We start from the raw sequence: 72,089 nt of genomic DNA, 5'->3' as shown, positions 1-72,089 counted from the left end.
TCACTTGCTGGTCTTTCTTCGGCTTCCGCACGAAACTTGGTCAAAATGCAAAACAAACTTGGCCCGCAAAAAAAAAACGCGAAACAGGCAGTGGCGCCGAAACAAGGGGCTTAAAGGCACATAATTTAAAAAGGGAAAATTCTTAAAAATGGTATGCTAAACTTTAAATATAATTCGACTTTTTAAATTGTAAACTTCTGTACTGAAACATATTAAATAATATATGCTTCTTACCAATCGCTATAGTAAATAATAATGAGAAATCTATAAGTTCAGGAATATTCTGCCATAATTTACCCTTTAAAAAACTAGTTTTTCATGAGGTAATAATTTGACTACCCCCCCTGGGAAATTCCCCAGCGCCTCTGGAGCCAAAAATCCACACTGGGGAGTGTAAGCTTTACACAACAAGTGATTTCTGGGGGCCTACACTTGAGGTTCGGCCAGCGCTGCTCTTTGTTTACGTTTACGTTTACTTTGGAGTTAACGTTTGTTGTTAACGTTGTTTTTTGTGCGGCGCTTTGGCGGCTTTAAGCGGCCGCAGGTCGCTTCAGTCAGTCCAAGACTTTAAGCGCACCAAGTCGCCTTCGCCTGCCGCTCCACTCAAAATAAAGCCGAGACTTTCGGAGACCTGCCCATATAGTGGAGTTACTATTACGATATATTACCCAATAGTCGGCGGCCATGAATCTGCGGTATATCTGCACTGTGACTCTCGTGCCGACGCTCTGCGTGCTGCTGGTGCTTCTGCTGGAGTTCGTGGAGGAGGGCCTGGCCCAGAATGCGGATCCCCTCTTCGAGCTTCCCGTCCAGCTGGTTGGGTTTCCCGTAATCGTGCTTTCCGTCCGCCTGTCCCAGTTCGCCAAGAAATTGGCCTACTCCCTCAGTCCCAGTAAGTTTGGAGCCCATCGCAATAAGCTCTTAATTCCATCGCCCATCGAGTGAAAGTTAAAATATTTTGTGCATAAATTAAGTGTTTTGCATTGTGTAAATCGGTGCAGGAATTTTATGGAGAAATTTCAAAAATTTCCAAAATTAAGCAGTCGAATTTTTGGGCATTGTTACATTGCACTGAATGAAGTGGAGTGGCTTGAAATAGTAATTATGGGTAAAACACTAAAGTGTGGCAAAATACCTCTATAATTAATCCACATTTGTTGTGGCCACTTATCTTTTGAACGCTTTTTAATATCCCAAAATTAAAACTATAACTTGAGTGGAAAAACGAATTAAATGCAATGCACAATGTGGCTAAAAAAGTAACCTTTTGGTTTGCATTTGATTTATAGAATATTACGATTAGATAATGCCATTCAAAGTGTTTTTTATTAATTCACATTTGATAAAGATTAACCATCCCTACATAAATAATTTATGTACCCTTCAGTACTTATGTATAATGCAAAATGCAAATAGGTTTCATAGTACACTCTGCCCATTGAGGCATATCAACCCATTTGGTAAATACATGTCCACTGCTGATTGTTGTGACTTGTTGCTCATTGCTTTGGACGGTAAAAACCTGATCTGCAAGTGCGATGACAAAAGCGGCTGCCAACTATCGTGCTCGTCCACTTAGCCGACAAAATGTGAAATGGGGTCAAGGCTGTCTGCAAGCCAGTGGCTTCAGCCATACAAATTGCCACTCCGCCGAGCCGGAAACCAAATATCACAGATAGATGTGGACAGCTGAGCCGATAAGCTTTTGGCATGAGTAACCAGGGAAATACCCCGAAACTCCAATAATTATCCGAACTTTTCGGACAACTTTGAAGCTCAGCTGAAGAAAGTTGGTGGAGGGGGAAAAATCAATTTGCAAAGGGAGACAAGTAAAAAGATGTTATTAGTTCAATAGCCTATGAAAATTATGCATTAAAAGCTTAATTAATAGTTTTTAAGCAAAATAGTTGCCATGTAGGAAGCATAATTTATAACAGTTTGTTAATTTCATTTATCAATTGAGTAAAGTTGGCATATCTACCCCCCAACTGCTCATAATCCTTTTTAAAAGAGAATTTATTTATTAAGCGAATCAAGGAAATAAATGTGAATAAAAGTGACTACTTTTCGAATAGGTACATATAGATCTCGCAGCAGAAGGGACCTCGCCCACCCGCTGGCTCTTGATGCTGAGCTGGCTCAGAAACAGATCCTGGGTGAGTTCGGACCCCAAGCCTGCATCCTGGAGGAGCCGTGCCGTGTCCACGCCTCTCGGTATTCCGGCAGCTCTGATGGCCGATTCCCCGATGGAAAAGCAAAGCCACATGCTGCCTGGTCGGAGGTGTTGAGGTAGGTTACAGATTCCAAAAAAAAGGAATTTGCTACTACTAACCCAAGAATTATTTAGTTATTAATCAAACGCATGCCTCTAAGGTGGTTGCTTTAAATATATTAATATACTATACAACCTCTTGGCTTTGGGAATGAATACATACTTTCTTACTAATTTAATTAGTTCAGATATTCAATATACTAAGTGATTAAACAGAATCCCTTTCTGCATAGATTGAGTTTCTTAAAGTATGAGTTTTTCGTATATGATGCCCTGAATTTATGAATACAATTTGGTAACCTTGAATTTCTTAAGGATGTGCTTTTCATCCCATTTATCATACATACCCTTGTCTTAAGGAAAAACAAGAGGGTCCTCGGTGTAATCAGCGCTTTCGAGTACTTTTTCCCTATTCCTGCTCAAGTGAAGCGGCGCTGACTTTATGGCAACTCACTCAACTCAAACTGGCAGTAACAACTTGAACTTCAGTTGGATTTGGTTCCATTGCTGTTCTGCGATTGCATCTCTTATGGCCACGTTTGTAGTTTGGCGCTGCTGCAGTTGTCATTTGGCAAATGAATGGCTTGTTTTTAGCTAAAGCAAAATGTTTTCCAATCAATTTTTATATCTCCTTGTTGTCGCTGTCTCATCCTGGAGTTCGCAGTTCGCAGTTCGCCGTTTGCTCATTGTCATTGGCATTGCTAACTCATCTGTGCATAATTTAATGTAACCCAGGACTCCCCAAGTTTAAAAGTGCATGTCACGAGTTGGACTCCGACTTTGGATTTCAATTTGTAAGTTTACATAAATTTAGTTTGGCTTGCCAGTTCCTGATGAGTTGGTTGTCCTCGCAGCTTGCCATTGTCATGGTAATGCTGGAAGACATCAAGTTATTCTTCTCACCCGTCAAAAGTATCCAGATAACCCCTGCTAACTGCTGTGATTCATAATTAATGCGCTTGTCAGCAGTGCAGTGTCTTCCTTGATTTTTTCATCGGCGCTTTTCCGCAATAAAAGAAAGGAAGCTTGGCTGGTCAGTGGTAGTAAAACATTTTTACTGTTGCCACCAGTTTTCCATTTTGAAATACTCGCATTTTTAAGGCTTACAAGACGAACAAAGGGCAGCTTAAAGAAAAGCTCCTTAGAAGGGCCCTTTGGCAGACGTGTCGTATGCGTAACATTTTCTCGTTTGGCCACTCTCCATTTATTCTACTTAATATTTTGTGATATCGCAAAAAGGTTTCCACATGCATCTGACACTTTCACACTTAATGTGCAAAAATCTTCACCCTTCATCCCAACACCCAAAATGGACAAAAGTTGTTTGGCCAACGTGTCAAGAGCAAATATTCAAAATTATTTTTGAAATGTTCGTCTGTCTGAGCCCTCAGCCCTCACCTTCATTCCTGACCCCTGACCTGTCCTGACCTGAGTCTCGAACTGAGACTGGTTTTGGTTTTTGTTTAGTTTTCGTTGCGCTGCAAATGTAATTGGCATTAGAAGAAGTTCTCTGCAACTCGACGTGTTTTGTAATAATAAATATGATTAAAGTTTTTGATTAAATTTATGAAAGTGCCCAGTGGGGAATGGCATGCCAATGCCGTTTCTCCTTCAGGTTTTGGTCAGTTTTCCACGTCTCATTGTTGTTTCTACCCGCTTGATTTTCCGGAGGGCAGCTGCAGATGTGTTTGTAACTGAGTTGATTAAATTATGCCACTGCAGACGTGTGAAATTCGAGCTGTCCATGGGTCCATAGGTGTGAAGCAAAGGGTTCTGCGGCGGAATGGGATGTTATCACATAGTAATCAGAAGGGTCCTGTCCGAAAAGGCCACATATGCAATTTTGTACAGAATGGAAAAGGCAATATAGTACACATATTTGTGCACATTATAAATAACTGAGTTCGTTTCTAGAGATAAGTTTAATGGAGAGGTGTGTTAATATATACATTTACTTTACTTTGTAGTTTGCTGATTAGAGAAGATTATTATTCACCTGAATAACTTTTTATCTATCCAAAGCTTTAATAATTTTCTTTCTTTTTATAATTCGGTATATTTCGAATTAAAAATATGTTATAATTATTTATACTTACAAAAAATATTGATCACTGAAAGTAAAGCCCGGAAGAATAGTGACTTTAATCAACCGCAACTTTCTACCCTGCTTGATACACAACTGCTTCAACACATTACCCCCTTATAAGCATCATTCAGTCCCGACCATTATGCAAATAACCCAAGTGAAACCCACTCCCCACCAACACACACTTTGCATTGTGAAGGAAAACTCTTCCTTTGGGGCTGCTGTTGAAAATTGCTTTTGTTTTTAGTTCAGGGATGGAGCCTCTGTTGTTATGTGTGCATATTACCCACTTACTTATGAGTAATTATTTCTGTAATCCGCTTTCCGATTCCCCTGATTCTGCCTGGCTTGACATGCAACACGGATATCCATATCCAACGGCCAACAGGAACTACAAAGTGCAATCGGGCGTCAGTGGGATGAAGCAGTGGTACCTGCTCTCCCTCTTCATCGGCGATGCTGTGCGGGATGTGCCGCTCTGCAAGCATCTGGCCAAAAGGATGCCCTGTCCAGGAGTCGGACCTCTGCCGGCGCCCCAGCCACGATGAAGATCTGCTCGGTCGGTTCCGCCTCCTCGGGGGGCATTTCGCAACTAGGAGGAAGGAGGAAGGCATTTCGCAACTAGGAGGAAGGAGGAAGGAGGAAGGGAGCAGGAGCAACCGGATGGAGTCCCCTTAGTCAGTCGCATCGGACATCTTTGTTAATCATCCATCTCTCGGCACTCACATCCAGCATCCATGTGCTGTCCTCGTACACCCCATCATATTGTTGTACTTTTAGTTGATTTTAAGGGTTTTAATTTAAACGAACGCCCGCCAACAGACGTAGGCGCTTAGATTTATGAGTAAGCAAATAAATAAACAAGCCAGTTGCAAAAAATCAACCCAAATTTGTGTGTTCCTATGCCGGGACATGTCTGGAGTCCCTCAATTTTCCACTCGGACAATGCATTTCCCATTCCCCCGCATTTTCCCGCCGCCGAGTAAAGAAGCGCAAAATTGATACGCCAAAAAGCATGCAGCAAAAAATTCGGGCCGTCTGCAACGCCACTCGCAATTTGTTGACGCAGGGCATTAAGATGCAGGGGAATGGGCTTCCAAAATACCCTGTAAATGGTATGGCTGCATCTGCATATACATTAAACACATTTACTAAAGATTTATTGTTTATAAATATGTAAAAAAGTGGACAGTTTGTATGTAATTCTTTAAAAATTAAAATTTTTAAACTGCAATATCTGAGTTTCTTTTTGAAGTCCGTCAAATAGTTAGAATCTAATAAGCAATCAATTGCTTTAAGCTACACTTTTGTTTTTGGCCAAGTATCATATAGTCGTCGTTTTCTCTACGCTATTTGATTCAAAGTTTTCTTTTCGTACTCCCCCATTTCCCACATTTCCTTTTAGAATAGCAAACCAAAAAACAAAGCGGGTCCGATTCCCCAAACACAAACACAAACACTTTGAATCCCCAATCCCGTGTTTCCCATTTATTAACTCGTTGCATATGGTTTGCATACAAACGGCGGCTGCTGTCGGCGTCCCGAGTGCTGTAAATAAAATAAGACGACAGCAACTGCAGCAACAAATGTCGCCGGGAGCTTTCCCTTTTCCATGGCAACGCCGACAACGCTGACAACCCTGGTCGCCTGTGCCGCCGCACAGAAGTATGCTGCACTTTTTGTGCACTTGTGAATTTTCTGGGTGATTTTCCTGCTGACAAACGCTCGACCATTTGGGAAAACGCTGTCGGGTAAAAAGAATAAATTTATTTCAGGCTGCTCCTGGGGCTTCAACTAGAATTGCCTTGCCACTGAATTCTTTTTCGTACCCTGTATATTAATTGGAGGCAATATACAAATAAATAAATAAATACAAATATAAGATAGACACACAGAGACTCTAAAAATCTATTAATAATAAGAAGAAATTTATTCATACTCATATGTCTTTTTATGTGTTTGACATTCTTACGAGGGTATTTTCTATTTCACCTAAATAATCTGAATAAATTTTTTGGCATTTTTCCATTTTCATTATTGTCCCGGTTTATAACATTTAATTTTTCAAACGTATTTCTGCTTGCCGCTAGATTTATGCGGCAATTCCGCTGCCAGCGGAATTCACTTGTTGAAACAATGGTCGCCGTTGGAGAAAGTAGTTCTTTTTGCATACTCTCGGTTGATTGAATTGTGTTTTATTAATAAATAAGTGTTTAAAGAGTTAAATATTTACAGACTTATGTAACTAAGTGGTGGCCTGCCTCTGTGTGGGTCTTCAAAGTTAACCCATAATAACATTAACTTTTGTAAACGCAAAGATAGGAAACTTAGACAATACAAATACAAATCAACGCGGATCTAGTTAAACTACAAAGAAATGTAACATTGAGCGTAAAACTAGTCGATTTTGGAAAATTATGTACAATTATATATTTTCTAGACCCATTTCAGAGTCACTTAGGCTAACCAGTTTTAAGATACACCTTACTGCCATCTGGGCGTATGTAGTACTCGTTTACTCCCTGCGAGTTGGTAACATAAATATTTTTGTCATCTTCGTACTGGGGCTTCTTATTTTGACTGCTGCCGTAACGATTATCGCTGATGTAGTTTGCATTGGGATAGTTGTATTGGGGTCTCTCGTTTGTGGGATTCTCGAAGCGAACCGTGTTTCCCGGCATATATTCTCCGTAGTTCAGGGTGTTGAAGCCACCCTCCAATCGGTAGTGGTTGTGGGGCCTATGCTCATCGCTCACCATGAAGCGATCCTCCTTGGGCTCCCCAACCTCATTGTATTCATAGGTGGGTGCATAGGTGGGCCGATTCAGGATCTTGCCCTTGCGAATGTGCTGTTCATAGTGATCGGGGAAGATAACACGAGCTCCTCGCTGCGGAGGAGCTGCATCATCGTAAACCGCATTTGGAACGGGACTCTCATCCTTAAAGGACTGTTGGTTATATTGCGCCTCGCGAATGCGCAGAATCTGAGCCTGTTCCCTGCGGATTTTATCTTCCCGAAGTTTCTCCCTGCGAACTTCCTCTTCCCGGAGTTGTTCATCTAGGTACTGTTGTTCCTTGATTTGATCTTCCCGGATCAGTTCTTCCTTGATTTGTTGTTCCCTGATTTGCTCCTCCAGGATTCTTGCCTCCCTCAGTTCAGCTTCTCTGAACAATTCCTCCTCTCTGATCCTTTCCTCTTCCAGCCTCTGCTCGTCCAGATGTTCGTTGGTGTCCCTAAACACAATCCTCTTCCCTCTGCGCTTGTCCACGCCCAAGTCCGATTGTGAGAGGCCATTGGGAAGCACAACTTTCCATCCATCCATGAATGATAATTCCTTGCCACGTCGAACATTTTCAGATGGTTCATCGCGGTCTACCGGAAATTTCAGTTTTCGTTGCGCAGCATCCCGGTTAAACTCCCGGATTACATCCGCTGGTGTGGCATCCGGAAACCGGATAGATCCTTCTTCGAGTTGTTCCTCGCTTTGAATGTCCTTGAAGTTAACCACCCGACTTTCTCCTCCATCCTCGGGAAACTGAAGGACTCCTATGAGTTCTGTGTGCGCTTTGGCAGCTTCCTCCTCTTCATCGTCCTGAAACTTCACCAGCTGACTCGTTTGGGTGTCCAGGTTGTCCTCTTCGTCATGGAAGTCGTCATCCAAATCGATGCTCCTCCTTCTCCTCCGCTGGTACTCCACTCCGTTTAGGTATTCGGATAGCACCTGGGTGAAAAAGCTTCCAATTCCACTGGTTATATCCGTGGAAGGACGTTTGGTGGGACGCGGTGCTGGTCGTGGGGTGGTGTAACTTTGACCTCCACCACCTCCTGTCAACGCAGAAAGAATGCTAAATAGGGATCCCGACTCGCCTTCTGCTTGCTGGGAGGCCACTGGTTTTTCCTCTGGCTCACTGAAGAACTTGAAAAATCCGCCGCGATGGTTGTTTAAATAATGAATGATTTCCATCTGTTAATAAAGACGTTTTTCATGAATAAGAATGAATTCAAAGTAAAAGAGGTGTAAGCAAAGTAAAAGTTTCAAGTAATAATTGTTTATCTCATTTCTTTGGCTTGCAAATTTTCTATAACTTAGGAATACTTACATCATTTTTGGGACATTTTACGTAGGTCTGAATGCAGCTTTTCTCTCCACCACTCAATCCAAGAAGGGCAGCTCTTCCGTAAATGAGAGCAGGTGATGCCACTGGAAAGCCAGCGAGAAAACTGCAATAAAAAGTTAAGGAAATTAGTTATTATATCATAAGACCTTAAAATCATTTTTAATATATCACTCTTTAAATTAGGAAGCTTAAGAAATGCTATTTATTAATAATAAGGTTACTCCTTTGATAGATTCGTCTTATATGAAGTGTTTATAGCTCAGTGTGGGGAATTGTTCTCCCTAACTAAATACAAGCTGCCAGAAAAAGTATGTTTCCATTATGTTTATTTTCCTAAAGCCTGGCTAGATGTTCAGTAGCTGCTACCATTGAACAATGATGGCTACCCTAGCATCGCTCGACTTGCAGGAATATTTCACCCCTTAAGCTTCTTCTATAGTTACACAAGTAATGCAACTCCACCTGCCCTTTGGACTGTCTGTAGGCCGCTTATAAAACTTAATTGACTCGAAGCCAAGAATTTGCCAAAGCCAAAACAATTTCAATTTACAATGGGCACTATCGCAACGCCCTTCCCATTTCCCATTCTCCGTGGAAAATCCCCACCAGACGTAGCTCATTTAATGGAACAATCAATATGGTCTGCAAGGCAGTAATGAAGTCTAATCCCATTTAACGCTGCACCACAGAACCAAGGTGCCCCCATCTGCCTCAAAATGCAAATTTAATAATATTTACTCACAACTAAAGTCCCCTGCAAAATGGGGACCTGTCCCATTAACACTGAGAACAAATTCTACTATTAATGCGGAAGAGGTGTATCATAAAATGTTTTAAAATAATATTATTAAGTGATCTGTCTTTAAATTGTATAAGCAAATGTCTGATTTAAAGGACAACAATCTATTTAAGTAAATGATATATTAAGTGAGTAAATTATACATATACTTGTATAATTGGTAAAAGTACATATTTATTTATAATTAAAAGTTCTATAGATAATTGTCAGATATACCTTTTGTTTCTTATGAAAATAAATGTTAGGAATGTTATTTCATATTATTGGTTATTTCTCGCAGTGCAACCAGTTTGTGCTCCCCCCACCCTGCAATACTCACTTGGTTATGGCCGGGGAGGTAACGAATCCGGGCAATTGGCCACGTAACGTTTGACCGGCAATCATCTGGCAGAGCACCTTGGGCACGCACTGCAAATCGTCGTTGCGAGCGATGTTCTCCAGTGCCCTAATGAGCTGTGTGTTGGGCGGTCGACTTGCTCCCCCCAACAGTCCACCGGATTGCTGTCCTGCTCCGCCTTGCGTGCCGGCGAAAGCGCCGAGGAGACTGCCTAATGGGCTGGACGACTGCGAGGACGCGGAGGGTGAGGAGGAGGAGGAGCCACCGCCGCCGCCCAGGAGGAGATTCGTAAATTGTGGTGCGTACAGCGAGGCCAGGGTGGCCAATCCGCCGCCCACTCCGCCGCCGGAGCCACCAGCCGGTGACTGAGTGGCAGGACGATAGTTGAACTGCTGCTGCTGCTGCTGCGGCTGCTGGAAGTGCTGGGACTGCGGTGGTGGTATCTCGCCAATTTGGTACTCGTAGTAATTGTGTCCTGGTCTGGGCCGCTGGGGTGGTCCTGTCGCAGGACCTCCTGCTCCTCCGTTCTGGGGGTAGTACTGATAGTTTCCAAACTGCGGCTGAATCTGCACGTAGGAAAATAATTTACTGATTAATATAATATTAAATAGAATATTTTTAAATATTTAATATATTCTTGAAACTATACCAAAATCTATTCAATTTTATTTTGAAAATTACTTACTTATTTGGCTAATTATTTCTTAGAACTTCTTCGATTATACTTAAAATCATTTGTTTTGAAATAGAAACTTTTTCTTGGTGTACCTGGTTTGGATGCTGTATTTGTGCCTGCTGTGGGTTTGGCCGCTGCGAATAATTATCGAAGTTGTTTGCATAATTAGACGAGCCTGGAGGTGGCACTCCACCTGCTCCACCTGCTCCACTTGCTGCTCCTAATCCTGCTGCTCCCCCTCGATTTGGCTTGATGTCTTGGCGTTGGTACAGCGGTCGCTGCTTTGGCTGCTGGGGCACAAAATTGGAAGTTTGCTCGGCCGCATAGCTGGGCGGTGGGTAATCATGGCTATCATAGGAGATTTTGTGAGCGGCGGTGGTGGGTGGTGGTGGCAGCGAGGGCGGCGGCCTTGTGGGGCGTCGATACGAGGGGGCGGGGCTTTCGTCGAAGACGTAGCCAGGTCGCTTTAGATATACATCCTCCACGTGGCCAGGATGCTGCTGCTGTTGCTGCTGCTGGTGGTTCGGTTGGTGACTCCCCACCAGCAGGGAAGATTGCACGGTATAGACCTGATCATCTTGGACTGGCTGCTCACGTTGATATTGAATTATAGGAGGCGGCGTGGGTGTGTAGCCGTAGTTCTGCTGGGTGTACGGATCCAGGTAGCTAACTACCGGCGTTGTGGGCAGCGGTGTGCTCTGAAACAGCGAGTGCGACTCCTGGGGAAAGGAGAACTGCTTGTCCAATGCCACCTGCTGTCCCGGAGAACTTGGAAGTTCGTGCTTGTAGTTCGGTTCCAAATAGCTCGGCGGATATCGGGTGTATCCAGACTGGGGCATCACGTCCGAGGGCGTGAAGTCCAGCATTTGGGAGGGTCTAAATCCTCCGCCCGTTGTCACTCTGGCTGAGGTTTCGGGAAAACTCTGAGCAACTGAAGCTTCTTCTGAGGGAAAGAAGTTTTTCAGCTTCACGGATATCTGTTCTTCCTCACTGCAAAAAATTATGAGTATTAAAGTAGTGTCTCTAACAGTGTCTCTTTCAAGCACAAATAAATGCTGCAAAATAAATCAAAACACATTTCCTAATAAATGTTTAGTTTAATGATCTAAAACTTTATGGAAATGAGGAGTTTTTTGTAGTTATCGGAATAAGCATTCCTCTTCGAAGTGAATTATTCAAAATAAGGACATGAAAAATATTTGCAACAGAGGCTTAGGGACATTTGCATAATCAGGAGAGCTCAATCAACTTACCCGTTGCCATTTCTTATGCACGACACGTCGAGGACTAATGCGATAATTATAATTGCAATTTTCCATTGCACACTTCGCGGCTGCCATAGCAATTGCATTTTGCGGATGGAGTTTGAGGAAAATGTGGAAAATCCCGCTGCTCACGTCAGCGATTCATAAGCTCAAGTCAAACTGTCTTCGCACGTCGCCTAAAGTGGGAAACTGGAATGGCGGAGAGCATCATAAAAACTTGCTGTCAAACTCAAACTCAAACTACAAAAGAATTCGCGCAATTTCCGACGACTTGTGCTCGACATTTTCTTGCTACATTTGCACATAAATTTATAGATTTACCACCCACTGTTTTTCCCCCAGGACTGCACATTTGCATTCATATTAATGCAATTCTCACGTGCTATCCGCCGAAAGGAGTTTTCCCAGCCGTCGACATTTGTTTAATTCGGTTTTTTATGATTGCGCCGTGTTTATGCAACCGCACGACTGCCAGAAATAATCGGATCCCATCATCTTCAGTCCCGACGAACCATGCAAAATTATTCGGATTATTGTCAAGTTTTATTTGGCGGGACGCTGACAGGCCCTAAAAGTTTAATGCCCATAGCGATTTGGTTTCTTTTTATACTCGGTTTCTATTAGGACAAGTGTCTGGAGTGCATATAGCCAAGTTCTAAATGGGCTGGTTGTGAATATACTCTTTGCCATGATTGTTCTTTGTTTTTTGTAAATAAGTTAAAAGTTAGAAGTTATAAGTCATAAGCGTACGCGAGTTATAAATACAATTGCTTAAAGACTTGCTGATAGGAAAGTTCGTATTGAGGTAGTTCACCTGTATCTATGTTAATAAATTAGCCATATAAATGATTTAATTAAAGCTAGGCTTAAATGTATTTCAATGACATTGATTCAGGGGCTTATTAGACTTTAAAAAGACTTTCATTCTCATTCTTAATACCGATTTTACACATCACGATTTATCAATCAGTGAAAGTGTGCCTTGTGTTCTTGAGGCAAACTTTTCTTCGCTACATCTTCTTTCACTTATGGATTTCTTTGGTTTTTGGGAACACTCAGTTATTGATTTGGGTATTAACTCTTTTTGTCTTCTGCCAACCGTAAATTTCACCATAAAATATGCACAGTTTGTCGCCTTGTTTAGTGCGTCATTTAGCGCTCTTCGATTTCCATTTGCATTTAAAGGGAGTCAAGGTTGTTTTACCAGACCCAGACATTGAGTGTGTGGTCGGTCGGCAATATAAAGCACTTTTTAAAGATGACGCACAGAAAATTTCAAAAATTTTTGGTTAAAGTCTCGCTGGTTTTGCAGCATCTGTGCCGAGTTAAAAATATATTATTTATGTTTGTGCTTGTGCGATATAAAAACAACTCCTATGCCAAATGTCTTGTTGAATATAAAATTTAAATTCCTTGCAATTGCAAACGGAGACGGGCAACAGACTTTCCCAGCGGTAATTGCAGCCAAAAATTTTATGATCCCATTCGAGGGGGGGAAAGATATTGCGGGGATATTCGGGAAAGTACCAGAGAACTGCATTTGCCGCTGGCTGGCGCCAGAGGGCGCTGCACTAAACCGAAAGACAGCAGACGGCAATGGAAGTTTACAACAAGAAATGGCAGCTAATGTTAGAAGGGGCGGTCGACTGCAGCAGGTGCAAGGATCACAAAATGCACATCGAGGGGGTGGCCTAAAAGGAGGAGGGTGGGGGTGGGGAAGGACACCGACAACGACACTCAAACGAGAAGGCGGCGACACGAAAGGACACTTTACGCTCGAGATGCGTTCCAAATTGTGCGGGCAAAGACGAACACGGATACGAATGCGGATGCGGATGCGGATATGGCGTACGTGTTGTGAATTCTTTGGGGAAGTATCCCCACATCTTGTCAAATTACATAATCCACTCAACACGCCTCCCTGCTCCAACGCCCAGCAATTAGCTTTAATGTCCAAGGCGTGCTGAGGTTCGATTTGAGTCTTATTGAAGGACTCGCACAGACAAAAAATTAAATCAGAATCTGGATAAGGAGGTGCATATTTTCTGAAGTTCCAGAGAGGTTGTGGGTTTTTAGAGCGTCACACAGTTGAAGCTTTAAAGTAACTTTTTATATATTAGTTAATTTATTTGCTGTTTGTTTGGTACACTTGATTTCACTATATTTTTGTATTTTTCTCAACTTTGAAATATTTTTAGTTTCATGTATTGATTGTTATCAATGCTAATTTTATTGTGCACCCAACGAGTCACTGCTTTTTGTGATGCCATTTTTGCGCAATTCTTTGCTGCTTCCAGTTCAATCCACAATTCCACAACTTTCTTTTCGGTCTTCCTGGCTGGCTGAACTCGAAAATTGCCCAGCTGCGTTTCTAGACACAATTGCTATGCTTTGTTTGCGTTTTGAATTGCTACATTTGAGGAGCTATATGAGGGGCCCGGCTTTTGATTTCGATTTGCACACTTTCGGTTTCGATTTTCGCCGTGGGTTTTTTCCCCAACTTACTCACTGCACTTTTGTGTTAGTCGCTGCTTCTTTTTCACCGCGTGTCTCAAACGAAACTGAAAGCGAAATTCGACTCGAAACTGGTTAACTTTTGGGCCCAAGCTACGCAACAGAGGACGTAAGCGTTGTAAAACTAAAGCTAAAAGCTAAATGCCAAGCGCAGACGATTCGACGACGACGTCTTTCCGGCTTCAAGTTCGGCGATCGTTTGACACGCGACGCCGGCGCAGAAAAGCTACCAGGCCATTTCTCTGCAGATATGTACATCCACGTATATACATATATATAAATATATATCTTATGGTTCGGAAGAGAGAGCTCTACTACCACTCAGCTTGGCCAAGTGGATTAACGTTAACAGAGCTGGCTGCTTGCTAAAGGAGAGTGCAGAGAAGCTTGACCAGTTGCAGCTCTTTGAAGGTCAATGGTTTAAAGGTAAAATGCTAAACAAAAAGTTGGGCTTTCCCAAAGAAATAAACATTTAAAAAAGGAATTTTAGGCATGCTTTTCACAGACCAAGTTTTAATTATCTGATTAGAAGAGCAGTTGTAATAATACACGGTATATAATTATTTGGTTTTCTATTACACTCATTGAATTGGTCGAACAAAAATTCATAAAAATTACCTCTTCTTTAATAACACTATTTCATTTTATGCTGAACGTCTGCTAAATCCAATTTGTTTTTTAAACGAATTTGTTAAATTTAATTTATTTTTAAAGCTTTATAATATTTCTGCAAACATGGATAACGATCCACTTTATTATTACACCAACCAAACCGATGTCTCAGTAGTTAACTCTAAGCAGATCGTTCAACTCGGTTACACACGGCGTTATCAATTACAATTACTTAAATCTGCATTGCACGGGCTAAGTGGCGCATTTGTTACACTTTTCGAGTGAGAAATGATTGACCAACGAGGCAGTTGGCCAGACAAATGGCTTAATTATAATGGGCCAAAAGACGAGAGGCGACCAGCAAATTGTCGGCCAGTCTGAGTGAAAGTTGGGGCACCAAAGAGCAAGCGAAGCAGCTATCAAGCAAACCAGCTAACAAGCCCAACAGCCAAAACTGAACCCAACTGAAACTGAAACCGAATCTGAATCTCGAGTTGAGTAATTTTCTGCTCTAGTCCCCCCAAAAGTGGCTTTCTTTTCCCATCCCCAGCTGTTGGTAATAATAATTTACACTTTTTATCGCTGCTGAGGTAACGCAGCATCCACGTTCAGTTATTGGGACAGATTTGGCGGTCAAACGAAAGCAAAACCAAATATCATCCAAAGATCGTGGGCTGTTCCCCGAACTGAGTCCCAGCTCACAATCTGTGCCAATGTCTGTCATTCAACCCGGTTCGCTTCACTGTTTTTGCCAGTCTCGCAATTTGTTTACATTCGGCCGAGTTATGCAAAAAGCTCGAACTGCCTTCTTCGGGTCATGATTGATGATTGATGAATGGCAAGGTGGTGGATTTTTATATCCGCCTGTGGGAGTTTTTGGGTGTGCTGGCCGACCATGAAAGGTCGTCGATGAGTCCCCAATTTGTTACTTTGGTAAAGCCCAATATAGCAATCGTAGCTGCCAGGTAGGGGAAAATAATAAAATTGCTGAAAAAAAACTGATAGCTTAATGCTTTTGGGTAACAAATGTTATTCAATAATTATTAAGATTAGCTATTATACATTATAAGCTTATTACAGCATTTCAAACTTCAATCGAGTTACTAAACATTTTAAATAAACATAAATAAGTTTTCATAGGCTTGGGTTGACTTCTTTTCCGGTAATATTTTAACAAAAAATGTTGTTTTAATATTTGTACAACTATTTGACCAACCACATTTATTCCATTTGAATAATTAAATATACACTCTTAGAAAACTATATAGTTATCTCGTTAAAAGCTATTAAAAATATAATAATCATAGACTACACAAAGCCCAAAGTAATCATCACACAATTAGTGGCTAAAAAAATAAGCCTACAAGAATAAAGTCTATATATATTTATACAAATATGTTGAGAATATCAAGCATAATAAATATGAACCAAATTACGTTTACATGTAAAAAGCAAACACGTAATGAATAATATTCGTGCATTATAATTTTTATTAATAATTTTCCTCTTGCTTAATTGTAAAGTGCACGGACGCGTATAATCGTGATGCTATGAAAAAACCTTCGGCTGACCCATCATCACACGTGAGCTAACTTGAATACACATTTCCCGGGATAGTAAAGAGACCTAAATGGAAAGTCGGTACTGCGTATTTAATCAAAGGGGTCCTGGCTGCCGGTTTGTGTAAAGAGGTTCTTGAAATTATTATGAAATGCCTGTTGGCATGCAGGAAACCAACTTTGCCCGAAGTTCGAGCCATATTCCGACCGTGCAAGGACCTAGACAAATGACCACTTATCAACGTGTAATGAAATATGGTGCATCTGCTGCCATAAAAGACAGCCCAGCCACAGTTGGCGCCTTTGTCCTTGGCTGGTCAGCCTTTTGTCCTGCGCTGGCATGTCGTATGAATTATGTTGATGGCCCCCACACATCCCACCCCACACCCCTTACCCCTCACAACTCCACCGTGCGGGTCTCATTTATTACATTTTGGCTTTTTGACAGATTGCTAAGCGTAGTAAGCGTTTCCGCACTAATTTCCGTGTCCTGCAACTATTCGTTGACGTTGTCTGGTCGGGTTCGTGCACTTAAATAAATTTATTAAACTATCTAAAATACAAAAGGCTTAAATCATCTTATTCTAGCGAGGAAGAATATTCCTTTTTCTTTAAAAATTTAATTAGTTATATAAAATCTACAGATTTCTATGACATCACACATTCTTTTCACAGTGTAAGGGGCCAGCATTAAAAGCCAAAAGCAAATTACTCATCACATCAACGGTCAGCAAGGGTCTGCTGTTCTGGTGGCTTTTTATTATGTATGCCATGTACAGGGATTTTAATAAATCGTTTGCTGCCATCTAATATCTACCTACTCGTCTCTCGTTAGACATCCTTTTTGGCTTGGATTTCCTGGCTCTCTGGGTTTTTATTAGTTTGTCAATAAAGTGCCAAAAGACGTTGATTATGATCGTCGTATATGGCCGCTCTTATGAGCCATCCAGCTGATGGCCTGCAGGCTACTGAAATGTACGACTTGTGCTCATACCATTTTCCAGATACTCGTACATATTAGATTGTTGATTTCCTTCCATTCGCCATACATCTTCAAAGTTTCCTCTACATCCTTCAGATATATTTCCACGAGCTTTCTGCTTTTCTATTTCTAGCCTCAGCTTAGCAAATACCAAATGGCTTACACAAACAAAGTAAACAGACCTTTTTAGAATGGCAATCAAATTCTGGCATCTTAAAATGATACAAGGAAATTGGTAAAATGTGAAAATAGTAACTGTCTCATATTATTTAATTGAAGCAAACTTTTCCATTACTTGCTAAGCAAAGATTTTTGATACACTTTAATAATATATTCGCATATTTGTGTAACTAAAATATATGGCAAATTGGAAAGCATACAAAAGCCTTGGGCATTAACTTATTATTGATAAAATATAAAATATTGATTCTTTCCCATTTCCTTATCTTGAAAACCCATTCCAAATTAAGATTTGAAACAAGTGAAAATATGTGTGGTAAAATTCACATGTTCTGCAAGTTTAAGTGGTATGGGAATTACATTGCAGACAAACGAGACAAGTTTCTTACATTTGTGTGCATGTTCCATGAGCCACTTATCCACATTCAAACCTGTGGCTCCTTGCGAAAAAGGGAAGGATTTGTCCTCCGTGTGCACTTCGTATGAATTTTTAATGCATTTTTGCTGGCCGTGTGTTTCGCACAACGAGGGTTAAGCTACTCGATGTCTGGGAGAGTTTCTCCTTTAATGAAATTAACTTTTTCTTCCTTCCACTAAAATGTGAAATAAGCAGATGCCTTACACTCTCAATGAGTTTTATTTATAATTGAATTACTTTTAAGTGGCTTTCAAGTGGCAAATAGTTAAGCAGGATACAACTTAATTAAAACGTATGAAAACATTATGCTAGGGTAAAGAAAACTAATTGGGATGCGGCAATGTTCTGGGATGGTAAGACAAATCAAGTACAAACATAAAAGTAACTTAAAACGGTTCTCCATCGTATTTAAATTGAATTACAGGGAAAAAGTTAATATAGTTCACTTCATTTTCAGGACTTTGCAGTATTTCTTCCCCAAAACCGCAGGCATTCGATTATGTTTAATTCGCAAATTGACAGTTGTAAAGCACACATGTATTTAGCTTTAATTTATTTTAATAATCATTTTGGTTTGCGGTACATTTTTCGAGAGGTCTTGTCCCTTTCCATAAACTTCATCAATAAAGACCATTCATTGGTAAACTATTGTTTAATGCTGCTGGCAGGTGTCGAACCGAAAAGTAATTATCATAAATAGAGGACTGGGCCTGGAGATATTGATTAGTTTTGTTTAGCATTTAATTGAAAACTTGTGAGATTTCCAGGGCAGATTTCCGATTAGCAGTCGCTTTGTAATGTTCGTTCAAGCGATTCGCACACGCGTCTGATTTCAATGAAAATATAATTTTCTGGTTAAATATGCCGTTTTGATTGACACTTGCATGTGTCCGTCGTGATTTAAGGCGGAAACGGATGTCATGACTGCTGAGCCCGAGGTTTTTGGGTGGCCAGGTTAACATAATTGCCCAGCCGGGTGTCGCGTTTCATAATAATCGCCATCGCCTGCTTAAGCCGCTAATAACACATCATTTTTGCGACCAACGTGGCCCAGTATCCCGTTACCAAGTCGCGTGGCGCGGCTGCAGGAGCAGCAATTATGGCCACTTAATCCGCAGCCGCAATAGGAATAGAAACTACAAATTGGTTTAGGCTTTCGCCTGGTTATTTGCCGTCCAAGTGGCCATTTAAACCGAACAAAAAGATCTCCTCACGCACACATCAACCCTGAAAATTACCAAGGAGCTCAGTTTTTCAGGGGAGGAGGAAAACTCTCTCACACGCAATGCTTCAGCGATCTGTTTTCATGCCTGCCTGAAAGTAGGCACACAAATATTTTCCCTATTCTATGTAAAATTTGTTGCGATGTAAAATATTTCAAATATATTTACTTACTGTTCAAATATATGTATATTTCAAATATATGTATAAATAAATAGGTATTTTCATACATATATTTGGGTCCAGCCTAATTAAATAATAATTATGTTTAATTTGCCCGAAATTTGAAATTGCCCTAGCGTTATAACTATGTAAAATGGGTTGCCAAGTAAAATATTTCAAATATATTTAATTACTCACTTATCGGTTATAATAATTACATTCTTGAAATGTGGAATGAGTATAGCTGATATAACTAAATTTTTAGATATTAGCCAGCCATTTATTCCATGACAAACCATTCCAATCAAAAACTAGCTTTTAATTTTTTCAAATATTTTTTCTTTTTATTTTCATTTGTTCCGTAAATCTTACATAATATTTATGCGCTTTTATTTCATTTACACATACACATAGATGTATCCATATATATAATTTTTGTTGTCTTATGAACATATTCATGAGATCAGTAATGATATTTATGTATATATTAAAATATTACAGCATAATATAAAATGTACAATTAAACAAAGTGCTTTCTGCTAGCAAATCACTAAACTACAACAGAAATGTTTCTTAAATTGAGTTGACAAAATTTCAGAATCAAACTTATCATTGAAGTTACGATATATGTATAAATGTATAATATGCGAAATACACGGGTTCATAGACAATTATCTGTCACTGTTTTGGCACCAAACAAAATTCTATACAAAAATGGCATTTGATTCTGTGATTCGAACTGCGCTATATACAAGGTCGAGTAAAGATACTTAAATTAAAAAACGGATTAAGTAGCATTGGGTCAAAAATATAAATTTCTTGTGTTTCATTCTGATTTTTTTCCATTTGCTTCGTTTTTCTTTAACTTTTTGTTCGAGTATTTATGGCAAACCAAAAATCTGTACGACTTTTGGGCGCAAGGCCACAAAACTTTACCGAGATCATCGTGAAAACTAATTAGCAATAAGCAGAGGATAAAGCAAGGATGGTTCCCTAGTTCAACCCCCTGCTCATTTGATGCAAACAATTTACAAAAATAATTTTTCATTTGGGTGTGGTTGGAGTATTTCATTGTTTTGTGGTAATTCAAATTAAGATTGATACATGTGTACGCGAAAATAGTCTATTGTTTTGCTGGGATTTTTCCGGGACTGGGTGATATTGGATTGGATTTGATTTGATTTGATTGGGACTGTCACTTAGGCTACACAAATAATATTGCTTTATATACAAGTAAACTTGTGTCCGAAGACAGCTCGATAAACTCACTAAACCGACTTAGACATTCTAGAATGTAGAACTAAAACGCTTGGCGAACTTAATTCTAAGCTTTTCGTTAATTTTTGTTTATGTTTCTGTGTTTCACTTTCTGCTTTTTATAACATTTCTCATTGTAAAAAACGGTTGATGTAATTGTATTGTATAAATCCATGAGATCAATGCGATTTTTGGGAATTGGTTTTTCTTTCTTTTTGATTGATTTTCTTAATATTTTCGCTATGTTTGCTTTCATGTCACTGTATTCGATTAGCATTGAAACGCCCTGGAAATTCTAGCATATAGTGAAAATTGCCTATAAAATATGTTTTCCTCATCATTTCTTTTTTAACTTTGGCTAGCTGCGGAGATCAATTTTCATTAATTTCCATTGTGAGAGATCATTAATGTGCATTCCAAAAAAGACTGTGTGACGAATGGGAAAACTATCTCTCTCGTGGCCAAGTTTCAATCGTTTTGCCATCAACCTCCTGGGCGTGGAGCTTAAAACTATTATATATTGTGAGACCAATTTGAATATGATGATGAACAAACAATGACAAAAAATATTACAAATAAACATAAATCATAAGAAATTTAACTAAAATAACATGACATAAACCGTAGACACAAAACATCACAAAAATGGCATAAAAACTATATACAAAATTAATTTAATGATTTTTCATTCATTTTTTTGTTGCGTTTTTTCTGCTTTTGTTTCAACAATTAAAGCTAGGTGTGTGTTTCTTTTGGACTTACGTTTAAAAAATTCTACTAGTTAAACATATTTAAAATATTTTTGTTTTTCTTGCAATTCGGAATTACAAATGCGAAGACATTGAAATTGCAGTTTACTTTGTTCTACAATAGACATCATTTTGTTTGTCGCTTATGAAAATGCAAGTGTGGAAATGATTAAATGCAAATCAAAGATTATCAAAAGTATCTCAAAAGTGGCAGTTTTTTTTTGCGTATCTCTCTCTCTTTTTGTACTTGTATAATTTGTAAATATCTCTCAAAAGGTTGTACAAAAATATGCATCAGCAAAAAATAAGTGTGTTTTGAGTCTCTTGCCAGTCTAAGAGTTTTCATTACTTTGAGCAGTTTAGATTGTTATCTTTCGTTTGAGTTTAGAAATACAAATGCAGTTACCATAGACAAATAGAATATATTGTTCTTGTGTCCCGTCAACCTTCTTAATCTTAGGCATACACATACATATTTCCGTTCGTGTATGTTGGCTGTTTGCGTATCTAACCATCCATTTACGAATTAATGACTTTCTGCTTGCGATCCTGCAGTTCAATAAATTCGTTGCACTTATGTACGGTATTACTAATGTACTATGTATAGATCGGCATATGTCTTAAGGGCTAGCTGATTTCACTATAGATTATTCGATTACACGACTCCCGCGCTTTCATCGCGCCGCAAAGAAGCCACAGCCCATGGCCAAGACGAAAACGGTCACAACAGTTGGCCAAGTGAAGCTCTGTGGTTTCTGAAAGGAGAATAAAAAAATTACATTTAGTTATATTCAGGTGTATGTTAATGCAGAAATATAACAACTTACAATATAACAAGTTGCTTTAATACAATGTTAATGAACAGCTCGTTTAAGAAAAAGTTCCATTCCAACCAATAGCTCCCCTGTGCGGCATAAAATATCTAAAACCACACACGTGACCGAACCAACCCCTCTTCTGAACCGTAAATCAAGCGAAACTATTGACTGTCCAGCACGGCGGATGAACTTCACTTCATGAGTTCATGTGGCCTGACCCAAATGGGCGGTCAACTTTTGTCCGGTCACTGGTGTAATTATTTTTCTATACAGCGCACTTGACTCCCCCCAACCCGCATCAATGGTTTTATAATTTACACCATTTATTTGTCCAATACTCCACGCTTCACTGGTTGCAGTGCGGCACGTGTGAATGATGAGGTGGTGGCACTACAACCACCAAAAATCCAACTGACCCCACATTTATTATGCAAATTTGCTTTTCTGCTATTTTCGCTCGAATTTTGGGCTGTATTTTGATAGGACTATTGTGGCTTCTTTTTTGCGGTTAATGGTATGAAAGGCCATCGAGCATGTGGCCATATTTTGATTTGATTTTTGGTTTGAGTGGGAGAATAAATGATGTTGAAATGCACACCATAGTTGTTCATTATGCGCATAAAATGTGCTTTATGCTGGAGTATCTATGAGTTTAGTGGAACATTTTAATCCTTGACCTGTAGGTACAGCTTGTCACAAATTTATTTTTGGTGGCGGTTAGCTTTTATTCCCTTTCCTCACTTATAAGTTTTCCATTAGAAGTCCTTGACTGAACTAGAGTTAATTAGAATAATTGAAATGCATTTACATCTGCAGAAGCACCAGCTTGCATGCCTGTGCCTTTCCGATTACGGAATTTCTCACGCTCTCATTTAGCAGCTGAGTGAGTCTCGGATAAGGTCAGATCCCAGCGAGCCGAGGGAGCTGCTCTGCGAGTATATAGTATATAGTAGCTTCCCGATCAGTCGGCAGTCGGCAGTCGGCTGCTTCCCCAAGGATGAGCCCCCACAAAGCGATGCGCGATAAGAACGGGCAGACCAGAGCCAATATGAATTACAATAAAAACAAATCGCAGTGAATAGGAATAATATATGTTGTATACAAGTGTGCAATGTAGGACTGAACTGGACTGGAAATGGTGGTATCAGGTCTGAGTCAATGTGTGTGTCATGCGATTGCGATTGAATTTCTTCAAGTTTGCATTTCTTTCAACTGCGCAGGCAAACGCGCAAGAAACTAAAACTAAAAAACGCGACGCGTAAAAAAGTGAGCTCAATGAGGGCCGATACACAAAGGCTCGACTTAATAAGGGGGGGAGTGGTGAGGAGAGTGGGGAGGGGCACATGTGGCTATATGAAGGCGCCTGCCTTGATTAACATAAAGCGGAGACAAGTGACAAGAGCGACTCTTTCACTCCGCACTGCGCAATTAATTTTTATCGCACATTTAGCATGTGCAAAAGTGTTATACATGCCCGGGCCGCACTCCACTAAATACAGATACATTTGCAGCTCGTATCGTATCTGCATCCGAATCTGCGACTCCTTTCGCGTAAGGCAATTTGTCATTCCTTGCCGCGTATTTTTAGCACTACTCTCTAGTTGAGCCTTTGAAAAATGTTTGCCACGTGCCGCGGCTTTGGAGGCACGAACTGCTGGCAGATGTGTGAAGTCCCGAGTTAATGAACTCCCCAACTCAGATCCTCTTGTTATTCTAATTGCTGGATGGTATTTGGGGGACTTTAGCATATAAGGGGCCTGTCTATATGAAATATTTTTAGGTAATAGCTCTCTTTAGGTATAGATAGCTCTTTTGGAATTTCTAGCAATTGTAACTACTAACAACAAATTGTATGAATAACATGTTTTCAGTTGCACGTAGTTTCTGTATCAAAGTTTGATAAGAGTATCCCTGAAAGGCGATGCAGATCGCAAGTTTATTGAACATAAGATTTAGTTGGGAAGGAGTACAGATTAGCTCGTTTTGGGTAGTGATGCGAATCGAGAATACCCCTTAACCCTTATGCATAATGCATTCTAGTATAGCTAGGATAGTCTTCTTACCTTCTTCTCTGCCTTCGCCTTCTGCCGTTCCCGCTCCCGCTCCACCTGTCGCTGCTGACTGATGTGGCCATTGGTGGCACCGCTCTCCGCTTGGGAGGCATTGTCCGGCTGGCTGTCGGTATGGCAGACTGGATTATTGCTGCTGGTGGAGTGGCTATTGGAGCTCTTCTTCTTCCGGGGCGGGATACGTCCATTGAACTCCTGCAGACGCTCCCGGCCGGCCGTAAAGTTGTCGTAGCGATCGCCAAACTCGTCCCAAGTGGCCTCATGATCGCTCTGGTACTCGCGCTCATCCTCGCCCGTCGAGGTCAATCGCTTGCTGTGGGAAGAGACGCATAATGGGCACTATAAATATCGCTGCACATATATGTATGTATGTAGATGGTTGACTTGGGAACGTCATAAGCAATTATCAGTCGGTTCGGATTCTGATTCAGATTCGGATTCGGATTCGGGTTGGGGATTGTATAGCACTATATGCTGCTACTTGTGTGTGCGCATAATCCAGCGACAACTTTGCGATTTCATTAATTAAAAACTTGGCGTTGTGTCATGGGAATTGGCAAAGGGGGCGAAAGGTGTCGAGATTGTGATGAATAATCTTGCTATCTTGGTACTTCAGTTTAAATTAATTTCACAGCCCGCCGTGTACTTTTATTCAAGATGTGTCTGTATGTGGAATGCATTGGGAGTAATAATTGAATATCAATGGCAATGAATTTAACTGTTTGTATCATAAACAAGAGTTCGTTATGGATTCTTTCTTGAGTAAATTCAAGTAGCCAAGTTTATATTTATCTCTAAGTAGAATGTATTGCATATACATTCATGTTGGTCTAAATGGCATGTGCTCATCATGGTGTCGGAACTTTCCCGTCTCATTCTGGAGGCCAATCGATCCGAATCTGAATTCCAGTTTCATTAGATTCGCACCACCCAGGCAGTGTATCTTGTGGCACCCTGCATCGCTGGCTACTCACCGTCTGGCCGCATCCGACTGGCTGCGCTGCAGGCGCATCTTGGGCGCCACTGGCGCCGATAAGGGCGTGGAGGTCGATGTGAGGGGGCTGTGGAGGTGGCCGTGCCACCCGAAGGCCGCCGATGAGCTGGAGGTGCCTGCGCTGGCTGTGTTCGGAGTGGGTGGCGGCGTGTAGGCGGCGTAGTAGGTGCCGCCCATCCCGAAGGGAGCGGAGTGGTGTGGCATCATGTGCGCCGACTGCTGCGGGTAGCTGTGGCTGCAGTGCATCGGCGGCGCTGACTGCGGTGGCATTGGCTGCGGTGTCGATGGCGCCGGATACGACGGATGTGGCTGCGGCTGCTGCTGCCGGAAGAAGTTGTACTCCTCGCCGGAGGAGAAGCTCACGCTGGTGCGGGGGGTGCGCGGGTGGGGATTCGAGTTCGGATTCGGATTCGGGTGGCCGTGCGGAAAGAACACATCGCCGCCCGTGAAATTGCAAGAGGGGCTTGGCGGCGGCGGATACTGGAAGATTTGCGGGGCTGCAACGAAATTTAAGCGAATAACAATTTAAATACAGTGGGCACTCAATAAGGAAATCAAACTAACTAAACAAAGTCTTTAAAATATTTTTGATGATGTACAGTTCGCTTACGTATACCTGTAATAAAGATCAGCCAACAATGGATAAGGTAAACAAAGGCGGCATTGGCCGGGTCTGAAATCAAGTCAACTTGACTCAGTGACAATGTAGGGAAGTGTCTAAGGTCGGGGCGCTGCCAATCCCATTGTCTGGCCAACTGCCACTTAGCCAACTTACTGTAAGGCCCGCCGCAATTATGGCAAGTCCTCTCTGATCATAAAACCACCCATAAAACGATCTGGTAGCCCCTACCAGTTACAGGCTTCAGTGCGCAATAAAATAAAATATCTTCTGCCGGTGCAGCAGGAAACCACATAATGCTGTTTTTAAGATAAATGCACCTTAAGTTTGTAAACTGGATCGTTGCAATTTTTAATGGCTTTCGGCTGCCTTTGCTCCAAGGCCCTTAATTAAGTAATGTGGCTTATTTAACAATAAAACTATCCATTTAAAGGCTTGCATCATAAATTTATATTGAATATTTAAAGAGACATCCAACAAATACCATTAAACTTCCTAAATACACCACTTTGTCGACATATTTCACTTCTGATACATATCCATAAACAATGGCCACTAATACTCAAGTTATTCGCAGCCTTAAGTATCTTATAAGCCGCCTGAAGATACATTTGTATCCGAGTTGTTTACACGTCATTGCCAATTCTCGTCCTCTCTTGGCCCAAAGTATTTTCGTTTTTCTTTTTTTGCTTTGTATATCTAGCTAACATTGCCAAGAGGGTCTACTTGAGTGGCCCAACTTGAAAAGTATCTGTATCTGCCAACGAAATCTTCCAGCTTAGCATCATTTATGCATGTAACGAGAAGCGTATCTGTATCTGCTATTTGACTTCCAGTTGTATTTCAATTTTTGTATTCTCCTCCCTGATATTTTTACTTGCGATTTCATGCAAATCGACAACAAAAGCGTTGATAGGTAAATGCGCTGCCAAGCTGGCCACTTGGTATGCGCATAAATTGTGAGCTCCCCATTAGTTAGTTGGGTGTACATTTTCATCTGTATGATTTCTTAATGTTTATTCACTTAAAAAGCCATTGGCCAGCGACAAATGATTGATTGTAATGCAAAATTTATACAAATCGCCAGCAGCCGGCGGCAGAAGTACGTGTATCTTTCCGATTAGCAGCCAGCAAGAACGATAATTGACCGCAGGGAATGCCCGACAATCTAGCCGATACATCCATCCATCCGTCTGTGTGCCTGTGTCTGTCTTTCAGCCGCTTTGCAATGTCGGTGGTCAGTGTGCAGATACACAATAATGTCACTCACTGTCAACCTGCAGGCGACTAATTTGCAATTTGACCCATTAGCCTTGAACTCGAATCGAATCGAAACGAGCCCACAGCTGTTGCATTTGCAGTTTCAGTTGCAGTTGCAAGAGCGCAAAAAATCTGTATTTAATTGCGGGCCAAGATCCGAACCAAAGCAAACGAAACCGAAGCGAACCGAGACGAAGCGAAGCGAGTTGAAAGAGCCACTCCTTGCCGCAGCCTTACCATCTGTATCTGTAAGATACTGCCAGGCATTTGAAACTAGTTTGCTATGTATGTAGTTTGCTGGCTAGCAGCTGAGGCACCTCACGTGCGCTCACCGCGCGCCATCGTAAAGTCGCTTTTAACCTTGAAAATCTGCCAGCTTTTGCTTCAGCATCAGCTTCAGCCTCAGAAACGAAGCGAAGCCAACGGCAGGGATCATTACTGCCTGGCCAACTTATATAACTAGCCATGCAATGACGATGTTTGGTACACACGGAAAAATACCATCGAGTGGAAAATATATTCACGTATGTCCAGTCTATGTATTCTGCTCATCTTCTTTTTTCTCGATATGCTGCCATATATTTTTTAAATTCCCAAATATGTCTTGATATAGATAATTTTATAGTAATTTGAATTAGCTTTTCTCCCCGTATGAAATTGAATAGCTATGGACAAAGCCAGAGCCCGATAAAAATGTTACTACAAATTGCAAATAATGTGAATAGTTATTTATCTCACAATTCCTTTGCTTTCTCGTTTACATTTGATATATTTTTATTAAGTACTGGCACAAGCTGTAAGTGTTAATTAAAATTATCTAAGTGATCAGATAACGCATTTTTCCATGGATTACTAACTTGTGATGTAATCTTAGATTAGAACAAAACGTTGTTAAACTTTGTTAACAATGGCGTATGTTTTTAGTCATTATTTCGCAGAAAATAATTGTGAAAATGATATGATAAGACTTTTTCTTCTGATCGCTGAATAAATTCGTACATGTTGCACCCCATAAAGATAAGTGTTTATTTAATTGAGTCACGCATTGTGTGGGAAAATTTATGTTCTTGTCAGTAGTCTTCCAGTGGAATACTACTTTCCGATTTCTGTGATATATTTGAAATGTTGGGTGGCTTTTCCTGGCGGAAAAACAAGGCGGGCGATGCAGTAGTTGTTAGCACTGCAGTTGTTGGTGACGAAACGTGACCAATTGTTAGGAGTATTGTTTTTATTCGAACTGCTGCACTGCACTCGCTTATACATATTTCCACGGGCGACAATATGGGCAAAATGTTTAATTGAATTACGAGTGCCAGTCGCATCTGGACATAACAACGGGGACTGAAAAAAATGCAATTATGTGTATAATTCACTTTAATTCACCATCGGTTCTAGGCGATGTTGCAACCGTTTCTAAGGCCGCTGGGCAGCAGCTGACAAACATCAATCAGGCAAAAGTTTAACTAAGCAGAACGCCTCAGAAAAAGCTCAAGAACAGCTCGGAGGCAGCGGAAAAACGTGAAAAATGCCTCGCTTTAGTTGCCACACAAAAGAACAAATCGTCGTCGGCAACGTTGAAATGCATTTTTAGTTGTGCCTTTGCAGTTGATTGCATTTGCAGTTGCAGTTGCAGTTTGCTGGCTGGCCCGCTGGAACCCGCAGCATATGTTGCTCATTATAACCTTGAAGTGCTGACTAAATGCAAAAAAAAAGGAAAAAATGTGTAAGAAAACTACACATAAAAATATACTAGAGTCACCGCACTGCACGGGTGAGTATGAATAAATACGAGTACGGGCTCGAGTGCTCGTATCTCCAGCAGTCCAACTCGAACAATTGCGTCGCACTTAGGAATCGGAATCAAAATCGGTATCGGGGGCTAAACGAGTTTGCAAAGTGCGGGTTCTATAACTTGGTCAGTGGAACGGAATGGGAAATGCCGTATGGATCGACCAGATATCGGGGGAGGAAGTTATTGACAAGCTGCGATATAGGAAGGAAGTTGTGCTTAACAACCTGACCTGAGGAGCGGAATTTCTGTTTATAATAAAATTACTTATATTAAATCATTATTAATCTACCTTATTAAAAGTAGAACATAGATAATTGACAGCTTTAAAATTTGAACTCAAAAACCATCTAATTTGTTTTTTAAGAACATATGTAAGCTTGAACTCCAGTTGAAACTGACACAGAAATCATCAAAGATAAAGTGTTATCTTCAATCTATCTGCGAAGTAAACAACATTGAAACACAACGTCACGAATAAATCCTACTTGGATTCAGCGAATAATCTCATGTTTCCTTTTTGCCATCACAAATTGCAATCTCTTCTCCCAAAATCTCGAAACCTCTCGAAAGCAAGCGGCAACTTCACTTGACATTGACATTTATTGATGAATATTTAATTTAAAATTTAAAAAATGAAAACCAGAACCGAATCCGAAACAAGCTCAAGATGACAGAACAAAGAAACACTCCACACCGAACTCCAACTTGGGGTTAAGCAAAGTCCCAGATTACAAAATGCTATGCCCCTCGGAGTGCTGAATAAGTTGGCCAAAAAATGTGTGTAAACTCATTTTACAGTTACCACATAACGCCCACACACGAAGAGGAAGCACAATGAGCTGAAACCACAACCAAAAACAGTAAATAAAAATCCCACAAAAATTACATTTGAAGTCGAAGTCGTTCATTTAAGGCGATTTGTCGTCTGTCACGATGCGAGATTACTAATTTGGTTGGTCAACTCGAGTTTCACTTGATCGTCTGATCGTCTGTCACCTCGATTTAATTAGGCAACAGCTGCGGATGTTTTCCCCGCACAATCGAACGGTAAAATTGCTCATGGCCAAGGCAAGTGACTAATTAATTGATCTTCAGGAAATTGGAAGAGAATTCCGAAAACAATGCCTCGACTCCTGATTAAGAATCTCTGTGTTCTGGCTTTTCTATATATGACAAAAGATTGTTTTACAAATGCCTTTTTTGGCTTTTTGCACAATTCGATCAGTTTTTGTCTCGAACTGCATGTCAATCAGGTGTCGATCTATGTACGAGTCTCAATCTACAGATCAGATCCCGCTGTTAATGGCCAATTTCGGTAAGCCGCTAATTAGCCATTTGTGGAATGCGAGAAGTTTTTGAAATAAGGAAATATCCAAAAGAGAGAGGTGAAAAATATGCGGAAGCTAATGACAAATTTGGAAATGTCAAATGATTCATGTGAACAGAAGGAGAAAGTTCTCGTGAGATGTTGTAAGGATGATTCTTACCATGGCAATTTAATTAACTTGCGTAATGTCGCGATGGCGAGGAGAAAGTTTCTTTGTTTGATAATTTGGCAAATCCCGATTGAATCAAATTCATGCATCCATCTTGCGGCAATCCAAGAATACAAATACAATTTCAAATACAATCGCAACTCACTCAGTCAGCAGAAATGCTCGATAATAAAAACAAAGGTCAAGTCTATGAAGATATTAAGTCCCATATCGTCGGCAATTATAAATCTAGGCTTTGATGATCCAACGCAGTCCAGTTATGTTCGCATCTCAAAGCGTTTAAAATATTTTTAATCTTCTCGCAGCAAGGTTGTAATATAATGAATATAAAGAAAACGGGGCCAGCAAACACGCGAGCAATTGAAGCCAACATAAAGCTAATATGCAAGAATTTAATTAAATATTCCAGGAATTAAGAACCGTTGGATGAGGCGACTTTAAGGAATGAGGAAACCCTTTGAGGGACAGCTGAATGGAATTCCGAAATTCTCCCACCCACGTCGCATTTTCATTCTTTGCCAATCTCCATGAGAGCTTTTTCTGGAAATAGCTCAAACGCTTATCACGACAGCCCAGCTAAAACCAGGGAGAATGTGCAAGCTGCTCAATATTTTATCAGCGACAGACAAATGCAATTTTTCAATTTCCTCTCTTCACTCCACACAACAAAAGGAAAACAGCTTAAAAGGCTATAAAAAGCCAAAGGAAAATCAGGCATAAGACGCTATTCCCAAGGAACTTATACGATGCACATCGATTGACAGGAAACTGAGCGAAACACAAGTCGTTGGTCTTTGCAGTTGTTTGCATATTTTCCGGGATCCAAAGGATTTTCCAGAAAATGGCGAGCATGTGTTTTGTGACCAAGAGGAGCGTTTAATAATGGTTTGGGAAAACAGTAAAATATAACTAGCTGAATCAGCTTGAAGAAGGATCAAAGAAGTATAAAAAAGTCTTAAAGAAAATGTTCTACACTGGAATTGGAATTGGAATTTCGAGAAGTTCTGAGTTTTAGTAATAAAATTAGATTATTAGTTATCAGTAAATTGCTCATGATTTCTTATTTGTGAAAACCATAAACAATAGCCTGCGTATACAATAGTATGTATGTTCTGCGAACTTCCGCACTAAACTATGGCTTAAATGCCACCACCACTTAAGCAAATTTTAAGCCTTTGCAACAGCAAAATGCATTTAGCAGTTGATTAAACCGAATCTCCTCCCAGCACCACGCTGCAATTAACAACGTAAATGCGAAAATTACAATTAAACAATAAATAAAACAGTACGCCAGCATTCGATCAGATGCAACGCAATTAAAATAATTAAAAAGAGAGAAAAAAAGCAAAACTGCAGCCGCAAAACGGCAAACTGCACGTCTCAACAGCAGCGGCAAAAAGTTATTAATAAATGAATGGGAATTGCATATGCGACTGGGCCAGACTGGCTGTCTTCGCTGCGTCATCCAATCCACAACCACTCGGAGCTTGCGTGCCCGTAGGGTTATCTATACTCGATCCACCGATGTGCCCCACCAACCCACCAACCCACCGACACACAAACCCACCGATCCACCGCGCCACCGAAACACCCACCCACCGACTGGCTTTGGCGTACACAATTACACGAGCTTATTTGTTGATTTAATTGTCGTTTGGCACTTTGTTTGCACTTTTAGTAAGCGCATTCGATTTGTTTATCAAATAAGTTGATATTGATACTCAACTCGTGCAGCAGACAAATAGGAGGGGCTCTAAACAGAGTTCATATTTCAGTATTTTATTTATACTGTTGAACATTAAGAATCGAGGTTTAAAAAAAATACAATTGTTGAATATTAAGAATCGAGGTTTAAAAAAAATACAAATGTTTTTGTTAAAAATAATATACAAAATGTATATTCAACGCTATTAAATATATCACTATTAACCACTATTCTGCCTAGTTTAAGCTTTTAAACATGATCTCCCAGCGCTCTTTAAAAATTTCAAAGGAAAACGCGAGGCAACATTTTCCCTTTGGGAATCGGAGAACACCTTCAACGAATGTTCCTTTGAGAGCTGGCTCATCGCGAGGAAAATTTGAAAGTTAACTGGTGTCTGGAGCCTTTGCCAGCTTGCCAATTATAACAAGTAGCCAGGTATGATGTCTGCCGTCTGTTTTTGTGCCGAGGAGTGGAGTGTATCCTGTTCTTAGTTTTCCGCCTTTTGATACATATCCTTTTCCACTTCTGCCTTGAGCGTGTCGCACAATTTGCATTGTCCTTAGTTCCTGAAAAGGAGTCGAGATGTCAGCGCAGATGGGGGTTTTGCCCAGCTTGTCTAGGCTCAATTTCATAACAAAAACTTGAGCACGTTCTATCCCTAACCCCCCACCGCCCCCGAACTTAACCCGAACGCCTCAGTGCAAACAATTTAGCACGGCCTCAGCGGAGACTTAATCAAAAGCCAACTTAGGGATCCTGGCAGACTGGCGTCGCTTATAGTGGCTCAAAAGTGTCAAGTTTATATTCGCATTCAGGTAATATTTTTTCTTATTAGGCAAAGTGCCTGGCGGGCATTTAAACTTGAAAAATGTGTAAAGTTCATTGCGCTGAGTGGTGTGAAATGTAAACAAACTGGAGATGTGATTTTTAATCCTAGCTGACAGGCTAAATAGTTTGAAAAATCTGTAGAAACCTTGCGTAATTACGAAAACCACGATTGACTATAAATTTGTATAAAAAGAAATGATATAATAGGTGGAAATATTTGACAATCCAACATACTTATAAAATAAGTGGTATACCGTTTAGGAAATGTATTATTAAGAAAGGAATTTTTTCCAAACTTTTGTCGTAAGATGGAAATTGTGTTCCACATCTGTTTTAACCAGTTCTTTGTTCACAACCTACTATCAACTTTTATGAGCAAATCATTTTTGAGTAAAGACTTCCGATTCGATTTGTCGCAGCTGCTTGGGGCAGCTCATCAACTTTATGAAAGCAGTAAAATCATAAAAACTGAGCTGTAAGACAATATAAAACATAAACGAAATGTAACAATTACAGACGACGCATCTCAATAAAAAGCTACATCTGTATGTATTTGTAAGGGTAAAATAAATAAAATAAACAAATCCAAAACAAAACAAGAAGGAAGCCGAAAATCACGGTCAATGTAAAGGCAAAGCCGTAATAACAACGACAAATGAAAAAATTTAAATAAAGCAAGCAGAGAGAGAAACAGAAAAAGCAGTGTAAAATATGCAAAAAAAAAGCCTTGTCTCTACGTATAAATCAGCTTGGCAACAGGCCAAACAAATCGAGATGGAAATGACGATGATGAAAAGCGGAGGAAAATCCTCCTGTGCAACCCTCCTCCCATTTTCCTGCCCCCTATGGGATTCTCTACGGCGAAAAAGAGGAGTTCAAAACTTGCGGTTAATCGGAGCCCATGCGCTCCCTCTCTTTCTCCTGGCATATCTCCCTCTCGCTCTATCTGCGCAGCAGTCAGCTGTGCTTTGTTGCCAGGCAGGATGCGGCAGGAGTCGCCATTTTTGCCGCCATTATGGCGCCTCTTTTACCGTTAGCTTCGGCAGCGGCATCCACGAAGTTGCCGAGCAAAACAAAATGGTTGAAAATGTCAAGTGCGGCAGAGACGCCGGCAGTGAAAAACAACGCCTAGCAGCAGAACAGCTGTTGGCAACAGCAAAAAACAAGCCCAAGCCAAGCGAATGATGCGAATTTGCAAGCCAAAGCAGAGCGACCAAAAGGGTAGTGGGGCACGGTGGGAACAGTTGTGGGCAGCCGTTTTGTACTCCGCACTGTACCTAGGTACCCATTGCTAACTATAACAAAAACAATCTAGGTTAAAAACTTAAGGTTGAACCTAAACCGTAATAGTCCGACTAACTGCACATTCCCTAATAACGTTTATAGGTCTAGACTTTCTTTAATATGAATGTTTTTAATATCCATTCAAGTACCTAACAAATAAAAAGTACCTATTCCCATCTCTGATCAGGGAACCACTGCTGTCATTGCACCTTTTGTTGGGCGTCATTCGGTATGGGATGCAGGGTGGGCTTTGGATGCTTAATCCTCTCCCGAAAACAAAAGGCTCCCTGCCGCATTTTTTGCCTTTGGTAGGGAAAAGCTCTGTTGGTATTTAGGAATTTTTGTCGGGGTTGTTTGCGCCTCGCATTTTTAGGCTTTTAGGGTTGATAGCTGGCTGATGACTAAGCGCGTTTGTGGCTAAAAGTATTCCGTGATTTTCTGCCTTGCATATATGTATGTGTACATATAAGAGCATTGCAAAGCTGGGGAAACCAGGAACAAGGGTTCTCGCTTCTTGGTTAACTACAGTTTATCCCTTTCTCGTTTCAAGGGCTTTAAGCATTGTTCACTAGTTTTGGGATGTGTCACGATTAGATAAATTATCCTCTTGATTGGCTAACTGAAGCACATGATCGGCATGCGATGAGTAGGTAGATGTAGATGTAGTTCGAGAAAATGAAATAAGGATGGAACACCACTTTTGAAGGGAAACTTTCGTATTCAGAGCCTACTTCAAAAGTTATGTTTTCTTTGCATTTGCATATTTACTTGACGTCAGTTTTCGCAAGTCAACAAATATCTTTAAATTATATTATAGACGAAAAATGATTGAAACGCCCAAACGTGACTCACTCAAAGTCCGAGAAGGGAACGCTGTTTTTTCTTTTGACCAACTGTTGCTGACAGCAACAAAGGTAACAAACCAAATAAAACAGCAAAATACTATAAAATAACAATTCGGCTGTTCGGTGGAACCAAAGAGCGCAGCTGGCAATCATCGACAGCGACAAAATCTATTATGCAAAGGCAACACAAAATTAAGGAACGCGAATGAAAAACCGCAAAGTAAACATGAAAAGCGCGCGCGCGCAAAAAAAGAAAAACAATGAAAACTGACCGCACTCAACGTGGCCGAGCACAAAAGCTACTTAAACAACCGTTAAGTCAAACACTTTGCAAATGGCCCACACCCTCAACCCGTTTGGCCCCCTTTGGAAAATTGGCAAACTGGAAAACTTGTTGCCTAAGGTCAAATGGCGTTTAATAATTTGGGTTAGTCGAGTGGTAAGACATACGAGCTCTACGCTCGAGATAGATATCTTGCAGATACTCAGATACACAGGCACACACTCGCCCAAAAGTCTCAAAAGTAAGACATTCGACTCGAGTTTGGCGCGTGCCAATTAAACGTGCTTAGCTCTGTGCTCCCAGCTCTGTTTTATTGCCATTGGTTTGTTGTGTTCCCCTGGTTTTAGCCAGGTCTTTATTTTCTTGCTGGTCCAGCAGTCCAGCACACGCCCAATTTTTGCCCAGATATACGGCCAATATCGCATGACAGCCAACTTGGCAGTTGTCTTGCATCTGTATAGCTGTTTCTTTCTGAGAGCTTAGCACACTAACAGATTGAAGTCGTGGTTGGTGGGAGATTTATAAGCCTAGTTTGGGTGATTTTGAACGAGGGAAATCCATCTTAAAGTGATTTATCGAGCTAGTTACCGCTATTACGACTTTATTTTCAAGTGCCGCTAATGTATAACATTTATGAAGAAATGTGAATAACATGAGAAGATTTGCTTTGTAAGATCAATACTTGCGCCTGAATGTCGAGTATTTCTTATCTATCAAGTTATTCATTGAAACTTGATCCAGTAATTCCCTTACATGTTTGTTTTTTTTGCATTTTTGTGACTTCGTTTATTTGCCCAGCTCCCCACCCCAATCGAAACTTCTCAATTACTTTTCAATTTTCCCCTTTTTGAACTTGTTCGATTAATTTTTATTGAATTACCGCTTTTTTTCGGCTTCCTTTCGAATGTGGCCGAGTAATTTGCCTTCCGCTCGGACTTTTTTTTTTATTTTTTTTTGCCCTGATAAGCTGACAAAGTGCTGACCATACACAAAATACATGAAAAAAAACTGGGTAAAAGAAAACAAAAACAACCTGGACGCAGTTGACGCAGTTACTCGAAACTGGATGAGTCAACAACCTTGAAAAGTGAAACTTGCACAAGGGGAACTGAAGCAGTTAACAAATAACGTTACAACTTGGCTAATTGCTGACCCATTTAAAAATGAGAGCCACCCTCTGACCAGAATTGTTCTTAGGAGCTTTGACTGCCATATTCGTTTTAAAAAGCAATCATCACGAAATATTTTGAACCTAATCAATTTATAATTATTTTATCAGAATCGATTGGTAGTCTTGTATAAAATAGACAAGCAATAAGTTTTTTGTCCATATATCCTTCGATAGTTTCTAAGCATTTTTGAAAATATATGAACAGTTTAAGGTAACTTTTTGGAACCGTTTTTATTAGTGACGAAGAAAAACACACGTTGACTTTTGCAGCTTTTTCCGGGCAGTTAAAAAATAAAAGTGTGAATCGCCACTGCCGGTTTACTTTTGTAAATTAAAAAAAATAAATCAACAAATTCTTAAATTTCAAATACAAGTATCAAAAAACGATCGCTTTTTTATGCCACAGCTTTCTCGTGCATTTGTTTATATTTTGTAAATATTTGTTATTCTGGGCATTAAAAAGATTAAGAAAACAAGAGGCAACTTCCTTTACATTTTGCAAGTAAAAACACCGTATATGTAACGTAAATTCCTGCTAATATTCCCCTTTTTGTAAGTATCTATAAATGTATTTGAGGTCAACGGATTTACAATCCTTTCTAACCACTCAATTCTAAGGTGCTTAAGAGTGGAGAATTGAGATCTTTGTAGACTTACCGCTCTGCTGGCTCTGGTACATCCTGACCCACTCGTAGAGGGCGTACAGCACCTGGTCGGTGGGCAGTGGAGACTGCATCGGCGTCTGCGTGGCCGACGAGGTGGTGGTGTTCGGCGATTGCGAGGCGGCGCTGCTGGCGCCGTCCGAGGATGCGGAGGACGAAGACGATGACGAGGCCGAGGAGGCGGAGGCCGAGGACACGCCCGAGGAGGAGACGGAGGAGGATGCGCTCGAGGGGAGTGGGTGGTTGTGGGGGGAGGAGTTGCCCGAGGCTCCCGATGAACTCGACGCTACGTCATCGGCGCCGCCCTCGGGCAAATAAAAGGGCACGGCCATTGTGCGGGTGTGTGTTTGTATGTGTGTGTGTGTGTGTGTGCTGGCTTCCTTTTTGTCCTTATCCGCTTCCTTCCTTCCTGCACTTTGTTGGCACTTTGCTCTTCTTCTGATTGTTCTTCGCTGGTTTGTTTTGCTTTTTATTTTTTGTAAAACTTTCGGTTAGAGTTCACTTTAATTGATTTTGTATTTCTTGTGCAAGATTTTGAATATTAGAAACTTTTTCATTTTTCGTGCAGTTTTTTTGTTATGGTGTGTTTTTTATCTTTCTTGATTTGTCAAACAACACTCAAGTCAAGTTTTCGCTCGTTCAGTTAGTTTTTCGGATTCTTCTGCGTTTTTCATCAAGCTTTTTCGTGTTTAGAACTGATTTAAAAACACAAACAATTTTTGTCACGATGATTTTTATTTTTTTTTACTTCGTTTTGTTTTTTATTCTTTGCTATTGCTGTTGTCAATTGGGGAAGAGCACTTAAAACGTGTCGCAGACTCAAAGAATGAGGGCAGGAAACACGTCTTACTGGCTCCGCGGCTAAAAATGAACTGTTCGCACTGGAGCCTCAAACTACGGCAACAGCGCCTCTACCGCGACGTCGGCAGAGCGGCGGCGTAGGCGCGCAACGTAGGCCGCAGCCAGTGCAATCTCAATCTCTCTCGCTCCCGCTGCTGCACATGCACATGCATGCAGGTAGTTGTGAAAGGGGGAGGGGGTGGGGACACACGAGAGAAAAAGTATTAAAAAAATCCCGCTCTTTGAGTACCCTTTAATAGCCGAGTGAGGAAGAGTTTACTCGTTCTCTTATAAAGTGCATCTTGCGGATATCAAGGAGCATATTTAAAATAACTAGGATTTTAATATCATAAAAATTTAATTGATTCTTTTTCACATATTGAAAATAGTGCAGAAATATTTTTATATCGCACTCATAGCCAAAAAGCAATATTTTATATTTTTATACATATAAAGATTCACAGCTAATGAGAAGGGTATGAAAGCGTTGGTACTGTCAAATAAAAGTTCTTTCTCGTTTCAACTGAGAGTGAGTGGGCTGTGTGCGTGTGCATGTGTGGGTACACAAAGATCTTGTTGAGCAGGTAAATTCAGAAGAAGAAAAGTCAGCCGACTGCGCTGCCCAGCGAACGTCAAAGCAAAACAAAAACTGCAATTGTACAACGCTCTTGGCTTGTGGTTGTTGTTCTTGCATTTTGCTCTTGCTTTTCGGTTTTGATTTTTATTTTGCTTAAAAAAGAGAGCGGAGAGCAAAGCGTTTTTAAGAGGCCTTAAAACCGGAGTAGAAAGAGTATGAGAAATGGAAGTATGTTCTATGAGCGGATAAAAAAGTGCAAAATGTAGTAGAAAAAGAGGAGTTATTTAGACAAAGTTTGATTAAATTTTCAGATTCTTAAATACTTAAATAATGAGAAAGAGATCTTCAGTATTTTATATTATTTAATTATTTTATTTTGAAAATACCTAAATTTAAGGAACAACAATATGATGAAATATTGTGATCTTTAAGCTCCGTTTTTATTGGTAAAATGTTTATGCTGACAATGGTTAGTGGTTTGTAAATTGTATTTAATAATTGTATTTATTTGGGTATTGGAACAATGTTATAGACTTTTCAGTTGAAGATACCGATATTCATAAAAAACATTTCTTAATGTTTTATCTATATATATTTGGATGTTGGCTATATTTAATCAATTTCACCATATATCAAAAATTGACTGTGCAACATGAAAAACCAGTTTTCGCTCTTACTCTTGTCTTCCCCTGCATCTTCCCCTCTCCCACCCACACAACACACAAACTGGCTTTTTCCTCTCCTTTTTACTCTCTAGTTCCTTCTCTTTCACTCCCAACTTTGCGCGCCAAAACGCTTGAAAAATATTACGAAATACGCGTAAAACACTTCTAGGCTCTTAATTTAATGGATAATATGGTTAATTATATGGATAATATTTAATGTTTACAACGGCCATTTATTATCTTTTTATCTACATATGTATGTACATACATATGTATGTATGAATGTAGTTTGTATTTACGTATTTTAATACTGTAGGATTATAAAATGTTCGTAATCTAATTGAAAACAATTTAGATTATAGTTTAATAGCTCAGATTTCAAAATAAAAGAGGTCCGTCCTAAAATCTGTAAGAAATGTACCGCCATTTAATTTAGTTTTAATATACATTAGTACATAGTACATACAAAGATAGTAACTTGTTTGAATCCCTTGAGTGATTACTTCAAACTCAAAGATTAAAAGGCTTTCAGCCCAACATGATACTTTTTTTTATGTACATTATACAAACTTTTTTAATTTAATAAGAAACGAAAAATTGAGGTCAAAAATATGCCGATAAAGTGCGATAACGATAAGCTAACGACGACTTGAAGAGATACATTTGTACATTATGCAAGGATTTCCTCAGATGACGAAATTCAAGCACACTCTTGCACAAAACAGCATAAAAAACATGAACATGAGCGAGCATGCAACAAGCGAAGAAGTCCAAAGCAAAGAGAACAAAAGTAGGAGGGGGAGTGCAAACAGGGATTAATCAGAAAAGGGGCTCGATTTTTGTGATTTATTCTTTGTTTTCTCTCAGCTTTGCTTGTGTTTTTAGATCGGGATTTTATTATATTATTTGTATGTCTTTCCCGTTTGCAACTCCAATTACTCGAGGCAGTGCAAAATAAATACAAAATATTTGGATACGAAACTGATTAAGCGTAATATGAGTGCAATGTGTCGTCGAATTGGCTGTCAGTGTCCAGAAAAAGCAAAATAAACACTAATGTGCCGCTTTGCGAGCGGGTGGGTGGGGGTGTTTTGAAAATGCTCGATTGATCAGGCCATTTAAAAAATGGGAGGGGTTTTCAGATAACAGTGTTTTGAACGGTGCTGATGAAATCAACTGAAAGCACCGTTGGCGTGTTATAATTCCGATAGCACGCAGTTTTCAGCAGCATAAAGTTAAAGTCAGTAGCGCTATATTCAATACTTTTTTAAAGAAGTTGTCTAGCTTAAAGCTTCTGTGTAATTTTTAAGATATTTATTTATACCAATATATATTTTGCTATAGAAACTAAATTAAATAAATGTATATATTTCAACCATAGGCGAGTAATATTGTTATAATATAAAATTTATAAAAATGACCTACAAAACGAAAGTAAGATAAAAAGTATCTTTAGATAGATTCCGAATTTCCGAGTCTGAGAACACTTAAAAAGTCTCCAGTCCTATCACAACAGAAGTCCCACAAATCAACTCTCCACGCGATAGAGCCAAATCAAATGGAGTATGGAGAAATACAAATACAAATTAAAAGACTTCCCTGTTTGACATTTCTGGGTCAGCGACCCAAACAAGCTCCACTCTGTCCGTCCCGCTCGCTCTGGTGGGCAACCCCCTTAACTGGGGCCCAGCCCATTTTGCTGTTGCTTTTATTATTATTGAATATGATTATGTGGCACGCTGCAAAAGCGAGCGTAAATTATTTATTACACAATTTCTGCAGCCCAACCAACAGCAATGAAAACAAATAAATTTCTGCACTCAGCTTGCGTTTACTATTATTTCTGGCTGGCTACGCAAAAAATTGTGACGAAAACGCCGCCGTTCGCTTCAATAAAAATAAATAATAATTCATATTTGCCCTAAGTAGCAGTCGGCAGCAGCAACAACAACAATAATAATAACAACAACAATGGCAATCAATTAGGAGGCTAAACAACAGTAAATTGTGCGCCTGCGCAGCGGCCCCAGAAGAGCGGGACAGCAGGAAGTGGAAGCGAGACGGACGATGGAGTCGCAGCAGACTGTTCTACACAAATTACCGTTAAATTAAGAGCTTGCGTTCGTCACTTAAGCGGGAAAGTTAACGCGCAGACAGGGACAGGGAGAGTCAAGGAGTGAAAGAGAAAGATCTACGTATTAACTTAGGAACTACTTACTTACATATGTAAATACTTTATTCATATTGTTAAATATTGTTATAGTCTAGATTATTAATAACTAATTATAGAAAATACAAACTAGTTCCTATTTTTGTGGGTAAGATGCAAAACAGATTCGTTCAATGTAAATATAGTTTAGTTTCTATTAAGGTACAACAGTCAAATTTATTTTCCACTAACGGAAATTTTAACTTGAAAGTATTGAAGAATAAATCCTTTAAAACTAGAAGAGGTTCTAGAAAAATTACGTATTTAACATACATATATATTTTATAATCATTTAAAAGTAAATCATCATATCAAATTAGTAATATCAAAACTAATTCAAAGTTCTTTAAATCTAACGTAATATTCTGTGCGAGTCTTAAGAATCTCCTTAGTAACCATTTTTATTGGGAGACTATAAAATATACACTTGGGATCTGGCCCCAGGCCCATCGTAGATGTGCGATGGCGCGTCTCCAGGATGTGGATGTCACTCCCCTATCAATTTATTGATTTAGAGCTCCAGTTTTCCCCTCGAACTCGCTTGCTTTTCCAGCAGCATAAATATTATTCCCTTGAAGAAGTTACACTTTCTATGGCCACCCATTTCCCATTTCTTTTGCTGAGCCCCCCTCCCGCCTGCAATCAGCATCTGCCATCTCCCGATGACCTGCTCTTGATAAGAGCAGAGGCAGCACGCCCCCGCCCTCTGCCACTAGCCCCCTTTCACACCGCCGCCCATGCCAATTGCAATCGCAACTGCAGTGGCTGCAAATGAAGCGAACTGCAGCAGTTGCGTGCACCAAAAAGAAAGAAAGTTACCTAAGTTGATTTCTGTAAATTAAATATATTAAACACTTATTATGCATTCATATCTAGACTTCTCAAATGTTACACACAATAGAAAATCCGTATTTATTCCTTTAATCCATTTTGGTCACCTTTTTGTTGAGTGTAGTAGTCCCTGCAGATGATGGAAGGGAAAAAGAAGAAGAACCAGTAGGAGCAGATGAGGAGCGAAAGGCAGCACGCGACCAAAGCGTCACATGTGCCGCAATCTTGGCCAGCTCCAAGCACACACAGATACACACCCATACAGACGCCCCCAGCATACGCCGTCCCTCTTCCACCCCATCAGCCCGTCTCTTTCCCCCTTTCAGAGGCAATGGCAAAAGCGGAGCAGCTGCGAAAACGCCAAGAACGTTGACTTTGTGGAAAAGGCAAAAATTAAAAAAAAAAAAAGGAGGAGAAGAAATCGGGGGAGAAGAACACGATGATGACGATGTGGGGAACTTGATGCTGTGCTGAAAAGGGGGGCGGTGGTGGGGGGTAAAGGGGCGCAACCGCATCCCCAAAAGGGGGCTGGACATACAGTGTGGCACTTAGCCAGTGGAAAGGTTACCCAAATGATAGAGGTATCAAATTCACCATAATATTGTTTATACTAATTATCGTTAATTTGTTATTTAAAATATATTTTCTTATACTAACCTTTAAGCCCAAATATGTTAATGCTAAAATTTACTCTAGATGTTTGTATCTATTTTTAGGAAATTCTGCAAAATTCAAAGTATATAAAAGAAGCTTGTTTATCAGCAGGTGCCTAATATTTCTAATACATAATAATATATTTCTACGAAATTCTTTTTAATAAACAACCATTTAAAGTAAATATTTAAATATAAACTTTTAAAATGCAAAATAGCCAATGTTAACCCTTCTGCAGAAACGTCATTCGCAGCCGTATCCCAACGTCATTATTATTAGCAACGCGATGATAGCGATGATGGTGGATAACAACAACGCATCCAAGTGGGTCACTGACCTATCAAGCGCAAGACCTATTGAGCATTGAGCCAACTGCGAGGCCGGAGAGAAAAAAGTCGGCGGGAAAGCAGAAAAGCGGAAAAGTCGGGGGTTTCAGCAAATGTTGCCTGTTGTCTGGAGGAAAAACCAAAACAGAAAATCCCTCTTTTTCGCTCTCTGAAAAACGAAAGCGCAGGCGAACAAAAAATTAAAATAAACGAACAGGGGCGCCCCATCAAGGGCAGCTGGTGGGGGTGGGAGGGCGGCGTTAGGGGGTTTGTTAAATGTCGACTGGGGGGTTGGGGTGTGTGGTGTGGTGTGTGTGGAAATGGGGGTTTTCCTCATATCGGGCGTATGCGCGCACACTTTAGGTGTCAAAGTGAAACTTGGCCGTGGGCAACATATTTTTGTTCGTCAGTATACCCCTTTTGTGGCCATTTTATTTACATTTTGTTTCAGTTTCCCCTAAGAAGAAAATAAGAAGAAAAATAAGAAAAAGGGGTTACCCGTGGCACCTGAATTGGGGTAATTTGTGAACCAAAAGGATAGGGTCCGCTGAGTGGTTCAAAGAGTTTAAATAGCACGAATAAAACTGAGAGAAGGCCATTTAAAAGGGGCCTTACTTGGCTCCGATGAGTATGTATAATCCCCTATAATAAGGGTAAACTACGATCAGAAAGAGATTACATGTCGTGCAAGTGTTATCGGATGTCCGGAGATCATTTGATACCTGCTCAGGTGTCATTGGTCTTATAGAACGTTTAATACTAGATTTTTACCACTATGTAATGAATATAAACGATGTACTAATAAACGATGAATATATACGATGTACAATTCCTGTTTTACGATTGATTGTAATATTTAATATTTAAAGATTTCAATAAATATTTAAAGATTTCAATAAATAAATAAATATTTGCAATTGTAACTAAAGCAGCCCCATCCTAATTTCTCGGATGGATTGATTGCATAGCGTTAATAATACGCCCGATCCTCCCGTCCATCTGTTCGTTTACCCGGCGCAAATCAAACACGGCGTAACCGTCAAAACGGTAGCCAGAAAAGAGACAAGTTACCGGGCCAAAAAGCAACAAAATGTCATGATTTACAATAAGAAATCATATATCTCTGGCAGTTTGTTCACTTCTCGTTTTTTCGCTTTTTATCTGGTTTCGTTCAACAAAAAAAACAAAACAGAAAACACAAAAAACCGAATCGAAGAACCTGAGCTGACAATGAGCGCCTAAAGGGTTTCCAAACTGGAAACAAACAGAGAGGGACGGAAAAAAATTATGTTACAAAGACAGAGAAAACATTAAACATCAAGGAGGAAGGTACAGTGAGAAAAAAAATATGTGACTCCCATCTCATTTCATTAAACGAATTACATTTGTATTTATTCTATTCGCAGCTTTTATACCAATATTATATAAGCTTGTAAATTTTAAGACAATTTAATATATGAAATTTATATTTGAGATATGTGTATACAATTTGTAAAATATTTTTTAAGAAATTTCTGATTGCTTTTGATTGCTTAGATTTTATTTAAGAATCTTAAAATTTATTTCTTTATAAGACTTTATAAGACACACTTATCAAATGAACTTTTTTACATGATTGAATAAAGTAAACTATAAATTTATTTTTAAACGCATTTCGGCATTATTTCTCTCCGTGTAGAGCAAGGGGACAGGCAGAGACCTGGTGCGTTTATTTTGTGTAAGACAGGTAGCGAGTCACCGCTCGTCTCGGCCATTGTCTGTCCCCCGCCCCCCGTTCCGCCGCCCCACACCCTCCAAGGGTCCAGAAAAAGTGCGCAGTTAAAGAAAAAATTGGTTGAAAGAACGAGAGGGGGCAGAGTAAGGGGGGAGTCGCAGATGGACAGCGGGACGGACAGCGAAATGAAACGCTTCGAAAAAAGAGCAACATAATCGATGATGTGGTGGTCGCTCTGCCTTCCCCCACCCACCACCCCCTCTCAACACGAGGAACTCCTTAAATGTGTTAAAAACGCGCAGCGAGATTAAATGAGCATAAAATACAGGAAAAAACCAAATCGCACCGGACCAAACAAACAAAAGAAGATCTCAGAAATATAAGACCTAAAACTGCACGGTCTCATATCTGAAATCTGATCAAGGGAAGCTACAGATATTGCAAATTTTATTTAATAACTATTAAACAATTCTAATAATTAATTCATTTAATTTTCGATGAAAATGCTGAATTACACAGTTGATAGACAAAATGCAGTCTCATAACATTTTAACTTAAGAGAAGGAGTTGTAGGAATAGGAGACTCCACTCAGATCTAAAAATAGTTATGTTCATAAAGACGAAAATGTAATCAATCTACTACATTCAGTTTTTTTCCCTTTTTTTTTTTCCCTTATAATTATTATATAATATAATTATTATTTATTATATTTCCTCTTAAATGAATGCAAAGCTCTAAATGTTAACATGCCCCAGCCATTTTTGCAGTGCCGGGTACAAAAAGGCAACCTTAAGATGCCAGACACGAGTCGACGTTCATCAGCGCTCCTTGTCCATGACAGACAAGACCAATACCACCAATACCATCAATACCAGGCCCAGTCACAGGCCCCAATCGCATCCCTAACCCCATCCTTACGCTACCCATACAGATTCGTTATTGTTGAGTTACGTTCTTAAATGGCATATAAATAAATGGCATATATAATAAAGTTGGATAGTAATTTTATTGATAAAATTGCAAAGAAAATAAAGTGGAATAAAAATAAAGTTCTTACGGATCAATGAAAATATTTGGTATGTCCAAAATGAAAATTTCTTTTAGTGTGGTACACTGGATCCGCTCAGCACTTTTTTCGCCAAATAAAATATTCATGCTGAGTCCGACATTTGGGGCCCGAGGGCCGTTCGCTGTCGCTCCAACCGCTGCTGCTCCTGTGGTGCCCCAGGTTGCGAAAGAGGGTCTGTAGTAGGGTTCTGAGGAGGCAACTTCATAAAGTGCAAATGTGTAGCATATTTCCTGATCATATGCAAGGCAATAAGCAAATGCGCACTGTCCACCAAAAGCGATTGAGAAGCGGCCTGGAGTTGCAGACTGATGCGCATGGAGGAGCTGTTAGCACTCGAAAAGATCGCGGAGGCTGTAATTCGACTGAGAATACCCTTTAATCACTTCAAAGCAAATAAAATATATGAAATTGTATTACAAAGGGTGGTGAAATTTAGCACAGCAGGATATTTCCTTTTATTTATTTGTTTATTTTACTTTTAAATATTTAATAATGTTTTAAATATTTAAATTGATTTAAAGTATTACAACCTTATATACACTTATATATTGCTTCATTAAACGTAACTACCTTATTTTTAGCAGGTACCGCACGAAACGCTACAATATCTTTTTTGGCTTTTGGGTTCCAAAGAAGCAGACAAAAGCCCATCAAAAATTATGCCCCGCAGGCAAATGATGCCAATGAAGAAGCGAACCCAAAATAAAAAATACAATTAAAAAACAAGAGAGAACGCTATAGTCGAGTTCCCCGACTATCTGATACCCGTTACTCAGCTAGTGGAAGGGAGAAGGAGAGTCTTAAACACAATTTTTGGCGGTTTGTAGGCGTTATAGTGGGCGTGGCAGAAAGTTTTTTGGCAAATCGATAGAAATTTACAAGACCAATATAAAAATGAAAAAATATCAAAACATTTTCAAAAGTGTGGGCGTGGCAGCTTTGGGCGGTTTGTGGGCGTTAGAGTGGGCGTGGCAAAAAGTTTTTTTGCAAATCGATAAAAATTTACAAGACTAATACAAAAATGAAAAAATTTCAAAACATTTTTCAAAAGTGTGGGTGTGGCAGCTTTGGGCGGTTTGTGGGCGTTAGAGTGGGCGTGGCAAAATTTTTTTGACAAATCGATAGAAATTTACAACACCAATACAAAATGAAAAAATATCAAAACATTTTCAAAAGTGTGGGCGTGGCAGTTTTGGTCGTTAGAACAGCATGACGAAAAAACATACGCAATCGAGCAGAGTGTGGAGCAGCTTCTGTGCAAAGGGGCGGACAGGAAAGGACCCAGGAGGCATGGCCCCCCCGACATATTCACAATTTCCACATTCAGAGATCCCGACATCCACACAGCCAGGCATCCCCAGATCACATCACATTCAGACCATCCCATCCGATCGACGACCTCGACGACGACCGACCACTCAGCCTGGCTAACAAATTATGCCGGACTCGGTCGGGACTGGTCATAAAACATTCGCGCTGCACTCGGTCAGCGTATCACGATCGAACTCGAAGGGAATGGGGTGAAACCGGCCGCACGCATCGGATGGACCGCAGACCCTGCACTGGGAGAAATAATATACAATTCTCGCCACAAAATCAAAATAAAAGAGTGTTCAGTATTTGGAAAGGCCACAATATGCGGACACAAAATAAAAGGTTTATAAAGAGCAGATATTTAAGAAATCATAGATATTGGTTCTTATTTTAGTAGATTAAGTTGATAAATAGCAACACAAACAATTAAACGTGAATATTTCTGGCAGTGAACAAAGTATCTTGAGCTTCGCATCAACGCTTCAGAATGCGAACCCATCCATGGATCCACATCCACCAGCTCTCGCCCTCATCCCTCATCCCATCTTTGCCAAAGTTTTAATCATGCGTTCGTGTTCGGCAAGTTTTCGCTGCTCTGCTGTGGCTGTGTTTCTTATAATGATTGCATTTATCATTTATTCTGCGCGTCAACGAAATTATATGCCTGAGCTTGGCCACGTTGCTGAATAGTTGGGGAATGGGAATGGGTAAGGGCCGGACTTCGTATGGGGAAGCTGTCGCAGTCCCGACTTCGAGCCCATTTCATCGCAATTCGAGGCCAAGAGCACAGCCCACATTTAAGTGGGCTCGATCGATTTGGCCAAGTGCATTGATTTGGGGTATGGTTTACCCAAGGATTTTAGGGACGATTCTCAGGGCTTTGTCTTGGATTTATAGAATGCTATAATTTATAGACTTAAATCCAATACTTTCATGATGAATCCAAAAGCTTAATAATCGAATAAGGACTTAACCTATATTTTATTTTATTTATAATATTTAAATAAATCAATTTCACAAACAAGAAGTCTGCAATAGCTTGTCCTTATATTTTATTTTATTTATAATATTTAAATAAATGCATTTCACAAGCAAGAAGTATGTACTAGTTTAACCTAGATATTATCCTTAATTTGTCATTATAAATAATTGCACCTATGCTCTGAATTAAAAATATGAACTTCTTTAATGGTTTTTCCTGCAAATTATTTGATGACTTCCAACTGAATTAAATTGCCTTGATCCTGAATTATGAAAGAAAAACAGTTAGATCGCTTGATAAGTTTGAATCCAGATACAACTTGGTGGATTACCCTCATCAGAACATCGCCTGCAGTTAGTTAGAACTGTGCGATAAAAGTCATAGAACTCCTCGTATATCATTCGACCGCCTAGGAAAACACCGGAGTAGTTAGCGTGTCTGCAGCCAGATACAAAGATACAAAGTAGTGGAGTAGTTACTGCTGCCGATTTCCCCTTTGGGGCAATTATTGTGGCCAACTCTGCGGGCTGGCTGCCATTTATAATTGCTGGTCCGAGGCTTTCAGTTTTCAGCTACTGGCCGCTGCTTCGAACTGAAACTGCAACTGAAACGGCAGAGATTGATCAAAGACAAATAGATGGACAGCAATAAGTGTGGCTCGATGGGCGAGTGTAGGCCAGACACAGAAAAAGATACAGCTACAGCTACAGCTACAGATGCAGATACAGATACGGATACAATTTCGGTGCTGGGCTGGCATGCAGCACGCGCCACATCTGTGCGATCTCACACCGAAACGATCCAAAGGAAATTGATCAACTGCCGCGTATTAATTGGAATTACTGTAATTGCCCACCAGCACTGGCCCAAATCCTCGGTTGTATCGAGGCTGTGTAATCATTCTCCTTCCCTCGCTGAAATCGATCCGCAAATGAAAGCGAATCTCATCCATGCTCCACTAAGTCCGCAACTTCCCATTGCCCATCGCTCTCCGTAAATGGGATCAAAGAGCCGACCAAGGGATGCGATCTGGACTGGATGGTCAGTGGTTCTCTGGAGCAAGCGATCCGCTTCGCTGGGTGGCTCTTCTGGGTCGCTGGGATCACCTCCAAAGTGGGTTAGCAGATTCTCCTCGTAGGAAACCACTGAAAAGATTGCAACATGTTGTCCTAATGAAAACAAAAAAAAAAAATGTTTCTTTTTTAAAGATGAACCACATATGTATTTTATAATTTGTTTAATTTTTCGTAGTAGATAATGGCAATTATTGCTAATATCTATACATTTAGCTTTACTTTCTTTGTAGATGTAAGTTGTTATTTAAATTACATTAAGTTTATTTAAAAATACTACAAATCCGTAAAGTAAAGTTCCATTTGAAGGTGATCTACCCTGCTCTTTTAATGCGGTATCTCTGCCTAATAGGAGGCCTATCCCCCTTCAATTTCATTTGCGAGATGCCTTCTTAAAGTGGGAAAAATAAGTATCTGAGAGATATGCGTACAGCGGCTGAGTTTTTGCTGCGCGTATTGTTGATTAAAAATAAATTGTCAACTTTGACAATCTCGCGGCAGTTGTATTTATAAACGAAAAGAATTTTCTGCGCAAAGGGGGAATGAATATTTTGTTTACAATATTTTATCTTTTTTTGTTTGTTATTTTTAGATATCTGCTGTGGCAGACAACAGGGAGACTTGTTTCAGATTTTTCGCACTGAAAGCAATGGGGGAAAAATGCCATGATATTATAAGCTCCTCTACAATCACACCTAAATTGAAAGAAACAATCTTCTCCATGCGATCGTTTTCGTACTACGTACGTCGTCGTTTTGAGATGAAAAGTGATTAAGCATTTCCAAAAAATTATTTATATGAAATTTACAAAAGTCACTCCCCGTAAATTTGTCACAGGCAGCAAAGGAAACTGACACAGAACAAATCACGTAAAACGATGGGAACTTTTCAGGTGGGCAGAGATCAACGGTGACTCCGGTCGATTGGTGTTAATCCTCGTGATGATTTGGCGCTTTCAACTCTTTTGGGTTAACTTTGCAGCTGATAAAGCTGAAATTGAGGACAGGAAATACATTTTTAATTAACAGAGCCTGCAAGCCAAACTGTTTGATTTAAATATCATCGACACTTTATTGCATACATAAATAATAAACCTTTAACTCTATTTATAACTTGTCTTTTACTTCAGTCTAAAATAAAATAAACAATTATTATGACTTTTGAGTTAGATCAATTTAATTGGTTCCCATTCTCTTTTGGATTAGCATTATTTAATTCAAATTTTAGCTTCCTAAGTACTAACCATAACATTTAGCTCCATTCCCATGCACATAACGCATCAATTAAGTCATTGTTAAAACCTCGTTCTCATAGATGTCAACAGAGGAGAACTAATGTACGATATTTGGAAACCATTTGGCGTATTGATAATCTTCCCAACACCTCGAGTTCCCGCCGAGGAAAGATCAAAAAACCCATTGGGAAAAGCAATGGAAAACCCAATTGAAAACTCATCAAATTGAAATTATCGCCGGCAATTGTGGCACTTTGAATGCGTATGGCTCGACTTATGGCGACCGTTATTTGACTTTCCCAACATACATACATATATGTATAATAATCATAACTTGAATTGAAAATCACCATCACCATTACAAACGCACCAGAGAACACAGTCGAAGTCCAATAAGGGCAATCAAACAAGGCAGAACCAATGCGCACACAGCATAATAAACTAAATGGTAAACAAATATTGGAGCTGACAAAAAAAAGAATGGTGATATGGGGTTTTGAAAGGTTCTGTGTTTACCAAAATTGTCGCGCAAGTGCATAGCGAATTGGGTCATCACCTCTACCTGATGCATCCAGCGTCGAGCGGTGTCGTATTTCAATAATTTACCCCCACCACAATATCGGATATTTAATTTGTTTAACGCTTAAGACGACTGGCATGCGTGGGCGTTTCCTGATGTTCCGCCGATAGATAGCCGGATAGCCAGATAGCCAGATATCCATCGACTTGCTTAATTGTCGTGACAAGTTGACAGTTCGCATGAAAGCCCAGCCATTGTTCCAAACTCCCTTCGCATCCCTTCCCTACCCAGTCCATGTCCATATCCATCAGTGTATTAAATTTCGAACAAGAAGAACTCCCGAAATCAGCTCCATTTGGGTGCACTGCAAAAACAGGGAAATAATCAAGGCATTTTGAAAGAGCGACAAGAAATCAATCCCATTCCTCGAGTAATAAAATTTTTAAAATATAGTGGCATGCATATTCACGTAATGTTATTATTCATAACTAATATGATATTTTCTATTAGTCATAAAATTTATTGACTGCTCAAAATGAGCAAAGAAACTAATGCTTGCTTTTATCTTTTATAGATTTAAATGAATGAGCCATTAAACAAAACATATTAATCATGATAGATCGTAGTTACTATTCCATATTTCTTTGGCAATGAGAAAGTGGAAAACCTATTTAAATAATTCCCCGAGTGTATGTTTAAACAACACTTACGCGCATTTATCTCGGCTGACCCAATTCCTGCTTGTTTGTCGCTTGCCTTATTAAAAACATCGGACTACCGATCGCAGCCCTGCGTCTTTGGGTCTGGGCTTTCGGTGTTTTTGGCCCGACTTCGATGATTCATTTGCGCTTGGTTACACATTCTGCCCGAGGTCCACATGCCATTCCAAAAGAGCCCGTCGTCGCATGCGTCAGACCCTAAGTATTTACACCAAAAAAAAAAGTCATAATAAATAAGAAGCTTATGGAGCTTGGCAGATAGCTAGCTGGGTGAAAATAGTTAGGTGGCAGCTAAAAGCAATTGGGCAACCGCTCAAGGTGGCGGAAATATGGTAATTGAAGTCATTGCGAGCACTAAATTCTGGCCATGTTATTTATGGTCTAGAGATCCTTGAGAGAAACTAAAAATATGTATTCTTCTGTTTATTGTTGTAAGCTTTCAAATCACATGGATCTTCAAGTCTATTTAAATGTCAAAACATTCTATTGTTACCCTTTCCAATTTAGCTTCTGTTCTAAGAGGATCAACTAGCTAACGAAAGTATCTCCCTATAGAGACCATAACAGCCCTTAGAGCCCAAGAAAACCTTCAACTTATTATGGTTATTATGCGTTCTACCCTGCCAACGTGCATAGTGCCTAAGACGTCCACCTTCCAAGCGTTTTATGACCCAACAAAAAATAAAGGTTGACAAAAGGCGCAGTGATTGATGCGCTGAAATTGGTGGGGGGCTGGATCCGCTGGATCCGATAATGACTTTTTAAATACGTTTCCAATGCGCTAAAAGGGGCAATCATCAGGCCGATGACAAAGAACAAAGTGCGCGTAGATGAGAGGCGGGGTTAGGGACCATTAAAGCGCACTATTGAAATGTAATTTGCATTTCATAAGCCTCCCGGGGCCAAGGATCACGGAAACGGCACAAACGGCACAAAAAACTAAAGACTATGATGACATTGGGAAGGAGCAATAGCATGGCCCCTAAGGGTTCTCAGATGTGACGATTTATGGCGATTTGATGATGGCAAGCCCATTGAAAATGCGCGCCAAGATGCAGCGATGCGATCCGCGATCTCAGTTAATGTGCTAATATTATGCAAAGCACTCGGGATCGAAGGCAGAGTGAAAAGGCTTGGAAAACACGGGGTGCCAATGCACGTGCGAAGGGATATTTGCATCTATTCGTTACAGTGAGAGAAATTTACATGCACAATATTGTATTGCCAGCTATAGATAGTACAAAGTATTAGCGTAGGTATGCAAAGACATTGTTAGTAGAAGGAAGAAATGAACTTGTATATACTAAAAGTATTTTAATTACTCATAAGACGGTTTTCCCAACTGCTTAGCGTGAATTTTTCCAGTGCACTTACCAGAAATGTAACATTGACAATGATTATGCAATATTCAGCAGCAGATTGTCACGTTTCGCTTGCCACGGAGTGCGGTAATCAGTTTTCATGAGGCAGCAGTAGCTCTGGGCGATCGGTGGCAGTAACGGTCCTAACAGGCTTATCGGCCCAAGAACTTCTTACCACCAGCAATGAGAATCAATCAGTAGTAGTTACAGGGTGGTACGATGGTAACTGGTTGCCCCCTTTCGAGTCGGTTCCAAGTCATTGGGTTCTTCAGGCGCAACCTTTTGTCACCGGCAGTGGAAACAAAGAGCTTTGTGTCTTGTACATACTCGTACATATGTACATACATATACATATATAATGCTGGCGTAACTGGACGATAATTTAATGGTCGGGCTGCATCTGGACTAGGTCTGGGTTCCTATAATCCGTCATGCCTGGCTGCCGATTTACATTAATGCGCCAATTTCTGGGCGAACAATGGGCCCAGATACGGATACCGAGACATCCACATCGCGCCGCCTGTAATTAACATTTCTCGCATTATAATTTGCCCTTTTTTCCGCCATCCAGTCATCATCAGCCATCAGAAATCAGACATCCGACATCGGACATCAGAGTCCCCAGAAAGCCACTGAGTTGGCAATTTAATGTCCGCACATTTTCGCAACAGGAGCGGCAAGTGATCGTTGGCGAAAATCGCTTTGCATTATGGTGCCACTCTTGGTGACTAATAGCCAAATGAGACTCACTTCTGGGGATAACTCAGGGCAATTTTCCACCTTATTAACTGTATTTCAGTGTGTATTAACCAACAATAGCCCCAATTAAGGGGAGAAAAGGAACCTGTATTTACCTTATTTGGTAACAAAAGCCGGCTGATCTTATTTAAATTTTAAGAGAATTTTAACAAAATGATAAATGATTTGTAACAAAAGCAGCCTGATCTTATTTCAATTTTGAGAGAACTTTAAAAATGCAAAATGACATGATGTTTTCAATGAATTTAATATGTTTGTATACTTAATTTACTATACAAATTATTGTCTCATCCTACTAAGCTTGGATTTGTGGGGAAAAGCTATTAATAGCTTAATCACAATGCAATTTGCACGACGCCTTCAGTTTATTTTGGAGTCGCGTGTGGTAAACAAGTGCGATGAGACTTTGGGTCTTCTTATCATTGTTGGGACTTAATATTCATTTCAAAGTGCTTGCTAATGGCATCGGTAAATATCAATTAAATTAAATTTGTATTTATTTTAATCCCCATTGTGTATTACTATTCAGCAAATCGTTACTTTTTGGAAAAGCAGCGTTTTCTGTTGGAAATTCTACATCATGTGCACGAACCTTTGATGAACGAACAGTGGCGATTGCTGGGAAAGGAATTGGTTACAGATAAGGAGCAGTATGTGGTCGGTATACGGAATGAAATGAAACACTAATTAATACTAATTCAAATACTACAAACCTAAGGTCTACAACGAGCACATGAGCGACTTTTACAAGGACTTCAATTTGGGAAAACTTTTACATCGTGATGAGTACTACAATCCCCTCTACGCCGTTCATTATCAGCAGATGCTGGGACTATATCACTTTTTCTTCAACGCCAGGGATTGGTATACCTTATGGCAAAATATCAGCTGGGGCCGAGTTCATATGCATCCGGGTATTTTTGTCCAAGCTCTGACGCAATTGATCCAGAAAAGAGAGGATTACCAGGCCTTGATTATGCCCAAGATCTATGAGTTGTGGCCGGAATCGTATCACGATGTCTTAACAGTCAAAAAGGCGAGAAATTTCAATTTCGCCAACTGGATAAGATACGAGAATGTAACCGATATAGAAGAAATACGTCCGCAAAAATTGGAACCTTTAAACTTGGAAGGTGATCTCCGTGGTTCTATTGAATGGTTTCAGGCCATGGCTGATGTGAATATTCTAAGAATGAATCAACCGAAAGGGGGAAATAAACTCAAACACTTGCTGGAGGACATTGAGTGGCAATCCTATTGGTATAATCTGAACATGGGAGTGGTTTTAACTGGCGAAAAGTCGGATCAACTGCGAGAATGGTGCTACTATCAACTGGGTCAAATACTTGCGCGCTATAAACTGGAATGCTATGGCCAAAAGCTGGCTTATAAGAGGCTGACACCAAAACTTAATCGTGGCATAAAGAAAGGAACCTCAAAGACGGCCCAATTTATAATCAAAAACATATCGCAATTGGAGGCAAAAGTGGGGGATGCCATTTTCTTTCGAAGTATTCAGCTAGCTAATGGAAGTCGTATCAATCTGGAAGAGAACAACAACTGGCTTATTGGACTTGAAGAACTATTTCCTTATGACTGGACACAATTAGCAATGGAAAAGGGTATCCAACCTAATCTTTTACTGGATATACGAACTATAGTGAGATCCGAAGGCTTTTACTACTACGCAGAGCGATTACTGGATTCTTTTCGCTGGTATCGTCAGGTGTTTCAGCCCAATAACCAGAAAGCATTTATTCCAAGTGATCTTCGCATTGATGATATGCATATAACGCCTCTGATCACCTACGATCAACCAGTTGATGTAGATATTAGTAATATTCTGTCCGCCAGACATTTTTATTTAGCTGGGCAGTTTGTGTGGCCTTTTACCTTGCAACACCGACAGCATCGACTGCAACATAAGGATTTTTCCTATACACTGCATATATCAAGTAACAAAACGCAATCAACCATTTTCCGAGTTTTTCTAACCACTTCAGGAAGCAAAAACATTCAGAGAGAGCCATTCTATCAACTTGATTCGTTTCTGACTGTGATATACCCAGGATTGAACCGAATTTTCAGGGAATCTAAGGAGTTTGGAGGCCTGGTCGGAGATCACATCTCGTACACCGAGCTCTATCAGTTTGTTAAGCTCGCCGAAAGGGAGGAGTACGACTTTCCCCTCAATATATCAACTCCCAATTGCGGATTCCCTAGGCGTCTGATTTTACCTCGCGGCGGTACGGGAAATCCTCTTAAATTGCGGCTTCTGATCGTGGCCACTGTCTATGATTATAAGGCTCGGCAGGAAAACGAACTTAATTGTGACTTCAGCAAGGGTGTCAGTCGATGGGATGAGTTGCCCTTGGGTTACCCCTTTGAACGCTTCCTGGAGGACGACACCCAAGCCCTGGAAATAGCCGGAGATCACGTGTTCTGGAAGGATGTGGAAGTCCTGCATGAAAGTCCCTAGAAATTTGTTAAGAGGTGTATCTTAAATTCTCAATCTAATTCAACATTTATTTAGATAGACTTGCGTATAAAACAAAAATAAAGCAGCAGTAGGTGTTCCCAAAACAAGGTTCATTTGTCTTTGTAAGTTTGGTGCAATCTGTTACTGTTAAATAGTTACTTTTCGATGCCCAATTTATGTTGATAACTCCCCCCGAGTTCTGCCATACACAGTACCGTTTAAGATGTCGTTAGTGCAACTCCATAAATATACCTCAATTCCACTCTACTCTTTTCCTGGCTATCCCCCCATATTCCCCAGTCCAGTCCTAACAAATAAACCCTTTAACGGATAGTGACGCCAAATTTGGGTAATTACAAGGCATGGAGGAAATATTAAGAAGACGGCCACTCCACATGGGGTCTTGAAACCTCGAATTCAACATGTATACAATATTAATCAAAACCACACTGTGCATTCGTGCTGGAAATATTCACAGTCTAAGAAAATTATGAAGTTATGATTAGAAAATGAATTGAAAATAATGGGCAGTTTTAAACATCCTTTTAATGTAATGCAAATTGATTTTTATTCCCAGGACAAATAAATAATAATTTAATTGAATAGGTACATTAATTAGAATTATTAAGTAACTATTTGAGGGACACAATCGGAAATCTTCTCAGTGCACAAGCTTCAAAAGCGTAGAATCAAAACAAAATTTAAAAGCGAACCATAATATGTATATGTCTGTATGAAGAGGAAAGGGTTTGTGTGGGCGAGGGGGGTGGCTCCCACGGGGGCATGGGGCAGGGGCATGGAGACGACGTTGCATGGATGCAAAGCACTTTATATCAAGTCAAAGAACGGTTTTAAGAGGGGGGCGGGGACGGGGGACGGCGAGACCGCTAAACTTGTTATACGCAATCGAATCGAAAATATGGGCGAAATAAGGTGAGACGCGGCAGGGGCGTCGAAGGGGGGGATGGCTGTGTATCTAGAACTAGTTTTTATTTTTTTATTTTTTCGATTTTTTTCTCTTTCTTTGGGCCGATGACGCGGTATAAAAGAAAATATTGGACACCTGCACGGTTTCGTATGGCAGCCAGGCAGCAACTCCAACAACAACCACAACCACACGGCGTATGAGGGACAAGTGAAGCCCGAATAAAAATTAAGTAAACGCACGGACAGAGGCCAAGAAACAGAGCGTCGATGGCAAGGCGACTGAGCAGATAACACGTGGATCAAAGCGTGGAGAGATTTCAAGCTGCTCGAACTCCAGATACCCTTACAAGTAATGCAGCGGATTCTGGGCCTAAAATAGCCAGCAGAGTGCATGCAGTTATGTAGTTTTACCAGATAAACCTTTAATAATTTAAATACTGCTTCCTCTAAAAAACCAATATGCTGTAATATTTTCTACTGACACTAAATTGATACGTTTATGTATAAAAAAGGAAAGAAAGCCTATTGATTATGAATAACAACAATTAAAAAATATAATCAATTAATTAGCAATATAATTTAAATCTTAAAGCACAATTGTCAAATATTATTTGATGTAGGTCTACGTTCAACAATAAACATACTAAGTAGATTCATTTGGTTCAAAATGTTTCTGTAACTAAACAACTAGGTTAAGTAATATAAAAAAAATATAAAAGAATATGTAGTTATAATACCACAGTAAACAGAAAGTGCAATTTAATCACAGAATTAAAGCTGAACGGACTTAAATATATTGAAAGTTTGTATCTCGAACCCAGATTACAAAAACGCACCATTATTAAATATAAATAATATATTCAAATATTAATAAATTTTATTTATATTATTATTTTATATTATAATAAAATCTAACTGGTCACAGGCCAAGTATAGATGCACCTTCAATACTAGAGTATACATATTTATTTGTAAGACTAGGCAACCGTAACGCGTCTTAGATTTTCCTTAGCTGCCCTCTCGCTCCCTCGATTGTCTGTCCCACTTCCTCCAGCCATCCGAGTTCTAGACTCCTGGCTTAGGTAGCTGCAAAATGATGTCTGTCCCGAAAACCCAAAAAACTGAGATAGAAATAATAAAAAGGGGCAGTCGAGCGTAGATCGATAGAAAGGGGAAGGACGAAAACTAATGTCCAGGCTTTTATTTCCAAGAAATTTAAAACTTTGCGAAGGAGCGAAGAATCCGAAAAAAGGGCAAAGAAAAATGGTGTCGGGGTGTTCAGTTCGAGATAGCAGCGAAACACTTGAGAACACATGGCGGGGAATCGGAGTTGAAGGATCTCTTCGAATCGCAGGTAGAAATAAAGAATACGAAGACGAAGACCTAGTAATGGGTTCTAATTTTTTCTCTTATTTTTCCCCTATAATAATTTATTACGCCCAAATTAATGTGGGGAGCGAATAAAAAACTTTGCCCAGTCAAATGGTTTCCGATGAAAACTTTTGCCAACTAAGGGATAAAACCATAAAATGCCCAACGACAAAAGACGTGTGTTGTCTGCCTTATAAGGTGATTCCAGCTGAAGTGCATTTTGTCAGCTTAACTTCAGTTGTTCAGTTGTTCAGTTGGCCAGGCTATAAAGTCTCCCCCCCGTTCCCGTCGGTCCTTCTGTTTGCATAACTGTATACAATCGGCTGAGAACTGTCGGCACTCAGAACTTGATTGCTTTTTGAACTTTCCGCCGAGCTCCCATCCCCAGCTCCCAATCCCCAACTCCCCCGCATCCCTCGCTCAACTTCGACGGGGTCTTTGCCATTTATGCATAATTAATAAATTGCCCTGTACGCAAACGAAGACGTTCGTCGATTGCAACGATAAAAGCTGCCCATCCACTTTCAATATGGCAAGACCTTATTTCAGATCACGAATTCGTTTATGCGCCTCAGGAAATATTATTCATTCGACACATTATGCCAATTTTATTATGGTAAAGTTTTATGTACTTAGCAAAACGCGAATGATTATTTTTAATACATTTTCTAATAAATCTGTTAAGCATGTGTATAGTATTAAGATATTAAACTTCGCGTATAGGAAGAAATAGTTTAATATTTAAATTCATACTTAACTGCATTTTTGTAAATTATATTTGTAAGTAATGTGGCTTTTGGACTATTTCCAAAAACAGAGTCTCTTATCAGCGATGACTAATAAAAATAGCTTTTTGATAAGCCCAAGCTCAGCGGAATTTAGAATCTGCTGAGAGAGAGCTATTGTCGTGAAGAATACGGATACGGTTTCGCATAGCAGCTTATTCATCTCTGAGATTTTTTTTGTCACTTATGAAATAGAGAACGATAGAGAACGTGAACTTAATACTTATAAAATTGTAGAAGGAATCAAGCATAAACTTCGGAAACTAAACGATATTTTAAAGCATTTAAGCTTGCTTTGGTACTAAATTAAAATTATTAAACTTTACTTATACGTTCTTATTGATTTATAAAGTTTCCAGAAGCTATAATTCTGTTTCCAGCTACTTCTGGTATATTACTACTACTACTTATATTAATACACATATTTATTTCACCTATTTAATGTATGTATCTTCAAATTGAGTTTTCTTATTATTATGACAAATTAACCAAGATGCATAGTCTCATTCGAATCGAGTGCATCACCACCGCCTGGCAAGCGGATCTTTTGTTTTATTCCTGAGCTGAGGTGTGGGCGATCGGACTTTCATTCCCCATCGAGATCGGGATAATGGATCGGAAGTATTCCCCATGTTTGCCGGTTGCCGTCTTTTGTTTCGCTCCACTCGGATGAGCGATGGGAGGCGTTGGAGGCCTCTGTCTTCTGGCTTCTGCCTTCTGTTTTCTGTTTTCTGTCCAGAGCCTCGTGGTTTATCGTTTGTGGGCAAGTCTCAAGGGTTGTCCAATATTTCACGATGTCTGACAGCTGTTCACATTCTCTGGGCAGTGAAAGTGGGTCACCGTTGGCACATTTTAATGGCCTTGTTGGGGTAGGTGATTGTGGATGTTTTTGTTTTGAAATGCATTCAACTGGGCGATTGCTGAATAATCAAATTAAAATGTTAGAATTTAAACAAAGTTTAATATACTTCCTTGAACCTTAACGGAGCAATCTATGGATAATAAGCATGTGTACATTTATTTTATTATTCTCAGTAAAATGAGATTTATTGTGCGCTATCACTAAAAGTGGAGAGCGCTTTAAAGTGCTCAGAGGGACAAGGGACAAAGATATAGATTCACTTTCTTTATAGTGTGTGATGACACAACAGAACCATAAATATGAAAACAAAAAGTGTGTGTATTATGCACACTGATGTCATTAAAATACACTATATCTGTGCACGCCTCACATGCCTAACAAAGCTGTAGAGTTATTTTACTTTTACATACATTTAAAATTCGAATTAAACAGAATTTGCATGAAAAGGGTTTGCAGAGGCGTTCATCCGTTCATCTGGGAAATAATTATCAAAAAAGTCGAGAGGAGCATTAGCTCATCTATGGCGTGGCCAGTTGGCAAAGAGCCAGATATTATAGCGCATGGAAACTCTCTCAATGAAAGATGATAAAAATAATTTTCCCCATTGGTGCCATTCTCTGTGGGGGAAGTAAATAAAAAAATACACTAGCAATAAAACAAAAGTTCACGAAACCTATAAACTTCAGAATCAGAACAGCACAGACCGCTGTAGAAATGATACCAGATCAGGCGTAAATCAAGGCAAATTGAACTGCTAATAAAAAGCATGTAAAACCTCTGCGTTAAAAATAATGATGGAAAAATAGCAACTTTATTTATATAAACGAAAACATTATAGTTGATTCTCTCAAGATAATTAAACGTTTTGTTGTCAACATATAAACAACATAAAAAGTACAAATATACATAACAAAATCAACTCACCCTCAGCTGCGAGTGGACAAGAAGTTGACATCCTTGGATTCGATTTTATTTACAGATTGGAGGCTTGACCAACTTGCACTGCCGCAAATTAAAAACATATTGGCCAATACTAGTTGGCTGCATATCGAACGGTACTTGGGCTTATCGCCTTGAATTGTACCACACATGATACTTGTGCGACTGAAGGTTGACAATTTATTGGCAGCTCCTCTAATTGCACTGGAAAATCTATTAGATAATTATTCTGGGTCTTACGTAGTAAGTCAATCACTGATAAATCATTCCTGATAAATTCACTACTAAATTATGTAAAATTGGCCATTAGTGAAATTTGACAAATGGTATAATGTATCAGTGCATTATTTGTTGTTATTTATTTGGTGAATGAAATTGTTTTAAACTCAATTAATTTGCTGACTTTAACCATTACAGTGACTGTTTTCTAACGAATATTTATATATGCACAGACGATATATAAACAATTTTTCACCAGTTTAATAATAAAGGACTACAAACATACGAAATACCATCAAATTGCCTTTGGGAAGCGGTTTTGCAATATTTTCAGCCTGCACGGGAACGCCTCCTCTTTGAAAGTTGTGATTTGCATCATAGCAAACACTTCACACCTCCAATTCATTGAAAGAGAATATTCCACGCCAGCGTTTTGCATAAAATGATCTTCTCTTTCCCCGTCGACGTGTGTGCACTGCACAAACGAACAAAATATTGCTAAAAATAAAGAATCCAACGAATGCGCAAATTTAATTTGACAGCCAGCAGATATGTTTGGAAAATGCAATAGCCCCATGAATCTATCAGCATCAATGCAATAATAGCAAATGCAGAAATAGCAAATGAAGATGAATTTTTTATAGTATCAGCTCTTTTCAATCTAGAAAGATAGACGCATTTAATAATAAAACTAATTCTTTAACTTGATCTAGAAAATAAATGGAGTGCCATTAAATGTGATCACTGGAAAAACAGTTTAATTTAGTTTTCATTTCGTTTTTCTGCTTATGGAATGACCTCTCGAATTTATGAGAAAGATCTGATTTATTTACTTTTTTTTTTTGCTTTTAACTTACTTAACTCTTGTATAAACAGTGTTCAAAATACACAACTTTATGAAACTATAATGTAGGCTAAGTTAAGAGTGAGACTAGTGAACATTCGAGCTGTTTGTCTGAAGCCAATTTACTCTCATAAAAGTGTCAAGGGTGCCGTGCCAATAATATATACTGCTTTATAAGCCCATAGTTCTATAGGCTTCACACCAGTTTAATTAAGAAATTTAGCAACTGCTGAGCCCATTCCAGCCCTGATTGGTCTCATAATTTTTGTTTTCTGACTAAATCGCCTCCGAGTCGCAGTCGCAACAAAAGAAGCCAGCAGAAACACAAGTTTCGCATTAAACCAATGGCAGTATCCCAGATCCATGGTCGTGTAAGAAAAGCCCAGCGGAGATTGTGGCATGAAGTGTGTTTTGAACTGGTGCGATCTGCGATGAATCATACTACGTATAGTATAGACTCTCCAGACGTCGGCACGATTCGCTGAAAAGTTTGGGTTTGTGTGAAGTGAGGGCATCTTGGGCGCTTTTGGGGACAGACTACACGGCCAGGGTCGCAGTGTTCTTTGGATCTAACTACCTGAGGGGACTGGAGGGACTTGCTAATCATATCCAGCCACGATTTGTTGATCATTTAACTGTGGGCCAAACTGCAAGATTCGCTCGGATGACTCATGACTGCAGGTAGTTGGCCGCTTGGTCCAGACTAGACCCATTTGGGGCCATCTCTTCTGCAAATACCCTTGGTAAGAGGAGTCTTTCAGCTGTGTAGATGATTTTTAGTAAAGCTACGAAATTATATTTTATAAAACTTATTAATATATTGGTACAAATATCTATCTAGTTTGTTGATAAAAAATGTTAAGCCGCCTTAGCAATTTATGGCACATTTATTTATCCATAATATTCAGGGTACTTTAGGTCGCCACCAATCTTTTAAGAGCTTTTCTTGTTTATTAGATGTTGCAGAGCAGAGGTTCAGGTAGATTCACTGTATAAACAAAGCCGAATGGGCAAGTAAGCAAACAGCCGGGAAGACGGTCGAAATCGACGAGGCGGCAAGTGAAGGGAGCAACTAAAAATTATTTATATTTAAGCTTATTTATGGGTTTGGGTTTCGGGTTCGAGCTCGGCTCGTTCTTGACTTGACCACTCGATGAGTCACAGTCGACCTGATCCATGTGTGCGGAAACTGAACTCCTTTTGCAGCAGCACTTCATTGTTACCCGTTTATGCTTTTATTTTTTATTAAAAGTTGATTGATTTTATAGGCGCGATAAGTTCATTGTAGTCGATTGGCTATGTCTGTCTGTCTGCCTCTCACAGATGACTAATGTTCGGTCGTTGCGAACTCAGGTCTTTGGTAATGAATTTTCGCTCCACTCTGGCGATCTCTTTGTTGTGCGAAATGGTGAAGTTGCCGTTGAAATAGTTATAAACACTTTGAACTGGTCGTTGACACTTGGATTGGCTGACAGTGTGCTTTGGAAGGGGATAAGCTGATGATTTTATTTCAGATTCTCATCTCAAAACCAATTAACTGGGAATTTAAAAAGGAATCAAATATAGCACCTCTGTGATTATGAACGTTATATAGAAACTAGTACATATATATGTATGTAGTATACTAGAAAAAGTATGTAAACCGTCCGCCTGTCCGTCCGTATGATCGTCGAGATCTTAGGAACTACGTATAAAGGCAAGAAAGTTGAGATTAAGTTTTCAGAGACAAGGACGCAACAACCCAAAGCAGTCACGCCCACATTATGAAAAATGTTTACATTTTTTTTATCCTGCGAATTTCTATATATATGCCAAAAAAGTTGTATTTTCTCGTCCCACTTTAAACACTGCTTTGAATAAAATCGGCTTTTTTAAAATTTAAAAAGTCTAGTAAATATGTATGAGTAATAGCAATAAGGACCTAATACCAATATCCATCGATTTTCTGCATCCCTTCCAATTCAATCACCCAAAATGTAAGCTCCACACTGCAAAGACCTTGTGTTTGTTTCCAAAACACCAAATTGCTTTGTGGATACAATGTACGTTTATTGCTTTGTTTAATTAATTTAACAGGCAAATGGCAAATGGAGACCATAAATAAAGCCCGTAACTAATTGCTGACACAGTTAGCGAGACAAGACAAAGACAACGACCAAAGACATGGGGATCTATTGGCGTGGGCGCTGCTGACAGTCAAAGATCAGAACGTGGCCAAGAAAATGGTGTGGAACAACACCTGTGAGCCGCCCCAACATGCAACACGTGCTGGCTGTGCTCCCAAATAACCAATTTCCAGGGAAATCGAATTCAACGTAACAAATTTCCAGTAGCACCCCATCAGTGATAAATCCCGTTTTTCCGTTTTTCAGATGCTGTCGAGATACTTCAGAATTGAAGCTGAAGTTCAGGCTAAAGCTTCTCTAGCAGTAGACAGCTGGCACGAGCCATAAATATTCCAGACAGCCCAAATCAGCTGAATCATCATCTTCAACGCAATCATGATCCACAATTACAATGTCTGCTCAAGAAGAAGCTGTAACTCCCATTTTCACCGTCTTCTACGTAGAGTACGCCCACTTTATGCACCTTCGAGTCGTGGGCACGAGCCGAAGTAGCCGGTATATTTTGTTTCTAGCTGATTTTAATTTAAAATGCTGCGCACAGAAACTGTCCGAAGACCCTAAATAAAATAAATGACTTTTACCCTAGAGATCCGAAAGCTTCTTCAGCGCACAATCGTAGAGTCATGCCTCGAGTATAACCCTGATTCTTTGGACTGGATGAGCTGTGCTCGTATAGGAACCTCTTAATGCTCTTTAAGTTCTCGAATGTAATAACTTGATTGCTAGGAAGCGAATTTTTTATATTTACACATATCAGTATGGTAGAACATTGGAACAATTTGTCTAATGTAACAGAGATCAATTGATATCTATAAAAGATTATAAAGGCACGTATAATACAGTTTTATTTAAGGTAAATTAGTTTCCTCCATCAATTTTATATTTATTTTCCACATAAGGTTAATTAATTCTATTTAAAGGGCAACTGGAAAAGGGCAACTGGAAGCCAACCTGGCTTTGAAGCTCTGGAGTCTGGGCGTTTTCCCAACAAGAGGCCTGGCCAGCGGCTACAACGAAGTACAACTGTTCCACAACTGTTTCGGGCATCGTCATCGTCATCGTGGTTGTCTACAGAGTTTAACTTTTTTTCCAACTCTGAATAGGAGTCTGCGCCTGCGCAAAAGCTGCGCCGCCGTGGCACGTGCGCAGCAGCAAAAGCCCGAGACCAAAGCGCACTGCAGGCCTAATTTGGGATACCCTGTACTAAACAGATGGGTAGATTATTAGACGTAAACATAGTATTAGTAACTACTGACACGCACATTAATGAGCCAATAGATTCCATGCTGAATAACATTCGTTGCCAAAGTAAATGATTAAAGTTTAATAACTATTGATATGAATCACTGGTAAGAACCAGTAATAGGTAATAGACAGTCGATCAGTATATTGCGCCCACTTGCCTTAATTCGTTTCGTTTGGTTTGGTTTCTTTTCATTTCTGGTTTTGAAAAATGACATACAATGGGCTTGGGCTGAGCTTGGATTGGAGCGAAGCGGAGTCTTGGAGTGGAGTGGAGTGGAGTGGGCTGGGTTTTGGGGGCATTTGGGCTGGAAAATCAACTTGTTTGTGTACGGCTGTGTTTTGGAGCTCAGGTGTTGGCCGATGGTTTGTATTGGATTGGATTGGATTGGATTGGAGGCGAGTGGAGTGGAGTGGAGTAGAGTGGAGCCACTGCTGCCGTTTGATGACTCTGTTTCGACTCGGTCTCACTTCGGAGCTTGATTAATTTACGACCTAAGGTCAGAAGAGCGCGTACAAAGGGTTTAACTTGTCGCTAATCGGTCAAGGCTTCTATTGTCGATTGATTTCAAAACAGAACCAAGGAAACCACAGGCCATCAAATCCAACTGCGACTGTATCCAAGATTACAGTTAGCAGATGGCAGAGCCAGATTAACAATCTCAAAGTTCCTCTATAGGGGGGAACCGACTCCTTTTTCACTCTTGTAATGCTTCTGGTCATGGCAAATTTAAAATTTACCAGCCGCACGCCAACTACTCTCGACACCTGCTCTCGAAATGGTGCTGGTTAGAATTGTCTTAATCAAAACATTAAACCCTTTTGGCATGCCCGCAAATTGCAAGGAACCGTGCCCCTAATGAGGCTCACTCCAATCCTCGGTAATGAACTGCAATTGCTTATGAAGAAACGAGACATGATCTCGACTGCATCTAATGAGTCGGCTTGGGGTTTCCGTAATTGATTGGTCAGAGGATGTTGGGCTTGCTGAATCCGGTTGGCAACAAACGTGTCAGAATAAAGGTTTTCTTTACTATTATTAATATATAATGTATATATTTTTATATATTTAAAATATCTAAGTTTTGAATTAAATTATGGTTTAATAGCATCATTTTCTATCATTAATTTATTGAACGCGATCATAAGGGTTCCCAGTTTATGATATCATACCACCGTTTCCTACTTAACATAAATGCGCTCCACCTCGAGAGCCCTTTCCTAATAAGATCGACAAAAGCCAAGTATTAAACGAGATTATTTGACTACCAGTGTTGAATCCATTGTGGTCATGGTTGACTCAACGCCAAACAGCAAACACGGCAGGCACAATTTATGGCCCTTAGAACAGTTTTTTTCAGACACGACGACAGGCCAGAGGTCCAGAATCCGAGTCCCAATCCAATTCCGAGTCGCAGAGCCCGATGGACAGGAACTGGTTCCTGGGGATACTGAATACTGGATGTTGGCTGCTTGGGTTTGGGTTTGGGTTTGGGTTGAGTACTGGTTGCGCCGGCCTAGGGAAGTGCTACCGTCTTACACAGATACACACGCACACCCGGCCGACTGTCAACCACACCTCAGCCAACCCCAGATTACAACCACCACCACCACCACCACCACCACCACCATCACCAGCACCATCAGCATCAGCATCGCCATCACCCCACCAACAGGCTGGCGTAACCCATAATTTTAACACCAACAATAAAAAGAGAAACAACAACGGCGGCAAGGTGCAGGTGTGCATCAAGTCCAAGTCGCAGTAGCGAACTCGGTCCGTGTATCTTGACATCTCTCGGATACCCCGATACTGCGATACTCGGATACTCCGCTACAGATACAGATACAGCTCGCACTGGATCATAAATTTACGTTTCGAATGGTTTGAAACCGAAAAACCAGTTCTCGCCCAAAGTTACAGAAAGGTTTTTCCATCGGCCCCACTGTAGTTTAAATCCCTCCTTCTAACATCCGCTAAAAATGCATTAGAAGCCTTTTCAATTATTTAATTGATAACTTTTTGTTTTATACGTGTAACTCGAATTTAATTGAGTTCATGAAGGGAAGTTGGTGATTACCACGAAGAAGGTGTAAGAACGGAAGATATCAGTTACAAACTAAGTGTACACAATATGTTTTTTAATAGGGTATCTTTTGATACTTTAAAATTTCAAATGCTGTATTGTACAGAGTGGAAATTACTATTAAAATATGATTGGCTTAATGTTCCGATAAAAGTTTATTTTTTACCTATCAAGTGCTCTCATGTATTTAGAGATCAATAAAACAATATACAGTCTTTGTATCATTTTTTGGAGACTGTCCTACAACAATTAGCTCCACCGTTTTTCTAACCATATTTTTTTTATTAATTTTTAAAACGACTTGTCAGATTTGACCTGTATGAAATGAAAACTGACCTACTTTTGCCGTCGCTTCGGTTTTGTTTTTGCTTTGACCCAATTTTTCAGCTTCGAAATCCCGAAAATCGCGGCAACTGTAAAATTCTGACAGTTCAGTTAGCTGATTTAAAGTCAGCTGCCACCAATAAAAAAAAGTCCAATAAAAGTCCGTCGAACGTCATTCCCAGTCGGACAGTCAGCAAGATTAATTATCGCATTAATTAACTGACCCGAAAAGCGAAAGTTTTGCAACAAAAAATTACTCACAACAGGAATTCAAGCATTCGAATGAAAGTGTCAACATGTTGACAATCATATAATTGCAATCCAGTGAGAATTAAACTTTACTTCCCATTTTTTAAATGGGGTCTAAATATATTTGCATATCTATCAGTTTAGTAATAATGGATTTTTTCATTTATAGAGAACAAATCATTAATACAAATTAAAAACTATTTAAGATATTGGTCAACAGCATCGGTTTAATACATTAATTGTTTACGATTTAGATATCTTATTGTGTGATTTACATAAATAGTGTTCTTAAATACGATTACTCTTCCGTTTATTAGAGTTTTGCATGTGGTGAAAATATATTGATGTAGTATACATTTGTATAAATAATAATATTATGTGAAAATACATACTTATGGTCAACACTTACCAAACAGAATAAGTTTTGTTTTTGGGAAAACTGTTATCACACAAACATAGTATTTTCATAAATTTATAAAATGTTTTAGATTTCATATGCAACTATGATAAACCTAGAATTAGAATAGCCAACTAGGTGACCCTTTGGCCACAAAACGAATGGTTTTCAAGAAACTGACTCACCACCCAGCTATGTCAGTCAATTTCCGCTGGACATTGGCGATCAGTTCCAGGACATCGTAAAACCTGGAGATGCCAAATACATCAATTGACTTTATGGCTAGGAATACCTCTAGGAATAGACGCTTATGCGTTTCGGTATGAAACTCACAATTAAAAGTTAATAGCCAAACGACACGGTTAATCAGCGAGAAAATTGCACTGGGCCACAACAGAAGCCAAATGGCATTGGCCGAATACGAATACGAATGCATTGTGGAACAATGCCGCTGGCCACAAATATTAATCATGTGAGCACTTAATTTGACACTTGGCCATAATGGAAAGCACTCGTAGTGCAGAACCACTGGACTCTGTGGGCGGAGGGGGGTGAGCCGGAGAACCACCATCTCTAATCACCAACGGGAACAACTTTAAAGTGGCCTGTCTGTGACCGTGTCTTATTCTCCTCATCGCCAGAAAGGCAGCAGCAACTGCCACCTGCCTTACGCAATTAAGCCGAAGACAGCGCTGGACGGAGTCACTGAGAGAAAATATGGGCACTTACTAGCTTGCTTTGCAAACATCTTGAATGTCTAGAAAAGCATTAAATGCATGCTGATTGTAAGTCCTGAGTTTATCCCAGTTGTGATTCTAGAAGTTCGCCAATGTTCATGACTTAAGTTGTGAGTTAGTTACCATTGGCGAAGGATGTATAACTTTCTTTTAAGTTCATAAACTTTTGTTTCAGTGCAGACACGCACTGGCACGACAAAAGGTTCAGTCTGGGTTCTACTCGGTAATTACTCAATGCCTCGAACTGGTTCTCCTGTTCTGCGTGTGTAAGTCAAGTAGCTCGGCTCAGCCAGATTACAAAAGACAAACGGACAACAGAAACTGAACAGAAACACTGAACAGAGACCTAAAGAAACGATCAAAGCTTTTGCTATGGCCACGGAAACCCTTTCAGTAATAACTTCAACTTTGGAAGGGGGCGGCGTGGACTGGGGCTTCCGATAAATATTTATGTGTCATTAGTTGGATGCCCGGGCAGTCATCAGGTGGATGTATTGAAATGCCTTTTCGTTGTTGTTAGGGGGTAATTTATTACGAGAAAGGTGAGGATAAGACTTAAGCTCATCTGAAGAGTTTTTTGGTAGGTAAACACATATGAGGTTTAGTTATCTAAATCAACTCCAGTTTAAATGTACAGGTTACACACACTATTAGGCAAGATCAGAAATCTTAGACTTGCTAAAAGGAATACATATCATATTTTCATTATCATAGATAAAAGCACACAGAAGTGATTAAAGTATATTAGGGAATGCTCGAATGGAACTTACTTATTTGATGTATTACACCGCCACCTGCTGTGGCGAAGAGTCGAGACCAACGGATTGATCTGCGTGACATTCTGCGTGACATATGCCAAATCGAAAACCCCAAATGGTCCGGAATTCGTAGCCTAAACCGATCGTGGCTGGCAATCCGAGGGCTATGCCTCAAGTGGGTATTTGTGTGGCACGGACCACAGATCCAGAAAAAGAAACCTGGAGACGGCGACGTCTCATGTGTCAGAGGCCGGGAAAAGTGAAAAGTGAGAGGATGACACATGCCTGCGGATTGCTAAGTACTCTTAGGGCAGATTAACTTAACTGTGCATAAAATGCAGCACACTCAAAACAAAAAAAAAAAACAAAAAAAAAAAGGGAAAAGGAACAAGAAATGGAAAAACTGCAGGAATGTCTCAGCGAGACCGTGAAACAAAAGTAAAAACTGTCCAACTATGCTGGAGTGGCTGTCAGGGGAAATATTGCCGGAATGTGTAAAAAGTCATGCATAAAATTAGTTTCGACTTGGGTGACGATGCCCTGTTGCGCCCTCTTGTTCCCGCCCCTTTGCCTGCCCTGATTTATTTCCACAAATGCATTTTTAACACTTGGCCAACACGTGCGTTCCCGGAATATTTAGACTCTCAAGTGCCCTCCCCACTCCGAATTCACATTACAAATGCTGGTGCTTGCCGCTCAGAACCCATAAAATCCATTGGAATATTTGAGGAATATGACATGTTGAAGTGCGCTTATCTGGGAAATACGATACGAATAATATTCAGATACACAATCAAACACGACTCTACTTGTAGGCTTTATTACACGCTCTTCAAATTTTATCCTTGATAGTACAAGTTTTTAGTTTATAAAAATATATCTGAATTTATAAAATTGTAAAAATGTGATGAGATCAGATATTGAAGGAAACCCCACTCCAACGATCTAAACTCCATTACAAATGACATAATAAAAAAAATAAAAATGATTTCTTAGTTAATAAGCATTTTAATGGGTTACTGGTTCCACTTGATCGATCTTTTTAATTAATAAGAAAGTGTACTCTACTACACGAATATTCCCACGCCGAGTGCAGCACTCATATATGAATATTCCAAATGTGTAAAAGGTACAAGTTTTTCAAGTTGCTTCGCATAAATTTGTTGATCACCGAAGCTCGACCAAAGTGCAATGAGGCGAATCGAAGGCAAAAACCCATTGAGAACTCTTAGCTTCCAGTCCAGAAATTATAAAATCTTACAGCAAATCATATCTTAACCGAAGCCAAAACTCTGTGGTTAAACACACCCAAAATAAGCAAATGAAAGGAGCAACCTGCGCCTGCGCACTGTTCCATGGCAAAAGCAAATTAATTTGTTTGATGGACTCTTCGTTACTTCTCTTTTCTTGTATCTCGGCAGCCCTCTTGAACAACTGCGTCATGTGCATTCGATTGTTAAATGGGTAAATGGGAATAAAGCCCACCAACTACAAGCCTTTTCACACCATTCTCAGCATTTGTGGGGGAGTTGGGAACCCCGATTTTCAACGTCTTTAAGAGGGGCTGCACCCAGGTGAGGTTGCGTCGTTTTGTTTATTTAAGAAAATGTGAAAAAGTAAGAAGGAGTGTGAGAATTAAATTGCTTAACAAATTATACAAATATCATTTGTTGCTACTCTCGTGTATCAATCGATTTTTCAACCGGAGGGGTGGAAGATCTTTGGTCTATGAGAACTGAGCGTTGATTCGGATGTCTTCCGGTCATTAAAATCAAGGGCTACTCTGGATTGACGTCTTGTGACCTCTTCAACTATACTGTTCTATTTGCAAGCACTGTAAAATCAGTAAAAATGGCCTATG

At 39.9% G+C, this 72,089-nt stretch overlaps 4 protein-coding genes across 4 annotated transcripts; 2 read left to right on the top strand and 2 right to left on the bottom strand.

Moving 5' to 3' along the window:
- The first annotated feature begins 547 nt into the window (after window positions 1–547).
- On the top strand, window positions 548–5,241 carry LOC120450063. The gene is made up of 4 exons (XM_039632835.2): window positions 548–892; window positions 2,076–2,289; window positions 4,747–4,938; window positions 4,998–5,241. The coding sequence occupies exons 1-3, from the start codon at window positions 685–687 to the stop codon at window positions 4,904–4,906; spliced, it is 582 nt and encodes a 193-aa protein (XP_039488769.1). The 5' UTR covers window positions 548–684; the 3' UTR covers window positions 4,907–4,938; window positions 4,998–5,241.
- Window positions 5,242–6,820: 1,579 nt separating this feature from the next.
- LOC120448885 lies at window positions 6,821–11,711 on the bottom strand. The gene is made up of 5 exons (XM_039631101.2): window positions 11,543–11,711; window positions 10,382–11,279; window positions 9,596–10,179; window positions 8,460–8,580; window positions 6,821–8,323 (listed from the first exon to the last, which is right to left on the bottom strand). The coding sequence occupies exons 1-5, from the start codon at window positions 11,638–11,640 to the stop codon at window positions 6,821–6,823; spliced, it is 3,204 nt and encodes a 1,067-aa protein (XP_039487035.2). The 5' UTR covers window positions 11,641–11,711.
- A 7,867-nt stretch (window positions 11,712–19,578) lies between these two features.
- LOC120449286 (cell death protein hid) lies at window positions 19,579–37,895 on the bottom strand. Its single transcript, XM_039631669.2, has 4 exons — window positions 37,030–37,895; window positions 25,070–25,586; window positions 24,090–24,408; window positions 19,579–21,963 (listed from the first exon to the last, which is right to left on the bottom strand). The coding sequence occupies exons 1-4, from the start codon at window positions 37,364–37,366 to the stop codon at window positions 21,883–21,885; spliced, it is 1,254 nt and encodes a 417-aa protein (XP_039487603.1). The 5' UTR covers window positions 37,367–37,895; the 3' UTR covers window positions 19,579–21,882.
- Window positions 37,896–54,280: 16,385 nt separating this feature from the next.
- Window positions 54,281–56,361, top strand: LOC120447776 (larval serum protein 1 gamma chain). Its single transcript, XM_039629329.1, has 3 exons — window positions 54,281–54,350; window positions 54,412–54,539; window positions 54,601–56,361. Exons 1-3 carry the CDS (start codon window positions 54,281–54,283, stop codon window positions 56,359–56,361), a joined length of 1,959 nt encoding a protein of 652 aa, XP_039485263.1.
- The last annotated feature ends 15,728 nt before the right edge of the window (window positions 56,362–72,089 follow it).

Source organism: Drosophila santomea, chromosome 3L (assembly GCF_016746245.2).
Source record: "Drosophila santomea strain STO CAGO 1482 chromosome 3L, Prin_Dsan_1.1, whole genome shotgun sequence".
NCBI lineage: Eukaryota > Metazoa > Arthropoda > Insecta > Diptera > Drosophilidae > Drosophila > Drosophila santomea.
This window is presented reverse-complemented; position numbering and strand designations above follow the sequence as displayed.

Bases quoted from the DNA above. Each gene is read 5' to 3' on its own strand.
- LOC120450063 (XM_039632835.2), top strand. From the start codon at position 685: ATGAATCTGCGGTATATCTGCACTGTGACTCTCGTGCCGACGCTCTGC. The intron at 893-2,075 runs GTAAGTTTGGAG...CTTTTCGAATAG, and splicing joins GGCCTACTCCCTCAGTCCCA to GTACATATAGATCTCGCAGC. The intron at 2,290-4,746 runs GTAGGTTACAGA...AACGGCCAACAG, and splicing joins GCCTGGTCGGAGGTGTTGAG to GAACTACAAAGTGCAATCGG.
- LOC120448885 (XM_039631101.2), bottom strand. From the start codon at position 11,640: ATGCAATTGCTATGGCAGCCGCGAAGTGTGCAATGGAAAATTGCAATT. The intron at 10,180-10,381 runs GTACACCAAGAA...TCCTACGTGCAG, and splicing joins AAATACAGCATCCAAACCAG to ATTCAGCCGCAGTTTGGAAA. The intron at 8,324-8,459 runs GTAAGTATTCCT...CTTTATTAACAG, and splicing joins TAAAATGTCCCAAAAATGAT to ATGGAAATCATTCATTATTT.
- LOC120449286 (XM_039631669.2), bottom strand. From the start codon at position 37,366: ATGGCCGTGCCCTTTTATTTGCCCGAGGGCGGCGCCGATGACGTAGCG. The intron at 25,587-37,029 runs GTAAGTCTACAA...ATTTCGTTGCAG, and splicing joins GTACCAGAGCCAGCAGAGCG to CCCCGCAAATCTTCCAGTAT. The intron at 21,964-24,089 runs GTAAGAAGACTA...TTCTCCTTTCAG, and splicing joins AGGCGAAGGCAGAGAAGAAG to AAACCACAGAGCTTCACTTG.
- LOC120447776 (XM_039629329.1), top strand. From the start codon at position 54,281: ATGAGACTTTGGGTCTTCTTATCATTGTTGGGACTTAATATTCATTTC. The intron at 54,351-54,411 runs GTAAATATCAAT...ATTACTATTCAG, and splicing joins AGTGCTTGCTAATGGCATCG to CAAATCGTTACTTTTTGGAA. The intron at 54,540-54,600 runs GTCGGTATACGG...TACAAACCTAAG, and splicing joins CAGATAAGGAGCAGTATGTG to GTCTACAACGAGCACATGAG.